General features: G+C 35.9%; 1 protein-coding gene across 5 annotated transcripts; it reads left to right on the forward strand.

The window, feature by feature from the left end:
- The first annotated feature begins 1,762 nt into the window (after nucleotides 1-1,762).
- LOC106882567 (RNA polymerase I-specific transcription initiation factor RRN3) lies at nucleotides 1,763-60,408 on the forward strand. Of its 5 annotated transcripts, none has more exons than XM_014933287.3 (16): nucleotides 1,763-2,108; nucleotides 6,653-6,756; nucleotides 10,889-10,942; nucleotides 11,934-12,023; nucleotides 15,195-15,321; nucleotides 17,887-17,989; nucleotides 18,119-18,287; nucleotides 19,479-19,547; nucleotides 20,631-20,748; nucleotides 24,242-24,411; nucleotides 28,519-28,649; nucleotides 33,196-33,377; nucleotides 35,660-35,768; nucleotides 52,523-52,666; nucleotides 55,005-55,080; nucleotides 58,660-60,408. In XM_014933287.3, exons 2-16 carry the CDS (start codon nucleotides 6,673-6,675, stop codon nucleotides 58,873-58,875), a joined length of 1,842 nt encoding a protein of 613 aa, XP_014788773.1. In that variant the 5' UTR covers nucleotides 1,763-2,108; nucleotides 6,653-6,672; the 3' UTR covers nucleotides 58,876-60,408. The 5 variants fall into 5 exon arrangements, with proteins under 5 accessions (XP_014788773.1, XP_089209899.1, XP_089209901.1 ...); XM_089353773.1 differs by lacking the exon at nucleotides 1,763-2,108 and adding an exon at nucleotides 4,114-4,329; XM_089353775.1 differs by lacking the exon at nucleotides 1,763-2,108 and adding an exon at nucleotides 4,114-4,326.
- Nucleotides 60,409-72,089: the final 11,681 nt, after the last annotated feature.

The raw sequence follows: 72,089 nt of genomic DNA on the forward strand, positions 1-72,089 counted from the left end.
TTATGCTCTCCAGAATGGTTAAGACCCTTCCTAGATCATGGTGAACTGACACGTTCTTGACTCGAATTCGAGTAAACCTTTTACTGATATAATGGGGAATCATTATAAAGGCCTGGGATGTGCAAATAATTGTTGTCATTCTTCTGGCTTCTAGTTAGCTGTTGCATGTAGCAGCTACCGCCCCATATTGTTTTCCTTTATATATGTGTAGCACTGACAGCCACACATCCTGGAGGCATTTTTCTGTTTCTGCCGGAGTAGGAAATTTAAGTTTCCTCTCCTTGAGAGAAATGGTTTTTGTTCTTATTAAGTTTTTCCCTCCTCACTAAAGGACATAACACCTAGTGTTACTGTATTATTTTTGTACCGGAGGACGTTTCTTTTCACATCTTGCACGCAATACACAGCTCACTGGCTAACTGCCCACGAGAAGATGAAGAGTCGTTGTGGTTTTTAAAAATATTATTATTGCTGCTTTTGTTTTTGTTGTTGTTATTACTACAATTACCATTGATAACTGCATTCTTATTTTCGTTGTTCGCTGTTGTTATTTCCAATCTTGTTGTTCACGTTGTTGATGTTGCTATTATTTTTGTTTCTGCTATTTCTGCTGTTGTGCGCATTGCCGTTACTGTTGCTGCTATCACTGTCTTTGCTGGGATCTATTTTAAAACGGGGACCACAGTATTTTCTTAACGAAACACTTTGAAACTTGGAACACTGGTAGAATGTGTCATATAAAACATCTTTTTCTCTTAGTCTTCTTAAAAAAAAAAAGAAATCCCTAAGTTATTCCATGTTAAAGTTGTCGTATTTCTGTAATTTCAACCAATCACTGACGTCCATTCAGCCGATATACATTAAGTGCCGACTACATAAACAAACGATTCTGAAACAATTCTATCGGTGATAAAATTATTATTTCCTTGTCAAAAAATGGCTGAAGCATATTGGCAGTAGCTAATAAACCTTTCTATTATAGGCTAACCCTAACCCTAACCCTAACCCTAGGGTTAGGGTTAGGGTAAAACAGCAAATTTAAAAACAAAAAGGCAAATAAAACGAAGAAAAAAAAAAGAAAATGAAAAAAGCAAATTTAAAATGAAAAAGCAAATATTAAATACACTTTACACCGCTTAATCAGCCAAAGGAGTAAATATAAACAACCGAATACTTGTCAGTGATTGGTTGAAATTATCGAAATAAGACAATTTTTTACATGAAATAAATTCGAATACAAAAATATTTTTCTGTTCTATAACACAAAATAGATAAGTATACGAAGTTTGAAAGTCTTTCGGTACTAAAAACACTACGTAAAACATTAATGAAAACTGTGGCCCCCGTTTTAAAATAGATCCCTTTGCTGTTACTTGTATCTTTGCAGGTTTTGCTGTCGTCATAGCAACAAGACTAAATTCCATTGCTTTGTGTAGATTATTTATTTTAACTCCGGCCATGGTTACATTTGGAATTAAAAGTGGGTCGACAGAACGCTGTTCACCGTCAATTATTATTATTTTGACGTATCCCGACATTTTTTATAAAGTGGAAAAATATGCAAAATCTTTGTTTTCACATAAATGTAAAATAAATATCACTGAGTTACACTCTACACAGTGTCAGCAAAATAGTTATTACAAAATAATTGACTGAACAGGCTTACGGAGCTCCAAATTTCCATTTCTTCCCACCACCACCACCACGGCAACGACCATTTCTGCTATAGGCACAAGGCATAAAATATTAGGGAAATAGGATAGTCGATTACATCTACTCCAGTATCGAAGGATGAAAGGCAAAGTCGACCTCGGTGGAATTTGAACTCAGATCATAAATAGTCAGAAGAAACACCGCGACGCATTAACAGTTCTGCCTGCTTTTCGCTTTAATAATAACAATAATATTAAAATAATGTATATTGATACTTAATCTTATAATTGAAACACTCAGGATAATAAAAATTAATAATACCGATAAATGTAAGCTGACTTTGCATTTGAAAATACGAAACTGCGTATATAAATTTGACAAACCTCTCTCACTCAACGTTCTTTCTGAAAATTGTTGCACATGGTATAATATCTGCATATTCTTGAAATTTTGAAGTAAGTAGTTATTTTTGTTACATTTTGAGAATAAAAACTAACACATAAACTTATAAGGAACCTATTCTATTTTATAAGCCATTAACTATTTCTAAATAGAGATCATTAATTGCTTAAACATTGGGAACATATTTCGGCCTGAAATGATTTTCGTCAAAATATAAAAGGCTGGCTTGTCGAAAAATTTTACACTAATTTGCTGTTTTGGTAATTTTTGTATTTTTAAAAATGATAAATTTTCACCCCTAAAACTCCAGTTGTACTTGCAAAAATGCTTGCTTTTTTTCCTTATTTGCTTATGCCATATTTTATTTAAACATTGTAACACGTGGTCGAAATGTATGTAGCTGGAATTATCTTTCCTCACTATATTTTCTATGTATGCATATTCTTTTACAAATATTTCTTAAAAGTTGTTGTTTAGCCTTCAGGTTATCACTTATATAGCATATCTGTGACAAAATGCTCTCCAGCCGTGACTATCTCGCCTTTTTGTATAACTGTGACAAGGTAGCTCTGTTCTTATTGGAAGACATTTGGGGTCTCATTTAAAGGCGTTTTTTTTTGGGCTGCTAATTTCCCTTGTTAGTTTATTTATGAATTTATCAGAGGAGGTCCTTTGCAGACCCTTTAGATGAGTGAAATTAGTGCAGGCGATGAACAGCTTGAACATTTGCAATGAAACAGATTCTGGTTCACTACAGTGATTTTACTGCATGCAGTCTTATGATATCGGTACACACACACATATATATAATGTTAAGCATTAATTTACGTTTCTAATGAACACATGATAATTTATCGGCGTTTAATAATATGATTACAATTAATTGCTTTGGGTGTTAGAATCTTGGGTAAAGAAGTCGCAGGAAAACATACATTTAATGCCACGATACTATGAGAGTTGTTTTCGTCAATAAATGACTGACTTAAATTTATTGTTTCGTCTTAAATTTACTTCTTTTTTTTCACTTATAGTAAAGCCATTTTTGTTAATGTTTACAACTTGAACCGGAAACGAAAATCAGAAAAAAATAGTGCAACCTGTGTAAACAAATGTGTAGGAAACGAATATGAGAAATAAAATAAAATGTGCGCAAAGCAACGGGAGGGTGGGGAGAGGACCTCGGAAAATTCACAAGATCTGAGTTTTTCCCTCATAACTTTTAGGAAAATGGGGTTTTTTTCAATGGAATCTTGTAGAAATACCTTTCAAACGGCATACATTACGATTATGAAGAAATTTGTGGGTAAAATCTTTTCCAAGGGGATGGGGAGAGGACTTCGGAAAATTCACAAGGTCCTAGTTTTCGAAATTCAAAAAGATTTTTTAATCAGTTTAAAATATGGACAGTCAAAATTTTTGGCTTAAATAAACCATTAAATGTGGGCATTCCTTCGGTTGTAGCAGCATGCTTATCAAAAATCACACGAGAGAATACCTAAATGTGTTAATAGGGAGAAAGGTATTAAAAAAAAAAGGCACTGTCAGAATTGAAAGTAGAACTGACATGGAACGTTACTGCTGGTTTGAGTTGATTCTTTGGCTACTGACTAGCCGGAGCTATCTATCTGTCTGTCTATCTCACTATCTCTCTCTATATATATATATATCTATCTATCTATCTATCACTCGTTCACCTCTGTTTGTGTCCGTAGAATTTATCAAATTAGAAAACGCAAATTTAATATAAAAATATATTTTCTGAAATTGCAAATTATTTAAAATATAAAAATATAATTTTCAACAGAGAGAATTTATCAAAATAGAAAACAAATGAAGTTTAAAGTTTAAAAATAATAGGATCGACCACTCACGACTAGCTAGCGCGGACGCGCGACTGCGCGTTCGGGACAACGCTGCTTTAGTAGTACCTAGCTAGCGCGGACGCGCGACTGCGCGTTCGGGACCACTCTGCTTTAGTAGTACCTACTAAAGCAGCGTGGTCCCGAACGCGCAGTCGCGCGTCCGCGCTAGCTAGTCGTGAGTGGTCAATCCTAACCCTAACCCTAAACACGTATTCATTTGCACGCGCGCACACGCACACTTTTTGTTGGATCGACCACTCGCGACTAGCTACCCCGGACGCGCGACTGCGCGTTCGGGACCACGCTGCTTCAGTAGTACCGGATTGCGGTACCATCTGCTGTTCAAACACCCAAGAAAATGAACTGGATTGCAAGCTCGGAAACATGAGACGCAGCCAACTACCCAAAAGTAGTAATTAGGATTCCAATTCTTTATGTATTCACATATTAATTACATGGATAATGAAGACTGATATCTTATAACTATTATAAGATATCGTGAAATGCAGGTCACTACACAAATCTTTCCTGTATGAATCGAGTAGAGTTCTTGCTGTCTCTGCCCCATGTTATAGCCCCTTGATGTGTGCCCATCAACAAATTCTCTATTTACTGTTTAAATACAAGAACGAACAGTTCTTAATGAGTTATGAATGAATTAACTTTGGACAGCTTACTCGAGTTTGTGTTGAGATGATGTCCAATATCTCCACATCAACAGTTACTGTTGACTGAATATGAATGCAGAAAGCCGAGCATGCTCTTTTTTCTTCCATGTTGATTGATATGAATGCCTTCCTCATAGCTTCAGCATTTGTGTTAACTTGGATGTTTTCAAATTTGTCGTGGTTGTTTCTGACAAGTCTCTCTTTCTTGATATTGTTTGTTTCTTACATGTATATTATTAACATCATTATCTTAATGTTTAGAAGAGGAAAGTGAAAAAGAAGATAAGAAAAAAAAAATCCCAACGACTAGCCTAACGTTTGTTCGCTGTGTTATCAAGGTATCTATTCTTGTCTGTCCATAGTACCAGACCTAGCTCAAACTAGATCCTTTATTTCTACTCTCTCTTTGGGTAACCATGTATATACTTTGACATGAATTACTAGGCTCGCTTCACTATGAATAGCTGCACTTGTTACACATTGCTAAGCTTTGTGATATTGTTTTTACTAACGTGACAATTAGGTTTGGTAGATATCACAAATTTAGTGTCGTACTCCAAGCCACATAACTCACTATTTCTAGCAGATGGAATGACCGTATAGTGGTTTTTGCCATTGGTTCAGTTTTATGAATTTTCATATGTTTGTCAGGTTGTTTCTGACAAGTCTATCTTTCTTGATATTGTTTGTTTCATACATGTATATTAACATCATTATTTTAACAAGGTTTAGAAGAAGGTAAAAAAAAAAAAATTCAACTGCTAGCCTAACATTTGTTCCCTTATCTATTCTTGTCTGTACATAGTGCCAGACTTAGCTCAAACTAGGATCCTTTATTTCTACTCTCTCTGGGTAGCCACGTACTTCCTCTACAGCAAGATATCTGTTGCTGTCTCTCTGTCACACTCTAACTTTTCATCACTTAGCACAAGACCACCTCCTCCAATTCCTCCTCCCCTCTCAAAGATTCCTTGTCTTGCAAAGTTACTTGGTGACCCTGCCAGTGCAGGTGCCACTTAAAAAGCATCCAGTCTACACAGTAAAGTGACTGGCATTTGGAAGGGCATTCAGCTGTAAAAACCATGTCAAAACTGACCTTGCTTGTGCTGGTGCCATGTAAAAAGCACTGGCCCAGTCTGCCGAATGGTTAGTGTTAGGAAGGACATCCAGCCTTAAAAAACCATGCCAAAACAGACACTGATGTATGGTGCAGGCTTCTACCTAGCCAAACTATCCAACCCATGCCAGTGTGGAAGGTGGACAATGATGATGATGGTAATAATGTTTTAATCTAATTAGCATATTTGATGGTGTAAAAGATACATAGGGATATTTAGATGGACCCCAGTTTCTATAGTGCATATTCAGGAAAAATGCTTTTAGTTGAATATCTTAAGTATTTCATGCTTTAATCATCATCATTTAACATCCATTTTCCATGCTGGCATTGGTAAGCCGGAGAGCTGCACTAGGTTCCAGTCTGATTTTGGCTTGGTTTCTACATCTGGATACCCTTTCTAATGCCAACCACTTTACAGTGCATACTGAGTGTTTTTATGTGTAACTGGCGCATGAAATAGCATGTTTTAATAGCTTCATCACCATTTCGTGTTGGCTTTCCATGCTGGCATGGGTTGGACAACTTGACATGAGCTGGCTAGCAGGGAGCTGTCCAGACTCCAACTGTCTGTTGTGGCAGGATTTCTACAGATGGATGCCTTTCCTGATGCCAACCACTAAACAGTGTGCTGGGTGTGATTATGCAGCATCAGCACAAGTGCTTTTTATGTGGCACCGGCACCTGAAAGGACAATCCTGTATGTGTGGAAGACTGATTTTACTTAGCTTAACATGTCTTATCAAGTACAGCGAATCATCACATCACCTGGTCCCTTGTCTTTTCCTCAGTGCACCACATCATCCTATGTCTACCCCTTGTACAGGTATCCTCCACAATTAGAGCTCAGTACTTCTTTATGCAGCTGTCCTCATCCTTATGCATTATAGTAACAAAAAAATATTCATGAGATTCAGTAATAATAAACTAGTTTTTATTTCAAATTGCAGGTTTTTCTTGATAAACTTCAATGATGAGTAAGAAAACTGTTAAGAAGAAACCCTATATTCAGAAAAAGTTTGATGTTGCTGTGGCATTGAAAGAACACAAAAAGGTTTTTCTTTTTAATTTCACTTTTTAATTAAGGCTTTTGCTTGGAATAACTGGGAGCAATGATATTACATTTATTTTATGATTAGTCTGTAAATTTCGCTAATCTACTAGTTATAATAATATAGAGTTAATAGAACATATGATAGCATTTTTGCTTTCCTGAAGAGTTAATACCATAAGTGAAGCTGTCTATGTTGTTTACTGAGAAATTTTCTTGATAGGGCATGCATATGAGTTGTATTTTCAATTTTTTAATGGTTTCATCAAAAGAAGAAGGACAGTGTCCATGTGTTTTTTGATTGGTTGGAGGATGTTATCCAAAGACCAGAGATCTAACTCAAAATTTTGCAATAAAGTGAACTCCTAAAGGCTCCCATGGCTTGAGTGATGGATTGTCCAGTATCTAAGAACAAGAAAGGTGTTTTGACAGCTTTTTCTGTCTAACTTTCATCTATAAGGTGTTGGTCCACTTGTAGCTTTGGTTGAAGACACTTGCCTACAATGCCATGCAGTGGGATTGAACCTGAAACTACATAGTTACAAAGTGAATTTCTTAATTACTTAGCCATACCTGTGCCACTTCATTTAATAGTAATGATAATGATTTCTGTTATTTACTTTACCACAAGACCATAAATTTTGGATATGAGTGTATTTGATATAATCTACTTATAGTACGTGACTGGTATTTATTTGTGAAGGATGAAAGGCAAAGTTGCCTTAGTAGGATTTGAACTTACAACCAAAAAGAGATGTACTAAATACTGCTGGGTATTTTGACTATTTCTTTACTGATATTGCTGTCAATGATATGAATTTCTTACAAAGGCACAGAAGTCACAAATGTTGTTAGTTGGAAGGAAGGGACAGTCAATTATATTGACCCACTACTGGACTAGTATTTTATTTTACCAACCGAGGAAGAAGGAAAAGCAAAGTTGACTTTAGTGAAATTTGAACTCAGAATGTAAAGGTATGCAACTAAATGCTACAAGGCATTTTGTCTGGCACTATACCAATTCTACAAATCCTCTGGCCTTTTGAATTAACATTAACTCTGCCACTGGTTTCAGTCATGAAACTGCACCTATGCCAAGATACTGCTTCAGGGGTTTAGTGCCTTGTGCATATAGACCCCTCACCCCTACATATTTCAGGTCCTAACTTCTGTATTTGTTGAACCACTAAGTTATAGGATTTAAACATTCCATCGCATGCTAGGGGGGAAAAAAAACTAGAACTAGTTAATAGCTTCTGCTTCCTAGGCGACCAAGTTTGTAGTGGGGGTGGTTGCTCTGAGGGTGTAGCGACTATAGTAATTATACCCTGGGAAAAGTTCTGGTATCTCCTACTTCTGCTGGCAACTAAGGGCCTCTTGCTCAGGGTGAAAGGTAGACTGTATGATGCATGTGTGTGAACTGCCATGCTACACAGCAGTGAAACATGGGCCATGAATGCTGAGGACATGCGTAGGCTTGAAAGAAATGAAGCTAGTATGATCTGCTGGATGTGTAATGTCAGTATGCATACACAACAGAATGTAAGCACCCTGAGAAAAAAATTGGGTATAAGAAGCCTCAAATTTGGTGTGCAAGAGAGGCGACTGCACTGGTTTGGCCATGTGTTATGTATGAATGGAAACAGCTGTGTGAAGTGTCACTCCCTAACTGTAGAAGAAACCTGTGGAAGAGGTAGACCCAGGAAGACATGGGATGAGGTGGTGAAGCATGACCTTCGAATATTGGGCCTCACAGAGGCAATGACAGGAGACCGAGACCTTTGGAAATATGCTGTGATTGAGAAGACCCTGACTGGCTCCCGTGCCAGTGGCACGTAAAAAGTACCATTCGAATGTGGTCGATGCCTGATCTGCCTGACTGGCTCCCCTGCCGGTGGCACGTAAAAAGCACCAACTGAATGTGGCCTGATGCCAGTACCCTGAGTCTATCTCCCATGCCAGTGGCACGTAAAAAGCACCATCTGAATGTGGTCAATACCAAGTCTGCCTGACTGGCTCTTGTGCTGGTGACACGTAAAAAGCACCAACCGATTGTGACTGATGCCAGTACCCCTTGACTGGCTCCTGGGCCGGTGGCACGTAAAAAAGCACCACCTGAACGTGATCGTTGCCAAGTCCGCCTGACTGGCTCCTGTGCTGGTGGTACATAAAAAGCACCCACTACACTCTCGGAGTGGTTGGTGTTACAAAGAGCATCCAGCTGTAGAAACATTGCCTGGTCAGATTGGAGCCTGGTGCAGCTGCTGGCTCTCCAGACTGCAGTCAAACCGTGCATCCCATGCCAGCATGGAAAACGGACGTTAAACAATGATGATGATGATGACAACATAAATACACACTCACATGGAGTGAACTTTTGCATAGATTTTTCCAGAATTGTATAAACAGTGTATTGGTAAACCTGAGACTATAATAGAAAGCGCTTGCTCAAAGTACAGTACAGTGGGCTTGATCCCAGAACCACACGAGCATGCACCTTTCGGAAGGGAAGAGTTATTAGTCAGTTGAATGAATCTCCTACACTAACAATTGCTGCTAGCTGTTGTTTTATGATTAGTTAGCTCTTATTTTCTCTTCCTGCTATTTACCCCTAATTTTAAGCCATTAACCTAAAGTAATGAATTCTGACCATATTAACTCCCAATAAATTGACGTTCATTTGTCAGAAATGTTAATTGTAGCTGTTAACACTGATTTTTTTTTTTTTCCCTCTCTCTGTAACAGAGGTTAAAAAGAGATAGGGGTGATTGCTAATAACTGTTTCTATTACCTTTCTGATGTTAGAAGCAAGAGTGAGGGATTGTAAATAGCAAAATCTTAGAGGTTGCTCTTCTTGGGATTATGTTTCTAAAGATTAGGATAGACTCCTATTGATGGAGAGAGATTATAGTGGGTAGCAATTATGGTGGCTTTTTCAATAGGAGTAGTACTTATCTCATGTTGTAGCTTGTATTCTTTCTTTACTTTTATTGTTACAGTACATTTGCAAGTGAATCACTTGGGATTTTATGGCTACAGAGTCTAGTTGTGTGGTGGAGGCAATGAGTCGGGCCTCGGGGAATGATTTCTGTTTTCCAGTTAGCTGTTTTGGAGCTGGAGTGAATCATGAAGGTTGTACTGAAAGTCATGCAAAAATGGCCATAACTCTTATTAACTGACAAGTTATTCAAATTGCAAGTGTTGATACAGTAACTCTTCTATGCAACAGTAAGATTTAACATAGTCTCCATCACAAGCGACATCACCTGTATCATCTTTTGAATTCACCTCTTTAATCCTTTTGCATCTACTTCACAGCTGCTTTCACTATCCTTTGTCATCGAATCATTGTCCTTGAAAATTTCATTGGATTGAACAGATGGAAGTTGGAGGGTGCCAGATCTGGGTTGTACACTGAATGGGGACCACTGATCAGTTCAGTTTGCTAATTTGTTGCCAAATATGTGTTCTCAAATTCTTTGGTCTCTCCTTTCTAATGGCTTCCCTAATCTTCTTAAGTGTTTCATAGTACAGCCACCTTTCAGAGAATCAAGCAGCTTAACACCGTTGTCATCCCCCAAAACAGTCATCATGTCTTCTGCTGATCACTGGTTCTTGAACTTCTTAAGCTTTGGAGAAGAGATCTGATGCCATTCTTATGGACTGAGCCGTCATTTCTGAATCGCAAAGATATGTTGATATTGCATTACCTGTCACCAGATCACACAAATTGTCTTCAAATGCTTCCAGTGGATCAGAGCAGACTTGATGTTAATTTGTGATTCAGTAATGAATTATAGAGATACTGTCTTAGAAATCACAATTTAGCCCTTTCGCTTTGCACTCTGGAATAGGTATGTTATTCTATTTGTGTCTGCTTACTTATCAGTGTACAGTGTCTTTATAAAAAGCATCTTCTTGTGAAACATTTGTTTCAACAGTTCTTTCAGATATCCAAAATGTTCAGCTCCTGCTAAAATGGAAAGATTTAAAAAAAAAAAACAAAATTCAATTTAAACTTTGGAATGTTTCTCGTTTGGATTTTCTTTTGCTCACATTTTTATCATTATTTTCTAAATAGTTTGATAAGGATGAATATTGTCATTCAGTTGTTTTTCTATATTTTTTATTTCAGGGGAAAAACGACCTCTACCTGGATCTTATGACCCAGTTAAAAAAGTATCAAGATGTAAGTAAGAGATTGTACAATTGTAGATCATTGTAACATGTAATTGTTTGAATGGCTAAAATTATTTATCAATTTTTTTTTTAAATTTTCATTTTAAATTCTTATGTTATGTTTAACCCTTTAGCATTCAGATTACTTTTTTAATTGTGATACTTATGTATTCATATTGTTTTGAATTAATCATGCATTATCTTATAGCTTAGAAATTTGAATGATGTGATTGTATATTTCTAGAATAACATTGTAGGGTAGCTGTGAGAAGCAGAATCTAGCCAATTTGAGCATACATCAAGTAGAATATTTAGACTGGATGTGGCTAGTTAAAATGCTAAAAGGTTAACCAATAAGCCAGAGAAGACCACCTAAACTAAGATACCTGATTTTTTTTATCAATGAAATCCTGTTTGTTTTGGGGAATTACTGAGTTAGAATTGAGGTTCATTGTATAATTATGGAAGTTGCTTTCTGTATGTTTAAAGAGTCAAAGTTGTTGAAAAAATAGTTTAAAATTTGTTAAAATTTGAATAGCTTCCTGTAAGTATGCTATTTATCATGTTGGTAGTTTTAAAACCTTTTTCGCTTTCATCTATCAACCCTCACCCCTTAATCAGGTAAGTAGTAGCTTCTCATATTCGTGAATATTATGCTATATTGACTGACAATAGTACAATAGTTGACCAGAAGAAGTGTATCTATATAATTTTGTGAAGATACAATATTTCTTATTATCAGCATACTTTTCTTGAGCTGTTCATTAACCCTTTTATTACCATAGTTCTTTTGAATAACACTCTTTATTTCAGTTAATTAAAAAATATAATGAAGAATATATTAAAATAAATTTATGTTTACTAAGCGGGTATTCAGAACATCACAGAACCAGGGGTGGTTCCGAGTGGGTTGGTATTAAAAGGATTAATAAGCTTCCTTGTAAATAGAAATTCTATCAAAATGAATGCATTGAATGTATTGTTACATTTCTTTTTCTCAGGTGAAGTTATTAAAAGCCTACCTGACTGACTTCCAGGATTGTGTTAGTCTCCTGGATGGGCGTTACTATGATTTTGTGCGAGATGTATCGGTGAGTAATGCTGCTTTTTTTTTTTTTTTTTTTTTTGATTAGTTGCTTGGCATCTCTAAAAAATTCGTATGGGATGTGTTTCTTAGTGATATGGTGACAGCATGGGATGGGTTGCCTTACTTTTAGGTTTTAACTTTGTAAAACCTTTTGTAACCACAGAACTACAGCAGTTTCAGGTATGAAAGCAAGGTCTAGAATTGAAGGGCCTTAGAATCAACCTAGCAAAAGCCAAAGTCTTAATAAGTAGGAAGGCAGACAAGCCACAAATCCATTCAGGTAGATGGCCCTGCTTGATTTGTAGAAAAGGCGTAGGTAGAAACTCCATAAAATATACCCAGTGTAAGCTATGGACACATAAGAAGTGCAACAATATCAAAGGAAGGCTAACTGGAAAGATAGTTTTTGTGTGTGACAAATGCTCAGGACCAATAAACACTGAAAATGTGAAGACAACAGCTTCCATCACATTCCAGGGGAAAAAACTACAAGTAGTTGATAGCTTCCATTATCTAGGTGACCAAGTCAGTTGCGGGGTTGGATGCTCTGAAAGTGTAGCTGCTAGAATAAGAATAGTATGGGCAAAGTTCAGAGAGCTCCTACCTCTGCTAGAGAGAAAAGGCCTCTCACTCAGAGTAAAAGGTAGATTGTTTGACGCATGGACCGTGACTGCTGTGGACATGCGTAAGCTTGCAAGGAATGAAGCAAGTATGCTCTGCTGGATGTGTAATGCCAGTGTACTTGCACAACAGAGAGGAAAGTTGGACTGAAGAAACATCAGATGTGATGTGCAAGAGAGACGACTGCGCTGGTATGGTCATGTGTTGTGAATGGATGAGGACAGCTGTGCAAAAAAGTGTCACACCTTAGCAGTAGAGGGAACCTGTGGAAGAGGTAGATCCAGGAAAACCTGGGATGAGGTGGTGAAGCATGACAAAGCACCCACTACATTCTCAGAGTGGTTGGCGTTAGGAAGAGCATCCACCTGTAGAAACTTTGCCAGATCAGATTGGAGCCTGGTGCAGCCTTCTAGCTTGCCATCATGGAAAGCAGACATTAAACAACGACCAGAATATGCTGTCTCCCAGTTTTCACAAAGATATTAAAGACTATTACTAATAAGCACATTCCTGTTCTTCAGTTTTATAATTAATACCTAATTTTTCAGTAATACATGCAGAATAAATGCTATTCAAGATGTTGTGTAAGGAATTTTGTTGAAGAAGAATATGAGACTTCTGGCAATTTGCTGTACTTGAAAAAACGTGTCAAGCTAAGTTAAATCCTGGTCATGGCCAGTGCTGCTGACATGTAAAAGAACCCAATACACTGTGTAGTGGTTGGTATCAGGAAGAGCATCCAGCCATAGAAACCAAGCCAAAACATACTGGAGTCTGGTGCAGCTCTCTAGCTTAGCAGTTCCAGTCAAATCGTCTAACCCATGCCAGCATGGGAAATGAATGTTAAATGATGATGATGAAAGTTTTTCATACAGTGTGAAATTTTAAGTAAAATGTCATGTGAATAAAAAGTAGCAAGTAAATGAGTAACATAAAATATAATTAATACAACAAACAAGAGATCAAAACCGTTAAAAAAAAAACAAAAAAACTTCAAAATCTAGTTCTCATATCTGTTTAATTAACCATGTGGCTGGTGTGTTGAAACTGTATAAGTTCATGTTGGGTAAGTGGCTTGTCTTGTGAATATTTTTCCATGTTTTCATGAATGTGAATGCTGCAGGGAATAATTTATATAAAATTAACCCATTTATTCCTGCTTTGTCAAATTTTTGTGTGGGTGGTGGGTATTTTGTATGGACATCCAATGCTTTCCTTAATGATTGGTGAGGATTGAATACAAGCAGAGCTAGTGTTATCTTTCATTATACAGCAGGCAATATTATAGTGAATATGAGAGAGTAGATAGAAGAGGTGGGGAGGCAGTAGATGGAGAAAATAATCAGCAAATAACTCAAATGCAGATATACATTCCAACCTCCATCCTCACTATTTTAACATTCATTTTGCCACGTTTATATGGGTGGTAGATCTTCTTCAGTTCCATGTGCTGCAGCTTGTCACAATTCTTTGTTATCTCATTATGAGATTCAGCGTCTTATGTCTTTCTAGGTCTCCTTGGAAAGGTTCCATTTGTTTTGAGCACTTGACATTTTTTTTTTTATACAACTGGACAAGGACAACTGTGTAAAAGAAGTACTGATTGCTAACTGTGGAGGGAACTTGTGGCAGAGGTAGACCCAGGAAGACATGGTATGAAGTGGTGAAACCTGATCTTCAAATGTTGGGTCTCACAGAGGCAATGACAAGTGATCGAGACCTTTGGTGATTTGTTGTGGTTGAGAAGACTCGTCAAGCCAAGTGAAAATCATAGTTGTGGTGGTGACTTGTAACAGGCACCCATGCCGGTGAGCTGTAAAAGACACTCTTGAGGTGGTTGGCATTAGGAAGGGCATCCAGCTGTAGAAACCATGCCAAATCAGACTGGAACCTGGTACAGCTCTCCAGCTTACCAGTTCTGGTTAAACTGTCTAACCCATGTCAGCATGGAAAGTGAACATTAAATGGTAACGATGATGATATGACCATACCAGCACAGTACTCTCTCTTGCACACTACATATGTGTTTGTTAAAATTTCCTGCATCTTGCCTTATAAAGTCCTGTATTACTCTGTTGTCATCTGTTCAGTGTCTATGTTCAGATCCTCCTCAAACCAACTTTTTGTTTTCTGATTATCTGAGGTGTTTAATTAACTGTACATCGTTTTTTGCATAATTTTATTTTTGGATTCAGCCAAAATAGTGATGTTCTTTTTTCTCAGTTATGGGAGAACTCTAAACTCTCTCACATGGCCGAAGGTGGACTAACCGATTGCAATAAATAAAAACTGAGTGAACTGTCAGGGAGGACAGTTGATGTTGTTAATTTGACTATGTTAAACCAACACACGACAAACTAACAGTCAGTAGTTGAACAGTGATTACTGACTATTGTACCTATGTTGAAGTAGTACGGAGTGCGTTTTATGTTAATATATATTTCTGCGGCATGTTATTTTTAGATAACCGCAACTGACTATTTATTTGTGTAATACCAATTTACACCATGCTTGTATACTAACATCATAACACTTTCTTTTGCATTTTTTTCAGATTGTAAATTGGTTTGTAAATGAAGCTCTGAGCAAACACTATCTATCATTTCTTAAAAGATTGGTTGTGGCACAACCTGTTCACTTAAAATTCATTCTTCAGAAGTTGTTGCAACATTTTAAACCTGGTAAGTAATAATGATTTGAAAATTTATAGATTTATCTTTTTATCTTTTGCTTGTTTCACTCATTGGACTGTTGTAGCCATGATGGGGCACCGTCTTGGAACAATATAGTCAAATAAATTGACCCCAATAGTTACTTTTAAGTGTGATACTTATTCTGTTGGTCTTTTTCCCTTCCTGCTAGAGGGCAACAGAAACACCAGTACTGCCTGACTGGCCTTCGTAGGATTTTCGAGCGAGATCGTTGCCAGTGCCCCTGGACTGGCTCCTGTGCGGGTGGCACATAAAATACACCATTTTGAGCGTGGCCGTTGCCAGTACCGCCTGACTGGCCTTCGTGCAGGTGACACGTAAAAGCACCCACTACACTCTCTGAGTGGTTAACGTTAGGAAGGGCATCCAGCTGTAGAAACTTTGCCAAATCAGATTGGAAGCTGGTGTTGCCATCCGGTTTCACCAGTCCCCAGTCAAATCGTCCAACCCATGCTAGCATGGAAAGCGGATGTTAAACGATGATGATGATGTATATATATATATATCTATATATAGGAATGTGAAGGCGTGTGGGTTAGGGTATTCAGCTCATGATCGTAAGAGTGTGAGTTCAATTCCTGGGGATGTATTGTGTCCTTGAGCAAGACTCTTTATTTCATGTTGCCCCAGTCCACTCAGCTGGCAAAAATGAGTAGTACCTATTTTTCAAAGGATCAGCCTTGGCACATTCTGTGTCATGCTGAATCTCCATGAGAACTATGTTAAGGGTATGTGTGTCTGTGGAGTGTTCAGCCACTTGCATGTTAATTTCACAAGCAAGCTGTTCTGTTGAACGAGAACCCTCGTCATCATAACTGACAGAGTTCTTATTTTTGTTTTTTTTATATATCTATATATGTATGTGTATGTATATACGTATATATATGCACAGAAACACACACATACATATGAATGGCTTCCACACAGTTTCCATCTAGTGTATTCATTCATAAAGCATTAGTTGACTTAGGGATATAGTAGAAAATACTTGATCAAGGTGCTGTGCAATGGGACTAAACCTGAAATTACATGGGTTGCACTTCTTAACCACTCAGCCATGCCTGTGCCTATGTGTGTATTTATTTTTGTCTGTCATTTCACCTGGTGTTTTTGATGACATGTAATAGGCACAAACGTACATTTAGGTGCAAGCATAGATGTATGATTAGAAAGTTAGTTTTGAAATCGTGATTTCATATTCAATGCATGGCATTTTGTGCAAGTTTTTTCTACTATATATAAAACACTGGTCACCTTGGGGTGACCAGTGCTTTATAAACGGATCTGCTTGACAGAAACTGAAAGAAACCTGTTTATGTGTGAATGTTGATTCTGTGTGTCCTCATTAACACTATCAAAACAAAACAAAAAAATATTGCAGTTATGAGATTGAACTTAGAACCATACAATCAGTAGAACAGCATAGTTTATGATGGGTGTTGTATTTGATAAACTCAATGGAGTTGTTGCAGCATTTTAATTTTTTAAATAGTTAATAGTAACTAGGTTGTGGACATGCTGGGACAATACCCTTTTTATTTTCTGTATACTGATTCCTGTTGGCAACCAAAGGTCTATCTCTCTCCCCGAATGAAAGGAAGATTGTATGATACATGTATATGAACACATGTCTGTACATTTGTGGCAGTGTATCGAGGGAAAAGTTGGACATAAGAGGAATTAGATGCAGTGTGCAAGAGAGAAGATTGCACTGGTTTGGTCATATGATGCATATGGATGTTGACAGTTGCATACAGAAGTGCTGATCACTTAAACTGGAAGGAAATTGTGGAAGAAGACCCAGGAAGACATGGGACCAAATATCGAAGGCCGATCTCAAGACACTGAACCTTACAAAGGAGATGACTAAGGATCGAGATATCTAGTGCCTTTCTGTACTCAAGAAGACCTATCTGTCACAGCTGAATTGATACCAGTGCTGGTGCCACATAAAAAGCACTCTATATACTCAGTGGAGGGCTTGACATTAGGAGGTACCTCCTGCCATAGAAGCCATGCTTGAACAGACCATGGGATTAGGTGTAACTCCTTGCCTCACAAACTTCAGTTAAACCATCCAACCCTTGCCAGCATGAAAAATGTTGGTTATGACAAGGATTCCAGTTGATCTGATCAATGGAACAGCCTGTTTGTGAAATTAATGTGCAAGTTGCTGAGCATTCCACAGACACATGTACCCATAATGCATTTCTCAGGGAGATTCAGCATGACACAGAATGTGACAAAGCCGGCCTTTTGAATTACATGTACAACTCATTTTTGCTTGTTGAGTGAACTGGAGCAATGTAAAAGAAAGTGTCTTGCTCAAGAATACAACGCGCTGCCAGGAATTGAACTCCTGATCTTACGATTGTGAGCCGATCACCCTAAACACTAAACCATGCTATCTTTTAGAGTTGAAAAATGCTCAGAATTTCAAACTTTTCTTTTAATTAAGTTATTCTTTTGTAAATATTGCAGAATAAATCTGCTGGCCTGGTTTGTATAACTTTTATTGTATTTTTTTTTTTTTAGTGTTAAATTCTTCTGTTCCTGTGGATATTCAACAAAAAGAACATTTGATATTATGTGGTCACATTCAGCTTGCTCTGAAATCTATCTTTGGCAATATGCCTATGTAAGTTATCCCATTTTGTTTACTTTTTCTCTTGTATAATTTTCCTTGTTTCACCTGTCTGCCTCTATCTTGATAACACCAGGAAACTGTAAACAATGGTTTTTTATCTTTTCCTTTTCTTCTTTACAGGATGCCGAATGTCTTAATGAGTCTTCTTTCGAAAGAATTTCCTTATTTCAAAGGCAATGTTTTCACGGTAGAATGCTATACTCGAAATTTACTACAGATTTCAATGTTCATGCCTGATCATCGTTACAAAATCTTGGAACTTATCATAACAAAAATGGTTAATTTTGATGTAAGTAAGAAGTATTTAATTTCTAGTGTAGTCACTTAGGAAAAAGTTTCAATTTGTGTCCATTTTTTTTTTTTTGTTTCAGTCATTAGGCTGTGGCTATGCTGGGGCATCACCTTTATTCTTTTATTCTTTCAGTCATTTGTTTGTGGCCATGTTGGAGCACTGCCTTTCGTCAAACAAATTAACTCCAGGACTTATTCTTTGTAAGCCTAGTACTTATTCTTTCGGTCTCTTTTGCCAGGCCACTAAGTTAAGGGATGTAAATATACCAACAAATGTTGTGAACTGATGGTTGGGGGACAAACACAGACACACATGTATATATATATATATATATATATATATATACACACACACACACACACACACACACACGATGGGCTTCTTTCAGTTTCTGTCTACCAAATCCACTCACAAGGCTTTGGTTGGCCTGAGGCTATAGTAGAAGACACTTACCCAAGGTGCTATGCAGTGGGGCTGAACCTAGAACCATGTGGTTGAGAAGCAAGCTTCTTACCACACAGCCACGCCTGTGCCATGAAGAAATTTTTTTGACTATTTCAAACCTTATTACTTATTTTATCAAAGCCTGGTACTTATTCTGTTGGTGCCTTTTGCTGAACTGCTAAGTTACAGTTGTCAAGGGATGTGATGGAAGTGGTGGAGAACTCTCACATACATGTGTGTGTGTGTGTGTGTGTGTATATATATATATACACACGCACGCACGCATGTATATGCATACACACATATGACAGGTTTTAGTTTCTGTCTACTAAATCCACTCACAAGTTCGTCCAAGGCTATAGTTGAAAACACTTGCATATGGTTCCATGCAGTGAGACTGAACCCTGAACCATGTGGTTGTGAAGCAAGCTTCTTATCACATAGCCATGCCACTTTTTTTAAGAGTTTGACATGGGTTGAGCTCTTCCTTCATTTTTATTTACTTTTATCTGTTTTGCACATTGTTAAACTCAGAATTTATACATTATGTATTTATGTGAAGGCGCATGGCTCCAGTAGCCTTTGACTTTTTTTCTATTCAAAAGGGTTTTTCAGCCCATTGTTTATATGCTTTTGTTTGTAGCTTTAAATTTGCTTCTAGATTCAGTTCGAAAAAAGAATTATTTTTTCTTATCTTTTCACTTTTCTGCTTGTATGATATGAATTGACTACTTTTCATTGTAGTTGCTGAGTCCTCACCATGAAATATTTGCTGAGAATGAAAGTGATGATCTGACTGAGATGATTGATGTGGTAAGTTTGATAACCAGAATTTATCAGTTCTTCTATTTGTTGCAGTCATTGAATTGTAGCCAAGCTGGCACACCCTCCTTGGAGGGTTTAGTCAAACAAATTGGCCTCCAGTGCTTATCTTTAAAATCTGGCACTTATTCTATTGGTTTCTTTCGCCAAATCACTAAGTAAACAAACCAACACTAGTTATCAATTGGGGGCCAAACACACACCACACCACCACCACTGCCACCATCATCATCATCATTATTGTTTAACATCTGTTTTCCATGCTAGTAGAAGTTGGATGGTTTGACAGGAGCTGTCCAGACTCCAATTGTCTAATTTCTTGGGCTGGATGCCCTTCCTGATACAAACCACTTCTCAGAGTGTGCTGGGCGCTTATGTGCCACTAGCTTAGGTGCTCTCATACAGCACTGGCACGAGTACATTTTATGTGGCATCAGCATCTATAAAGGAGAATCCTGTATGTTTGGATGACAGTAGTTTTACTTAGCTTGATGTGTCTTCTCAAGTACAGCAAATTGCTACATCTCCTGGTCCTCTGTCATTTCCTCAGTGAAGCCGAGCGTCCAAAGATCTCATCTCACCACTCTGTCCCACATCTTCTTGGGTCTACTCCTTCCACAGCTTCCCTCCACAATTAGAGTTTGGCACTTCTTTATGCAGCTGTCATTTTATATATATATATATATATATATATACATATATATATATATATACATATATATATATATATACATATATATATATATATACATATATATATATATATATATATATATATATATATATATATATATATGTGATCAGACACTCCCAAGAGACTGGTGTTGGTTTGCATCTCACCTTTCAACTTTTCCCTGAAGAAAGATTCTCTCCAAAATGTGTTTTCCACTCCCTACATGTTCACAGTATTCTTTTTAACAATTTTACTAAATTATACATATATGCACAAACACATACATAGCAGGCTTCCATTCAGTTTCCATCTACTAAATCCACTTAAAAGGCTTTTGTTAACCCAATGTATCATTATATCATTGTTTCTTTTTTTTTTTTTTTTTTTTTTTTTTTTTGTAGGTTGCTAAAACTGAATTTGATCTTAATACTAACCAGTTGATGAAACATCCACAAGCTGAAATGTTAGATGTTCTCATGAACATACTGTTATCTCACATACAGAATGTGGCCTATAATAGTAAGTGCATTGTATAACTATTGTTGTTTACAATGTATGAATGGTTAAATGTTACGTTTAGGCTCAGGCGTAGCTGTGTGGATATGGAATTGCCATAATGTAGTTTTGGGTTCTGTCTCACTGCCTAGTACCTTGGGTAGGTCCTGATACCCTTGGACTGTCCAATGCTCTGCGAGTTGAATTGATAATTGTGTGTGTGATCAGCATTTGTTTTCCATGCTGGCATGGGTTTGATAGTTTGACTGGGATGGTAAGCCAGAGAGCTGCACCGGGCACCAGTTGTCTGTTTTGGCTTAGTTTCCACAGCTGGATACCCTTCTTAATGCCAACCATTCTACAGTGTGTACTGGGTGTCTCTTCTATGTGTCACCGGCATAGATGCCTTTCACATGTCACTGGCCATGACCACACTTTCACTTAGCTTGATGTGTCTTCTCGAGCACAGCAGTTCACCATAAGTTTGGTCACTTGACATTGCCTCTGGGAGCTGTATAAATACATACATGCACACATGTGCTCATGTGCACTTGCATATGTTTGTTCCTGTGTGTATGAGTGAATGCTTATATTGCATGTCTTTATGCTATGTGTTATGCTATGAGCAAACTGTGATGTGGGGATTATATTCCTTGCAAAGAGTATACGTGGTCTGATCAGTAAGTATTTGGACTGTTGTCATAGTAATGAAGCTAAAGCTGCTTGGTACAGATTGACCTTGAACTCTGCTGTGCATGCGCACTAATTTTTAATGTTCTAGCTCACTTCTGCTGTTTACAGCAGTGCTTGCTTGGAAGAAATGTATGTAGCCTGTGATAATTGTATTGACCATCACAGAGAAAGTTGAGCAGAGAATCTGCTTCAAGTTTTGCCAAAAACTTGGTGATACCTGCTCAGAGGCCTACACAAAGTTTTCAAAAAGTTTTCATTGTTCTCAACACAATTAAGATCTTGTGCGACTGAAACTGGAGTGTCTTTTTGGTCAGCTGAAAGCAGTTTTGGCACAAATCTGGTAGACCTGTCTCATACCTAAATCTTTAGTGATAATGAACTGTAATTAATCTGCACATCCTCTGATAACTCACAGATGGTGATTCGACAATTTCCCAGCTGCATGCACATATGCGGTGTTTTTCTCAGTTCTGCTGGTTGCGGGTCTCCTAGAACGTTTGTCACTATCAACATTTTATCAGATATCTTGGATACGTCTGACCCACTCGTACACTTGCATGTGGCTCATATACTCCTCTCCATACACTTTCTGCAACTTAATATAGGCCTCTGAGCAGCTTTTGCCATGGTAACTTTGTCTGTCATGGTCAATGCGACAATCACGCACTACACACTTTCCCGCCAAACACTGTTGTAAACTGTGGAAGTGAGCTAGAATGTTAAAGCTTAGTGTGCATGCACAGCAGAGTCCAAGGTCACTCTGTGCCAAGCAGCTTCACTCTGTGTGCTCTAGCTTTGTTACTGTTGCAACAATCTGGATACTTATTGATCAGATCTGGTATTATATAGCCATGTGCTTTTGAAGATCAGTGGAGAAGCAGGTGATGGTTCAGGACATGAAGGTTACGTGGCTGTAAATTACTGCCTCAAATAAGTTCTATCCAAATCATCCTAGCATAGAATGATGGACATAAAACACTCAAATGTATAAATGATTATGTATAATACTGAACATATCTTGCATAAGTTGTGCCAGTATGCTGAAGAGGTTCACTTTCCAGTCACGTTTTGGGATTTGATCCAGCTGTATGACACCTTTGGCAAATGCCTTTTACCATTGTTTTCATTTGTTCCAAGCCTTATAGACATGGTATTGAAGCTCATTGAATGGACTGTACTTGTTCATTGGTGGTAGACTTTATCTATCACCTGGTTTAACACTGACACCCTTGTAGGTAACACCACTCTGCTTAGAGCACTGCAATTTGATTTCTGATCTGAGGATGGCATGATATCTTGATCTGCTGTGTCCTGCTGCAGCAACCCAGAGGCATTGGTTTCTTCCTCTGTTTCCTCCACTATTGCAACTCCTTCAAAAACTGAGCTGTGTACCTCTCTTTCTCCTCTGACCAAGGTCCCATACTATTTTTGTGTTACAGTTCTATATTTAAGAGATGAGGAATTATGTACATTATTTACATTTGACAGATATTTGTCCTCATTCTGTTTGTTGTTAACACAACATTTCGGCTGATATACCTTCCAGCCTTCATTGGGTGTCTTGGGGAAATTTTGAAGCTGGGTTCTCATTCCTCAGGTACTTTTTTTTTGTTGTTGTTGTCATCGTCGCTGCCGTTGTTGTTGCCGTTGTTGTTCAGGTCACTGCCTGGAATTGAATTTGGAATCTTGGGGTTAGTAGCCCGTGCTCTTAACCACTGTGCCATATGCCCATGAGCATATGGCATAGTGGTTAAGAGCACAGGCTACTAACCCCAAGATTCTGACTTTGATTCCAGGCAGTGACCTTAATAATAATAATAATAACAACAACATCAAAAAATACCTTAGGAATGGGAACCCAAGTTCGAAATTTTCCCAAGACACCTAATGAAGGCTGGAAGGTATATCAGCTGAAACATGTTAACAACTAACAAGATGAGGACAAATATCCATCAAATGTAAATGTATATTTTTGTGTTGTTCATATAAGCATTTAAATGTTATTCAAGTTATACAGGCCACCTTGTGTATGAATGAGTTATATATAGATTTAAACAAATATTTGGCAGTGTGTGTATCAATGATTTTTAGCTTTACCACAAGTCCATGATTGCAAGAAAAGATATAAAGAAGTATACTTGATCTGATTACTGCCTCCTATTTAGAGAGATGACAGGCAAAGCAAATTTAAACTCAAAATAAATGCCAATATTTTGCTCAGCACTATTAATTTTAACTATCTCACTGTTTTTTTTTATTTATTTAATAATTATTTCTAACATAGCTTCTGGGCCAGAAATTTGAGGCAGGATGGTAGACTGCAATACTTGACTGATACTTTAATTTATTGACCTCTCTGTGATTTGAATTCACAACATAAAGAGTTGGAACAAATATCACAGTATTTCAAGCTTCAGGCTCAAATGAGTCTGTCACTCTGCTGTCCTTGTTGGGTTTAACATTATCTGTTTTGATCTCTTTTCTGTAACATGAGATAGTACTGTAGACACTCACAGAACAGAAAAGTTTAACACTGTTCTTGAGTGTGGCTCTATATATGGAAGGCCTGTTAATACATTGTACATAAATGTTATCTAAAAAATATGAAATACACATCAGTAGGTATTTTGTGGGTGTATCTGTGACAAAATGCATTGTAGTCAGTATTGATGTAATTTAATTTTTCTCTGTATACGATTTCATCTATATTTTGTCATCAGTGGAGGTGTTAGAATTGAAAATGTTGAGGCTGTAAACTTAAACTTAAGATGCTACAAGTGATCCATAAATTTTTAAACCATTGTCTTTTTTGTTTCATTATTAGATTTTGAGAATACCTCATTACCGGATGGTAATATGCAAACTAAAATCGATTTGCCTAGTTGTAAGAAACTGTATCGTGAATTATTACTTATATTTGAGAATGTCATCTTACCAACTCACAAAACTTATCATGTACAGTTTTTCATGTTTTATATATGTAAATATCATATAGTAAGTAGAGTTTTTTTTTCTATTTTGTTTCCTCCTTTTTTTATTTTTTGCATAATTATTTCTGTATGTTATGTCTGTAATTAACTGCAAGAATTTATTTTGTTAACCCTTTCGTTACCAAACCGCCCAAAGCTGCCCGAAAAAAATTTTGGTTCATGTGACCAAGCTGCCCAAAACCGCCCGTAATCACCTATTCATATTTAAATGAGAATATCTGAGCAAATCTCGTTAGTACATTCGTGATTATTTGTGTAAACAGTTCAGCTACAGTTTTGTATGATGATCAACATGTTTTTTTAATTTTGTGAATTTTGGGAGATTTTTTTCCAAATTTGTTCCTGTTGTGTTTTCAAAATTTGGATACGAATTTTATTCTGTCAAGCAGCGAGTCAGAATTCGAAGGATTTTCCGTTGAAGACCTTGATAAATCTAACTCTGTAACCGAAAAAAAAAAAGCACGTGGTATTTGATAATGAATCTGAGGTTTCATTTTCCGAAAGTGAAAGCAGTGAATCCGAGAGCTCCAATGATAGCGATAAAGAGAATGAATTAGTACCTGAATGGAGTGAAAATTTAAAAACTCCTTCTTTCAGTGATTTTTCTGAAGAAACTGGACCAAGTCACAGTCTTACCCAGGAGGGTAAAGCTTTAGACTATTTCTTTTTGCTTTTTCCGATGTGCCTATTTCAATTGATTACGGCGGAAACAAACCGTTACGCTAAATGTAAACAAAGCGTAAAAAAGGATAGTTTGAGGTTTCCCATAAACTTGAATGAAATTAAAGCATATTTTGCCATAAATATTATTATGGGCATTAGAAAGTTACCTAGAATAACAAATTACTGGAGTAGTGATGAACCCTTTGGCGACGAATATGTCTCAAGTATAATGACGAGGATACGGTTTTTAAAATTGACTCAATATCTACATGTAAGAGACATGAGCAGTACACCAGTACGTGGAAAACCAGACTTTGATCCCTTATTTAAAATAAGACCCCTCATTGACTGTGTTCAAAGCATATATAAAACAGTTTATAGATAAGGATATGGTGGGCTATAAAGGCCGAGGGCGTTTTCAACAGTATATGCCAGGAAAGCACACAAAATGGGGGATCAAAGTTTGGAAAAGATTTGTGAATCAAATACTGGGTACTGCTCTGGATTTTAATTTTATACTGGCAAAAGAGACAGTAATAAATCCAGTAATGTGCACAACTCTTCTATAATAATATTTTGTTGTATACCCAATTGAATATTAGCTAAAAACCCATTTTCTATAGCGATGTTTGAACAAAAATTTAAATAATTTTATATTTTGTTGAATTTACCTGTATTTACCTGTAATTAAAGTCACTTTGTGACAAAAATTTTGGTATAGAATTGGTTGAGAACCTTTCGTTAATTTATCTTCCAAAAATCACATTAATATGTTGATAAATAAAAAAGTTAGAGTTGTTTAATGAAACCAGCCTAAATTTATGATAATGTTAGAAATTAATTGAAACACATAAGGGGTGTAATTTGGTTAGAAATATGGTAACGAAAGGGTTAAATATTGTAATTTTCCATGCTTACCTGTAAGCAGTATCCTATATCTATTTAATGATTCTTTCATTAATGCTTCAGTAAGAATATCAAAGCCTTAGTTTTACTAAGGTCTAAATGACCAAAATATTTCTTGGAGTTGTTTTCTGTATTTGTAAATAGGATTATAATATTAATCTATTTAATCTGAACTAATGCTGTCTAATCAATGCATCAACATCATTCTAATGTCTGCTTTTCCATGCTTGCATGGATCAGATAGAATTCTTTGATTTCCTACAACTGGTTGCCCTTCCTGTCACCAACCTTCACCTGTTTCTAAGCAAGGGAATTTTTCCCCTTGGCCAGACATGTTTGTCATAGAAGACTGGAAACAAACATCAGCATTTGCATGACGGTGACAATTACTTACACATATGCAATATCATGACAAGTGTGCACATGAGCACATATCCATTCTCACATACACACACATGGTAAGCTTATTTGCCCTAGATGCCACACATTGAAAACTGAACTTGAAATACCACATAGTTGTGAAAGAAGCTTCTTAACCAGCCAATCAAGCCTGCATAAATATTTCTAAATCGGTTTTTGATGCTCACTGCATTAAATATATTATTTACAGTTTGTCTGCTGTGGATTGGAGTGTAAGTTTGCTAGCCTGAAGTATGAAAATAAATGTCTCGTCTATACCATAAATGAAATTATCTGATTGTCAGATCCACAAGTTTTTGACAACTCACTCTTAAATTCTGTCTGAACAAAATCACATATTTAATCTTAGACGTTTTTTATAATCTTGTCATAATTATGCAAATTGATGAGCATGAATAGTTTGGAGTCAGCCTTAGAATTTATGTAGTAGTTTCAGAAATTTCTCCAGTTCCTACCTAGTCAGTCCTTATTTAACAGACTTGATCAAAGGTGTTCCGTTACCATCCTATCATTTTGTATACCTAAGGCTACATTGTTTGATATCTTTCTTTTTAAGATGGTATGGTGTAATTTGAGGGAGATTGGCTGCAATGTTGAGAGTACTTTTGGTCTGTGTTTCTATAATTTTACACAAGTGAGAGAATTAACTTTGGTTTCTGTTTGGGAAAGATTATGCATGCTGTGCATACCTGTTCTTCAATGTGTGCTCTGTGAGCTGAATTATCTGAAGATGTCTTTGTATACTAGTACTTCTGTAAGACATGCAGTTGCATTTTGGTGCTAGATTTATGTTATTCCTATTTTCAATCCTATCTCGTTAAGCTATCAGGTTGGCTTTGTTTTTCATACAACTATAGCAACTTTACCAGTGGAGAAATTTTTTCTCATGAACAAGGTTATGTCTAGTACGTATCAGTATGGAAAAACCAGACATAAAAATGATGAATGGTAAATTTTTGATTATACTTCAATATACATTCTAGTTAAAGGATAGATTGAACCAGAAAATTTTTCTTTTCTTGGTTTTCTTATGTACCTATACATCGATCCATTAACTCACATAACCTGTTTCTCTTCAAATCTGCTTTTTATCACCATATTCTAAATATGTGTAGCACAATTAAATACCTTTTGTCAGAATTAATAAGTTATGTTCTTGTTGATATTATTAAGTTTTTTTTATAATTTTGTAGGTGGATTATATAGAATTTTCTGTTACTAGTATAGGTCTTTGTTTGGCTTTATCTCCTAATATAATAATGAACATAGTGTTTTTATATATTTGTCCAGGATCACACTGGATGTGGAAGAGGAGAGAAAATAGTAATTCAGTGAAGAAGTAGTGAGAGTAATAGCCCTGACTGAGAGAGAGTGAGAGAAAGAAAGGGGTGATTGATGAATAAGAAAAGAAAGGGTGAAAAAAAAAAATCAGTGTTTCAACTCTGTGTGAGTATATGTGTGTGCGTGTACAAGGGAAGTATGTGAATGTTTGTATGTGTGATTATGTACCTTATATATAAAATACTGCAATTAGCTGTCATTATTGATGGCACATTGTCAGCTGGTGTAAGTATAATACTCAAGAATTATTTTCAATGTGATATCTGCTAAGTTAATGGTATTTATCATAATTTCAATGAGGTGTTTTAGGTTAAATTTCATAAATGTTTCTGGAAGGCTCTCATTTAAACTTTTCTTGATCTGGTGGTTGTACATTTAATAGATATACTAGTTTGTCATCTTTCCAGCTATGTGTACAGAGTTGAAACTATTTCTGAGTGTGGCTGGAATCTATAAAATCCCCCCAACTTTCAAACATTTCACCCTACAACCATATGTACCACAAGCTGTTTAAAATTGTGAAAGGTGGCTATAGTTGTTTGGAAAATATTGACACACTTATTGCTTGAGACATTAAGATTATTGCACACACTTGGGAGCAGTTCAAACCTACATCCATCTGTAAACTTTAGTAAGTATCTTAATATACTGACTGCTCAACCAATGTTTCTTCAGTAGGTGCTTGTGTGTCAAAAATGTACTGTTTTTGCTTGCAAAAAAATGTTGATTTTATATGTATGGAATTGTATTTTAATATGGGTTTCAATTTTAATGTTTTCAGTTATTGTGTGATGGATTTTTGGATTATCTCTGGAAAAAATTCAGCAACCCAAATACAGAACCAATTTTCCGAGTAACTTGCAGTTCTTATTTGGGGAGTTTCCTTGCTAGGTCGAAATATGTACCTGTCAGGTTTGTTTCAGTTTCTTACATCTCTATATTTTGTGAGCAATTCTTTTTACTACAAACACATTGCTTTCATTTACTTTCTCTCTTTTGCTCATTAGAGGTGACCTGTAAAAGGCACCCATGCTGGTGACCTGTAAACAGCACCCAGTACACTCTGTAAAGTGGTTGGCGTTAGGAAAGGTATCCATCCATGGAAACCAAGCCAAAACAGATTGGAGTCTGATGCACCTCTCTGGCTTACCAGTCCCAGCCAAACCATCTAAACCATGCCAGCATGGAAAATGGACATTAAATGATGATGAGGTGCAATTATCAATGGGCTTTAAATGCCAGGAATAATTCAAAGAATCTATGGTTGAACCCTCTATTTGGCTTTGTAGTGATTCTTTTGACCTAATGCATTATTCTACTTAGTTGGATCTCTACCTGAAAATGTATTCTGCCCTCTCTTCAGTGTTAGAAAGGGTATTTAGCTGTTATTTTTGTGTTGTTTAAATGCTCAAGGTCTTTAAAAATTTTTTTATATTTTATAGATTCTGTGGGTGAAAATCTAGTTAAAATAAGAATCTTCAGTTTTTGTTTTCAATCCATGCCCCTCTATCTCTTTTCTAGAAGCTTGCTCATTGCACTCTGAACATCTGTTGCACTTTCTATTCTTGTCATTGGTGCTGTGTTTATGTAACAATATCTAACCCTTCATTGTCAAACCTTCTACTTTGCCATATGTTAACTTGAACACTTTCTTTAAATAACTTGATTCAAAAAACAAAGGGCTCCCTGCATCTACGGACTAAACTTCTATTGGTTGGATGTGGTAAAATAAATGCTACTGCTTTTTGATAAGATTAATTTCTATTATATTGGTGCTATTACCATACTTTTTCCAAATTAGCAATATTATGAAGGATAAGAAAATGTAGTTAGGTGAAGAAAATGGTTGGGAAGAAATACCTTCTATCTTTGCAAAAGTTAGACTATGAAACATTTACTGGAAGAATTATGAAGGCTAGTTGGAAATAAATTGTGTATGATTAGCTGGAGAATTGGAACTGAACTGAGCTGAGAGTGAGTTGAAATTCGACTATTAGTAAGAATATTTAATGTGAAAAGGTGATGGATGCGGGTTAAAAATGTATTATGTACTGACGTTAGAAGCTACTTATGGAAGAGGGACGTGAGAAAAAGTGGTGAGGTCAAATGACGGCGATATACTTCATGACCGAACTCTCCTCCACACATACAAGCGATGTAATGAATGTTAAAGCGTTAATATCACAATTGACGTCCAATATATTAAATTAATAAAAGACAAATGTAGGGGAGGTAATAGCCTGAGTAACATTTTTTTTACTATTATGAATTAGCTCCCCTAATTTGAAATACTATCATCTATCAATGTTTAGGTGGTTTGAAACTCGAATCACATTCTAGTTAATAGACTAAAGATAAAATGCCAACTATTTGCATTAAAGGCTAAGCATATTTTATCCTTGTTCATGGCATATTTGCCAGAAATGAAAGGACTCAATGCATGTAAGCTGAGGCCAAATTCTTCCAGAGTTGAGTTTGATTCACATTCTTCTCCATACTGAATTACCCTTCCTTTACATATCTATGACCGTTAGCCTCTGTTAGGAATCCTTACTTTACAACGGGGAATTAAATGACACGAAAGACAGTACAAAACTAAGCGTAACTTTCAGTAGTAACTATGATCAAAAGCTGTCATTGTTGTTTCTGTCTTCCAAACTTGTATGTCCAATAACATAATTGAGAGTGATTAACCCAACTACACCTCATCAATAACTATTTCTTACAATTGTTATCATTTCATTATATTTTGTATATATTTCTTACATTCTTAAATTTGTGAGTAGATTTGAGAGATGGAAACTGTAAAAAGATCGTCATGTGTGTGTGTGGTGCATACACACACACACACACGTCTGTGTGCACGTGTGTATTTGTTTCCTTGTCTTGGCATTGCATGATTGTCATGATTGAGTGGCACTGTCATTTCCAATATTCTGCAAAGATATGACAGGCCATGGGGAGATATTACCTTGTTTGGAAACAGGACAGGGTTGGTGCCAGGAAGGGCATTTGACTATAAAAAATATCTACCTCAATAAACTCTGTCTAACCTATACAAGCATGGAAAAGGGGATGATATGCAAATATATATATATATATATATATATATATATGCACATACACACATATAATTATCATTTTATTCTATTTTTCCCTGCTTGTATGAGTCAGGAGAGAATGTTTGGACAGTTCCTGTTACCAGCTGCCACCTGTTTACAAGTGAGGTAATAATCTCTTGTTCTACTGAACTACAAACAGCTCAGAGACATGCTTTTGTTTTGGACTACAAACAAATGACACCACCAAGAAGCATTTGTGTACATCGGTGCAAGAGTGGGTGTGTAGTAAGTAGCTTGCTTACCAACCACATGGTTCTGGGTTCAGCCCCAATGCGTGGCAAATTGGGCAAGTGTCTTCTAATATAGCCTTGGGCCGACGAAAGCCATGAGGGTGGATTTGGTAAGCAGAAACTGAAAGAAGCCCGTTGTGTGTGTGTTTGTCCACCCACCATAGCTTGACAACCGATGCTGGTGTGTTTACATTCCTGTAACTTAGCTGTTTGGTAAAGAGATTGACAGAATAAATATTAGGTTTACAAAGAATAAGTTCTGGGGTTAGTTTGTTTGACTAAAGGTGGTACTCCAGCATGGCTGTAGTCAAATGACAAACAAATAAAAGAGAAATGCACACAGATTCACTCACATATACAAATAAATATATTCACATGACAGGATTCTTTCAGTTTCTAAAGTTTTAGTTGGCCTGTAGTTATAATATAAGACACTGGATCAAAGTGTTATAGGGGGACTGAACCTGACACCATGTGGTTGGGTTTGCACCTAAAGAAAAAAAAAAACGTTTGAAAAAATTAATGCCCTTCTGTTTTATTTTTGTGCAACTGTAAAAATGAACTTTGCAAAAGTGCATGACAAGAGAAAAAAAAATCGAAAGTTATTGGTAATAATGGTCTCAAATTCTGTCACAAGGCCAGCAATTTCGGGGGAGGGAGTTAGTCGATTACTGGTACTTATTTTATTGATCTGAAAGGATAAAAGGTAAAATCGACCCCTGTGGCATGTTACTACTGATATAGTATAAATATAGTAAGACGTAGTACAAAGGTGATGTTAAACTGTCATAAATGGTGCAAGGGAGACAATATGTATTGCAAGATGATAAATATATCTTCTGTTAGATATTAATTAATTGATCATATCTATCTTGCATCTAGAATTTCATGCAGTGACTATAGTGACTGATAACGTTCAACTTCTTGTTCAAATCGTTCATGTTTTAGACCAAAGTGACCATTTTATTGGCGAGGCAAGGAGGACAACACAAATTACAAAATTGATGCGAGTGTAAGTGATGTCAAGTGAAAAATGAACCACTGTTTTAAAAGCAGTGAACATTGTCCTTCAGAGAACAGACATAGGTGACTCTGGCAGTGCTGCATCTTACCTTGTTGGTAATTTTCTTTCTAAGTAACATTGTCCACTCTGTCTCATTGAGAAAAAGGCCACTTTGTTCCTTCACCCAAATGGTGTGAATGAAATCGAAATTTGTTAGTCATTGCTGACATTACACAAAATTCTTACTGCAATATTTTATACATGTAGCCTTGTTTATCATTAATTCCTTCATCACTGATCTGGGATAACATAGTATGCTCAATTGTGAACTATGTTTTGCTTGTCATAGGTTGATCTGTGATAACACGGGCTGGCAATTAGTCAAAAGTTATACTTGTACTGCAAGAAACATACTCCAGAGACCATCCACAATGCTCACCTACCCAGAATGCACAGGCTTTTGCTTGTATTTACATGACTGTTCTGCAAGGTTGTGCGTCTTTCATAAAGATTTACATTATTGCACCCATCAACATGGGTGCAAGTACATAAATGAAAGATACCTGATCTTAATAAATGATACAAAGAAGTGTATTCTACCTAGAAGAAAATGTCGAGATGATCAAAAATATGTGATAGTGGAAACTTTGCTTCTGTGAGTTGTGGGTTTGGTGTCAATGAATCTATCTATCAGTCATTCCATTTTGGAAGTGCATGAAATTGATTCATTTATCACCTCATAATTGAAATTGATTCATTTATCACCTCATAAAGAAGGATACACTCTGAGTAATTAGCATAGAATGGGACTTTTTCATATATAATTTTTTTTCTTTTTTACGAATACAGATCCCCTCCCACTTGCCCCAGGAGCCACACAGTGGGACGAAACCCAAAGCATGTCCTGTAAAGTGAGCTTTTTAACCACACATCCAGCCATGCGTATACACACGTACACATACATGCACTCACACACACTCACACTCAGTTGGTTTCTGTTCAGTTTCCATGCACAAAATTTCATTCATAAGCCATTAGTCAACCAGATTGTGATAGTGAAAAAGTATTATTATTTTCAGTATTTTCTTTATCTTCTTTTTCAGTTCTTTATTAGTATGCCTTGAAGTATTCTGTCAGTGGATTCACGACTACATTGATATGGCTAGTAACAATAAAGACAAGAAACCAGCATTTCTTAAAAACCACGAACCATTTTATTATTTATGCCAAGCTGTATTTTATGTATTTGTCTTCCGAGTTCGTGACATTCTCGATTCTGAAAAAGGTAAGAATAATGAACTGCTTTTCTATTATATCTATTATTCTATTACCACTTTATTTGTCATAGTATAATTATGAATGTATAATACAGACAAAGTAATATTTTGAATGCAGTATACTGTGAAAACAGCAGAAAGATTGGGTATTGTACCCTTATAAGATGTCAAAAGCTGCTAGCAGGCAGCCATGGGACTTGAACCTGCACCTCTCAGATGCTGGCTGAGTACTCTACCATTAAACTGAACTGCCCACTGACAGCAATCTCCATCAAATTAAATTCTAAATATGGCATTTTTGGACTGCAACAACATATGTAAACAAACTTTTTTTGTGTTTTGGGAAGCATTGAATGTATTTCATATTATACAGACAAAACTTTTTCCATCTTATAAAGGTAAAATAACCAGTCTTTTTGCTGCTTTTGCAGCTATACTACATTTGAAATATTACTTTCTTGTCTGTATAATTCGAAACACATTTGGCACTTCCAAAAACAAAAACAAAAGTTGTTCACATATGTTGATTATGTGTTTAGTGTATGATATATATGTACATAAATATGATATACATATATATCTATCTCATCATCATCATTAAGTTGACTATTATGCCAATTAGACTTAGTGAATTTGTAAAGTAGTGATATTTAAGTAGAGATATGGCTGTGTGATTTGTGAAGTTAAGTTTTAGGTTCAGTCTTCCTGGGTCAACCAAAGCCATGTGAGTGGATTTGGTAAGTGGAAACTGAAGGAAACCTACAGTACAGACTCCTTCACATATATGTAATGTATGTGTTTGTGTGAGACTGACTTTTTAAGATGTGGAATAAGAGATCCTTTACTTGAAAAACTGGTAAGGGTTAGCAACATAAAAAAGACCTTCATCTGTAAAACAATGCCTTAATATATTCCACCTAACCCATGCTAGCATGGTAAAATGGCTGTAAAACAAATGAAAGAATGGTATATATGATATCATTGTCCTCATTTTACATCTGTTTTCCATGCTAGTAGAAATTAAGCAGGTCATTAAAGTTTGAGTTAGTTCTTAATCTGAATTACCGCTCTCCTAGACAGGTTAGAAAACCATTTCCCATTCCTCTGGTGCCTGGCTCATTAAGCAGAGCAGAGAAATATGTTCAAAAGTTTGGTTAAGTTTCATATTTTTGTTTGCTTTCATTTTATGCTTACAAAGTTAATCAGTGCCACAACAAAATAACCCAGTCCTTGTGATGTGGTGGTTTATTTGCCTGAGTGACTGAGAACTATGTCAGCAGAATGCAAGTTCCTGGTAGGGTTGTCTATGCTGGTCAGGTCAAAGCATAGAGGGCAGACTAATAAGGATCACTCCTTCCCAGAGGTAAAAATGGATTTGCATAGGGCAGTGGCCCTTAAACTTTTTTTTTTTGTAGCTCCCACTCTTTAAGTAGTTGTTATGCCCAGCACACACCTAAGTGGCAAATGCAGTATCATGACTAAACTAAATTAACACTGATGATAATTTATAAATTTTACTCTAAAAATGGATTGTATAAGCTTTTAACAGTGAAATGATAAAAAATTAATAAAGACAAAAGTTGTAAATTTACTTTATACATTATAAGTTAATGACTTCCCTGTGCCTTATGAGATCCCATTTTATTTTAATAACCATTACTAGTTTTTTATCATGTATTATATAATTACTACTATAGGTAAAATTTAGTATGTTAATTATGTTACCTCATTGCCCCATAAAGCCTTAATGATCCCTTTGATATGCCCAGTGCCCCCTTGAGGGTAGCATTGCTCATGTTGAGAGCTTCTGGTGTAGGGTCAATAGGAAGCATGAGGAAGACCTAAAACCAGATTTAGTGATAAAATCAAAGAACTAGTGGCAGAGGTTTTGCAGAACTGTGCAGACTGGCACAGGAAAGAGATAGGTGGAGGGCTATAGAGGCTTGATTATTTGAGCTTTCCATCTGGAGAGAGAGAGAGGTTTCTTGCAGTTTCCTTCTTCCAAGAGAACTCACAGAGCTTTGGTCAGCCCAAGGCTTTAGTAGAAGACACTTGCTGGGAACTGAATCCAGGACCATGTGGTTGGAAATCAAAGTTTCTAACCATACAACCACCCCAATTTATATAAAATAAGTTGTTGTTTATGTATTGCTTTTTTTTATGTCGTTAATCTTATTTTTCTATCCCTGAAAATCTTGCATGTGTAACAAAGAAGTGTTTTTGTGTGGTGCTTATTTTTTTTATATTTTTGTCCCTGTTCTAAGAATTTTTTTTTATTATCTTCTTTCAGCCATTAGAAGAGCTCTTAGTTGGAATTTTCAACGTATCATCACCTGCTATTTAAATCCTTTGAAATTTTGTATGCCCCAGCTAGTGAACAAGTTTGCTTCAATAACTGAGTATGTAAACTCTTTTTTTTTTATGTATAATCTTTTTTTATATTGCAGAATGTTTCCATTTCTTTACTTTGAGAAAAGCAAGCAAAACTGTTATTATAATTGTTTTTTATTATTATAATTCATTATGTTTTGTTATCCATTTTGGTGAGGACAGACAAAAAACTTAACAACGCTTCATCATCATTGTTTTAACATCCACTTTTCCATGCTTGCATGGGTCGGACCCATCAATGGGAATGTTATCATTGGCTGAGCTTGCTTTGATATTCAACTAAATTGTTACAGAAATAAGAATTTGAATCGTCTTTTCATGTCCATTATTCAGTGCATACTGCAGTAATTTCTTCCCAATCATCATCCAGAAGCATTGCTTTGAAATTGGACCCTGTCCATACCAGACTCTTAAATTTGCTAATTTTTTTTTTTCCTTTTTCTCAGTATATAAACTGAGCTACAGAAAATTTTGTCACCCCAATGAGTGAAAAACTTTTTAAAGCCTTCAATTTATTACTGTTGCCCTTACTTCAAAACTGAATATTGGTTTTTATAATTACCTATGTCGCATAGGTAAACTCAGACAGCCTACTAGTGGTGCATATAATCTTGCTTGACAGCTTAAGAGAAGCAAAACAACTGTCGTAGTGTATTGAACGTATGCTCTTGATTTTATATCATCATCATATAATTACCCCTTATAATACTTCTTACCGTTTCCTTCTTCCTTCATCAATCACACAGGATTACATGTATGTTAGAGCAACACTCCACCTCTCTCTCTCTTTTGTAAAGAAAGTTGTTACTCTTGATATCAGCAAAGCTCTTAGTTGCATCTAGCTATAGAACCTTTTGGTAGAACTATTTGCTGTCACTCAAATCCTTGGTACTAGTTTTCTGACATTTGTGCTAAAGCATCATAAATCAACTGAATATTCTCTAGATACCCAACCCACAAAGCACTGTATGTTCCTCCTCATTTTGTCCATCCTTTATCCATATGCAGCCATGAGCTAAAGAGGGAATGTGTGATAGCTTGACCTGCTTGAAATAGTAATCAACACCCACACCCTATTTTTCTACTCAGGTTCTACACTCATATTCTTGTTACTTGTGAGTATACCCTAGCACTACACCATCTCTCTTCTGCTCTCTCTTCCACTTATGTTGTTTCCTACTCTATCTCTCTCTTTCTCTTTCTCCTCTTGTTTTTCTTCTGACTAGGTAACTGTCTCCTTTACATCAGCACACGTTTCTGGCCTCTTTCTTGTACCTCTCTCTCTCTCTATTTCTTTTCTCTCTCTCTATCTTTTCTCTCTCTCTCTCTCTCTCTCTCTCTCTCTCTCACTGGTTAACCACACACCTCCTCAGTAGCAAGACATTTATTTCTGCCTCGCTATTTGTTTCACTCTAACCTTTCATCATCTGATTCCTCTCTGTTGTGGTGAGACGCCTACTTCTGTCTTTGTCACACACTCTAACCTTTCATCCTCTAACACAAGTTCCCCTCCTCAAATGCCTTGCTCCTCTCGTAATTCCTTGTCTTGTGAGTTACTTGGTTACCCTGCCAGTGCTGGTGCCACATTAAAAGCTGGCACCACGTTAAAAGCCCACACTATAATGTGGTTGGTGTTTGGAACAGCATCCATCTGTAAAAATCGTGGCGAAACTAACCTTGCCTGTGCTAGTACCATGTAAAAAGCACTGAGTCCACTCTATGGAGTGGTTGGTGTTAGGAAGGGCATCCAGCCGTGAAATCTCTGCCAAAACAGATACAGTAGCTTAGGGTAGTTTTTCTACCTGGCCAGCTCCTGTCAATCGCCCTACCCATGCATGCATGGAAGATGATGATGTTCCTCTTCCTTTCCATCTGAAGAAAAAGATACATTGACTAATGTAGTGCCTCATCTATAAAAAGACAAGATGGTCATGGCTTAGATGCCTTCTTTTGATCTACTTGATCAGAGATAACTTAATGGCTAAACGTTATGGAACCATAATGATTCCTGGCATGTCTGCACATTCTTTTAAAAAGAATACTTTAACCCTTTAGCATTCAGATTACTCTGTCTAATGTAATACCTTGTATTCACATTGTTTTGAATTAATCCTGCATGATCTTGTAGCTTTGAGATTTCAATGATGTGATTACTTATTTTTAGAATGGTATGGTGTGAGAGGCAGATGTGGCCAGTTTGAGCACAAGATGAGTAGAACATTTGGGCTGGATATGGCTGGTTTTAATGCTAAAAGGTTAAAAACTTTCTGCAATAAGGACCTAACTTAATCTTATTCAACTGCACCAAAGCTTGGCCATTGCGTATCTCAAATAAACCCATAACATTATTATACACTGATATATTTGGACTGGGGTCCTCATTTCAGTTGTTATAGGTCCCAACATTTCAGACGTTTCTACCTTCTAGCTTTCTTCAAGTGCTTGTCATAGTCATTACTATTTTCAGAATTTTGAATCCTTCATTAAAACCTGTCTTTAAATGCTCTCATTTAATGAATGAAATCAATCTGGGCAGCAGAGTCACCTGATTGATAGGTTATCAGGTGGCTAACTGGCTTCCTGAAGTTGGAGTTGCAGATCAATAGGAGTTCTGCAGGAGCCTAGTTCCCTCTTCATTTCTGGTACCAACTTCATGGCCCCCATGTACACCATGGAAGATACCAGGATGCTGTCCGACATGCCCATAAAATCTCCAGCCACAAAGATGAGATCATTGTCACTCGTCTTTGAGGTAACCTGCAGAAGAATATCATAAAAGTGATCCTTCTGTTCATTTGATAGTCCTGCTTGTGGGGTGTAGGCAGAGATAATTATAGCTATTCCATTCTGCAAGACTAGCCTGAGTTTAAGAACTCTATCGCACACCCTCACTACCTCTATGACCTTATTTCTCTGCAAGAAGTATGCCCACACTCCCTATTCATCACTTACCTTTCTAGAAGAGTTTATACCTATGTGCAGCATTATATATATATATATATATATACATATATATATATATATATATGTAGAGGTCATTATTGGCTTATACCCACAGTTGGTTCTGACTGACTGGTTGTAAGTCGATTTGGTCGTAAATCAGCCTATAGGCCTACATAGTTTTGTTTCATATTTTTACATTCTTAAGGTAGATTCTCAGGGAAAAGTCACACAACATTCTGTATTATACCATTATACTGGCATTAGTCAAAAATTTTGGAGTCTCAAACAGTCATCTTATAAACAAATACAAAGTTACCTCGATGGTCATCGAACACAGTAGCGATCGATAATCAAACCTAGGGGAAGCGTTTGTTAGCTGACATCATCCGTAGATGGGTTAATTTCTAAGAAATTTAACCCGTTAGATTTCAACTGGAATATTTATTATTGCTGCTGGGAGCTGGTGTGCCAATCATCGTAAAGTTGATTGGTTGTAAGTCGATGATGACCTGTATGTATGTGTGTGTGTATATATATATATATATATGTATATATACATATTTGTTTTGCAAGATTTTTGATGTGAAATCGTGTGTTGAAACAGATGTTGTACAATAGGAATACAAGATACAAAATGGCTGATAGTTAGCAAGGTGAGACACACATAAGAAAGAAGGAAACAAAGGACCACTGATGAGGTCACAGAAGTGTGACGAAAGAACTCTGGCCGAAATAAGATTAAGATTAATGTAATATAAAGCTGAAGCAAATTAACACCAAATATACAGTGCGTGTGTTTTTATTGGCTAAACTGGCAATATGACCACCCCCAAGTACAACAATATATATATATATATATATATATATATATATATATATATATATGTATATATGATGGGCTTCTTTCAGTTTCTGTCCACCAAATCCTCTCAAGACTTTGGCCAACCTGGGACTGTAGTTGAAGGCACATGAGCATGAAATCATGTGGTTCTTAACCATACAGTCACATCTGCATCTTATAATGTTGTTGCATTTGTCAGTCCTTCCCACTTTACTTCCACTGATCATTTGCTTTCTGTGCCTCCAGTTATCTCACCCTCCCTTTTGAACTACATCTTATTGTCAATACCTCATTTGCTGTCAGTATGCCCTCACCTCTATTCATTATATTCACCCCTATGCATATTTGACATCCATCTCTGTCACTGTATCTCTTTCCCTCTACTTCCACTTTCCCATCCTACATATCATCACTCTGTTTTTTATCTTTCTACATGTTTATTATACTGCTGCTCTCCACCCTTCCTGTCCTGCCACTTATCATCTCCTCCCTCTCATGTCATTCTTGTTCCTTCCACTTTCATCTCCTCCAACTGATATTTACCATTAATCACCTCCACCCCTGAACATCATTCATTACATTCACCTCTACCCACCACCCATCTAACCATCTGTCACTCACCTTTCTCACTCTAATGGACTTAACTACCCACCCTTCTCGATCCATGGTCTGTGTTTCCTTATATTCACATTCTTGTAATTTAGGGGTATGTTCTAACACCTTGTTACCACCATCTCTGTCTTTCCAGCTATCCTAGTCACCCTTATATAATATATCTGTACCTCTTCTATCATTCTTCAGCCTCTCAACACCTGAATAAAGCCCCTCCCCCCATCCACTCCACCCCACTCAGCTGAGGAGACTTTTATTCTTTGTCCTGCAAGTTACTTGGTGACTCCACTGTTGTTGGTGCTATGAAAAAAAAGCACCCAGTACACTGTAATGTAGTTGGTGTGAGAGCACCGAGTTGTACTAGCCATGCCAAAGCAGACATTGGTACTTGACATACTCTGCTGGTCCGTTGAAGCTTACCAAACCATCAAAGCCAGGCCAGCATGGGACTTGCAATAAATGATCGCGCGTGGACATGTGCACACGCATGCGCGCGCACACATACACACACACACACTCTCTCTCTCTCCCTCCCCCGTCTCTCTCTGGTACATTCTTAACATATTGCTCAACCCAAGGCTGTTAGAAGGCACTGGCCCAAGGTACTGCAGTATGGGATTGAATTTGGGAGCAAGTGTTACTGAGTAAACTTTTTAACTGTAAACCCATGCCTGTTTTTTTTCTATCACTAACCAACCATTCCACGATCACATATGACCTTTTAGTTACCCAGTTATATCAAGGTAAACTGTCATAATAAGATTTGGAGTAATGATCCTGTGGTCAGTTAACTTGCTGCTTAATCTCAGCATCCTGGTTAGGATATAGCAGTTAAAACAAACTTAGTTAGCTTGGTTGTAATAATACAATCAGAATGGATCAGTGATACAGCTAAGTTCTAATACAGGCCTATTTTAGGTCACTAGTAAGGACTTTTGTCAAACATAGCCTATTATGCAAAAAGTAACTGAGTGAGAACTGGTTAAAAATTGCGGCTGGTATAATGGCTTAGTAGTTAAGAAGTTCACTTTGCAACCATCTGGTTTCAGGTTCAGTCCAACTGCACCTCGAGCAAGAATCTGCTATCATGGCCCCTGGCTGACCAGTGCCTTGTGAGTGAATTTGGTAGATGGGAATTTCATGGAAGCCCATCATATGTGTGTGGTTGATTTGTTTGACTAAATTTTCACAGCGACAGTACATTGACTAAGACAAAAATAAATTGGATTCATCTCATCTTTCTTGGTCCAGTCTTCATAGGGGAAGAAATGCTTTGATTGTAAAATAGATGATTTCATAAAATTCTGTAGACGAAAATCCTGGTAATCTACCAAGTCTGTTCATAGCATTAATCTTTTCTACTCTAGGCACAAGGCCTAAAATTTTGCGGGAGAAGGCCTGTCGATTAGACCAACCCCAGAACACAACTGGTACTTAATTTATTGACCCCCAAAAGGATGAAAGGCAAAGTCGAGCTCAGTGGAATTTGAACTCAGAGCATAAAGACAGACGAAATACTGCTGAGCATTTTACCTGGCTAACGTTTCTGCCAGCTCATAGCATTAATGTTTAGGATTTAAGTCTTAAAACAGTCTATTGATGAAGAAGTAACTGTGAAGAATTCTTATCATTCTGACATCAAACCTGATAGGTGCAGGTGTGACTGTGTAGTATGAAGTTTGCTTCCCAACCATATGGTTCTGGGTACAGTCCCACTGCATGGCACCTTGGATGAGTCTTCTGTAGCGTGGGCTGACCAAAACCTTGTGAGTGGATTTAGTAGATGGAAATTGAAAGATGTCTGTTTGTGTTTGTGTTTGTGTTTGTTTGTGTGTGTGTGTGTGTGTGTGTGTGTGTCTGTCTCCCTCCACCACCTGAGTATTGGTTTGTTTACCTCCCTGTAAGTGTGCGATTGTGCGATTCAGCAAAAGAGACTAATAGAATGAGTACAAGGCTTAAAAAGTAAAAAAAAGGCCTCGAGGTTCATTTGGCTGCATTCAAATGACTGGAACAAGTACAGAAAGATAAAAGAAGATAGACATTTAATTTATGGTTTAAAATCAGGAGTAGTTGGCATTAAGCAGCTTTTCTTGATTTTGGAGGTAAAAAACAAAATAACCAATACTACAATTGGGATTAATTGATGCTGATATTTGGAAAGTCATGTTACTATATTTTTCAGTATATGTCATTGATAAAAGCTATACCTCTAAAATTTCAATATTTAGAATGAGTTAAATATATAATTTATTCAGTGTAGTCAGTTGTTCCAGTAGACATAAAATACAAAAAAGGAGGTTGAAAATAAACTTCGCAGTTTAGAATGTTTAAATGATGATGATGATGGGAATTGGCAGTTTATGAGAATCATAATTCCATGTTTATATGAAGGTGTGGACAGTGCATCACCACTTGTTTGGATGCCAAAGAAAGATGCTAAAATTAAGAATGTGTGCTGATTACAAAATATATGTAAATAAGAATTCAAGCTATTTTCATCCAATTCCTGATTTTGAAACAATGTTTCTTGATATTTAAAGAGCAAAGTTTTAGTGCTTCTCCATTCACACTTGTGAGATGGGTGTAATAGTTGATAAGCAAATTTTCAGAACAGCTATCACTACTTTATGGAGAAAAGATGATCAGAAAAAAAGTAGGATGTTTTTGAAGAAGGAAACAATCACCCAATTCCTTGCTCTTTGTTTCCTTCATGAGGTACTCATAAATACTCTCAAAGTCTGCCAATCAACTATTACGTCCCACCTCATGAGTATAATAATTACTAATCCTTTAGTAAATATAAGTTTCACTGTTGATATCGGGCAAGGACCAATGTTTCTTTCACCAGTTGATTTCAAAAGGATATTGGCAGATTGGTTTTGATGTGTTCTGTAAGAAATTGCATGCAGTAAATACAAGGACAGGTGTTTATTTTATCATTAGATTGTAGCTGGGCCTCAAAAGTAGCAGCCCCATTCTCCAACTTTGTATGGAGTTCATAATTAGACATCTGGATAACTTACTCGTCTTTGCACCCTCCCCCTCTAAAAAAACAAAAGGAAAATGAATGAAAATGTAGTCACAGCTTGCCTTAAAAGAGTCCAATATATTGATTACTCCAAATGAATGTATTAATCAGGCATCTTTAAAGATTTTCTTGGAATGACTATTTCAAATGATGGGATCAAGCCACCAAATAGTCTAATAGACAAAATCTATCCAGCCATCTTCTCCACTCACTATTCCTGAGAGGTTTGTGGGAGTAGAAGCCTCGGGCACCTCTTCTATTAGAAGCGACTGTTAGACTTTCTGGCTGGATTTTCAAGCATGACATAGTGAGACTATGGATATTATCCAAACATCCTGTTCTTGGTCTACTCCCAGCTTTTGTGCTGGTCAGCTCAACTTGAAGAATCTGTTTTGTGGTTCTTTCCTGCAACATTCTAAATCGTGCGTCTGTAGTACGGGGGCTGTGATCTCTCAATGCGGAGAAGTAGCAACTTGACCTGGAGAGACTCCCTGATCTCCAAGCTGTGCATCCTGTCAAGTAACGTTACTTCAGAGATCCTTTGGAGGAACTCCCATTTTGGCCAGAAAAGACTAGTACTAATGGATTAATTGAAACAATTACTTGAAAGAAAAATTTTAGATATTTGAAGGCTGGTAAACTATTATTACCAACAGTTTATTCCAAAATATTTGGACGTTGAGCATTTTCTTGCAGTTTAAATGATTGTCTTTTTCTTGGGTTTACATACAAATAGGTACAGGCATGGCTGTGTGGTAAGAAGCTTGCTTCCCAACCACATGGTTCTGGGCTCAGTCCCATTGCGTGGCACCTTGGGCAAGTGTCTTCTACTTTATCCTCGGGCTGACCAAAGCTTTGTGAGTGGATTTGGTAGATGGAAGCTGAAAGAAACATGTCATGTATGTGTAATAAATATATATATATATATATATATATATATATATATATATATATCAATCATCATCATCATCATCATGCTAGCATGGGTTGGACGATTTGACTGAGGACTGGTGAACCAGGTGGCTACACTAGGCTCCAATCTGATTTGGCAGAGTTTCTACAGCTGGATGCCCTTCCTAACGCCAACCACTCTGAGAGTGTAGTGGGTGCTTTTACGTGCCACCGGCACAGGTGCCATCACGATTTTGCTTTCGCTTGTCCCAGCAGGTTTTTGCAAGCAGAGTTTATATAGATATATATATATATATATATATATGGCATGTTTCTTTGTATATACCTGTGTGAGTTTCTGTCCCCACCCCCACAATCACTGCTTGGCAACCTGTGTTTATGTCCCCGTAACTTAACAGTTTGGCAAGAGACTGCCAGGATAAGTACTAGGCTTTAAAAAAAAAAAATCCTGGGGTCGATTTGTTTTGACTAAAACCCTTCAAAGCGGTGCTCCAGCATGGCCACAGCCAAGTGACAGACAAGTAAAAGGATAAAAGAATAAATATTTGGAAATGTGTTGATCATAGTCTCAGTCACTACTTTGATTATAGCTTTTATTAATTTCCAGTAGGAGTTTGGAGAACAAGGGAATACCTGTTTTCCATTTTCTCTAAATTTGACTTCCTAACAAGAGTAGTACCAGACAGTGGATGAGAAGTCATTAAAATACTGGTTAAACATAGTTGTAAGATAATTGGAAGTCTTACTCAAAATTCAAGCTCTAATGGTGCAGTAGATAGAGCTGTGCTAACAATCAAATCTGCATTAAAAGGTTACAGTTATTAATTGGAAAGTTTGATGATTATTTACTTAAGATTTTGTTCAACCAACTTATTAATGCCTCAATTGCATGCAAGTTATGAAATGAGAAATTACTTGGCAGACGGTTAAGAGTAGCAGTAATTTGTTTTCACTAGATTGGACAAATGGTTCATTATAAGAACAATATAATGAAATTTCTTACAGATACACATTATCTGATATATGCTGGCAGAAACACAGCCTGGATTAAACGAGATGAAAAGACTCAGATAGTGTCAGTTAAACAAATAGCTCTTAAATATCGTTCCCCAAGCACATTTGCTAATCACGATAATGTTATCATTAGGCCAACATCACCAGCTTTTTTTATCTCCTGCTGAGCTACTGAATGATAATGTGATCTCCAATAATGTGTCTAACAAGTCAACATCATCAAATTCTCTACCTTCTATTCTAATATTCAACCTGCAACACCCCACCACAGCAAACACTACTAAATCATTACTAATCCTTGCATCAACGTAAGAGTTCCATACGTACAAAGGGAATTTGAAGGCCACAAAGATATAATGACTTGCAAGATTTTTGTTTCATAGTTGGAATAATATATGTATAGCCCAACCCATGCCAGCATGGGAAGCGGATGTGAAATGACAATGGTATTCTAGATAGTTGGTTATTTTGTTTCGTATTTTATTATTAAGTTCTGCACACTATAGCTATCTACCCTATCTGTGGTATCATTGTTATGTTAATGTTTTGGCATTGTATGCTTGCACTTGGTCAGGAGTATTTAAGGTGTCTGTTAGTTTGGGAACTTATTGACTTAATCCTTTAGTATTTAAACTGGCCATGTCCACATACAATATTCTAAAAGTAAACAATCATACCATTTAAATCTTAAAGCTATGAGATAATGTATGATTAACTCAAAACAATATGAATAAATAAGTATTACATTTGACAGTGTAACCTGAATTCTAAAGGGTTAAAGTGGCCTTAAGTAATTATTGTAAAGAGAAAAAGTTGCTCCCACTTCAAACTCCTTAAATCATTACTCTTACTCAGCACTTCCTGTCTCTTGGATCTAACTTAGCAATTTCTGCCTTATAGTACCTAACTGAAACCAGGCACATCATCATCCATTTCAAGATTGGTTAGTTGATATATTACAAATGGTATTTGACTGTAAAAATCTTTTCTCTTGTAAAAATAGTTGAGGTGAAATATGTGTATTTGTGGAACAACCCTGTTGAACCCAATGCAAAAAAATACATGAGGAAAAACAGCTATGATAGCACATGATGAATGAACATATAAAATTAAAAAAAAAAAAAAAGTTTCAGAGATGATAAAGAATGGACAAAGATTTATTGTTCAAAACACAAGAGATTTAACTGTTGGTTTTTGCTAGTGTTGTCTCTAGTTTTATACTCACTTAGTCTTATTTACCAAGAGCTTCACATCTTGTCAGTTTATTATTTATTGGAACATTTTGGCTGCTTATCTTTCTTTTCTTTTTTGGTTACTTTATTTTCTTTTCTTGTTTTTTATTGAGAATTTTTTTAAAAATTCTGATATAAAATGGAGTTTTGTAGACTGTTTCTGATCTGTGTGGTGCATGTGTGTTTTATCTTCGAAAATTATAATAAATTTTTGGTTGTTATGTCTTAACCTGTTCTACCGAATACTTATTTTTCTTTCCTTAGAACTCTCTTATCTTGCTAAGGGCTGCAGTGATAATGAAGCAACATAGGCGTTTTGTTGTTATTGGTTTGTTGTTATGAATACATACTATCAGTTAAAAAACAAACAACCAAAAAAATAACTCCCAAAGCCTTTGCTAGTTATTCTTGGATTTAGATAACATGAGTTTGTTGAGTAGAAAACATTGACTTCATATTACAAGAAGTTGCGATTCTGCTATAAATTATAAGAGGAAAGACAAAATAGAATATAAGAAAATAATTACTTGTTGCTCATAGATTCCATTCCATCCTTTAGATGTTTTGTGCTTACATACAGCCGAGATAGAAATTCTGGTGGTTGTTTAACCTGGGTCAGCCTTGACTCAGCAAACATTTGAGCAAAAAATATTCCAACCATAACCATATCTTTCTTTTCTGTTCTTTTTTTTTTCAATGTATCTGAGATTTTTATCCACATTGTGTTCAACCTTATTTAACTTTTTGTTACTATATTTCTGTTGAAAGGCACTACCTTTGTTGAAATAGATTCCAGATATCATGAAAACACAGGTTTGGTTGTGTGGCAAGAAGTTCGCTTCTCAACCACATGGTTTTGGATTTAGTCCTGCTGTATGGTACCTTGGGCAAAATATCTTCCATACAGCCTTGGGTCAACCAACAGACAGTAAATTTAGTAGATGAAAATTGAAAGAAACCCATCATATCTGTGTGTGTGTTGGTTACTGTCTCTTTGACTTGACATCACATGGTACTTGTAAGCAAGTGTCACCATCATACAAACAGTGTTCTTCATTTTCATTCTTCCATGAAAACTTGTCTGATTCTGGGGAAATATATCTCACTTTGAAACAGGTGAGGGTTGGTAACAAGAAGGGCATCAGGCTATAGAAAATCTATCTCAACAAATTCTATCTGATCCATGTGAGCATGGAAAAGTGGACATTAAAATGATGATGAAGGGATTTAGTAAAACTTTGTTATTAATTGGATGTTTGAAACAAATTATCATGAAATTTTGATTTGAATGGTTTTTGTTTTGATCACTTTTAAGATAAACATTTGTATTATAAGATCATGCAAGGGTAGTAAAAGCAGATTGATATCAAAAAGGGTAAGATGGTAAGGCTTCACTTGGGTTGCTATTTCTAGCAAGTCAACATTCACATAAGAGCACTTCATGTTGTTCAGGAGTGCATTGCTCACTTAGTACCCATTCTTTTTTTTCCTTCTTTTTATGGCATAATTTAGGAAGGGCAGTTGCACATGACTTACTGCAGGGCTTCCAAGACTGAAGAGATCACTAAGGTTTAACCATGAACATCTGAAAAAAAAAAAAAGTGGGCTGCATGGAGGGTATTTCAGAAGGTTAGTGTTTGGGGGAGAAGAGATTAATGTTGTGCTTGCTGAATGAGACACAGTCAGGCTAAGTTGAACTCACTACTAGCTAACAAGACACTTATCGACTTTACAGTAATGCTACTGTTTTCTTCTAGAAATCTACCATGATGCTATGTAATTTACTCTGAGCTAGATGGACTTATCTGTAGACACAATATGCTGCCAGTGACATATGAACTGCCAAACCCATATAACTAATTATTTGACTGCATTTCTATCAGCTAGCTAATCTGTACAGCTCTCAGCCCATATACAGATACATTTTGATTAAAAAAAAAAAATCCCATATCGACTCAAATATATAATTAATATCTTAAAGAGTGAAATATATCTAAATGGTGTTTGAGATGAGTTGTTGAGATTAAAAGTTTTCAGACAATCTCTTAAGACAGACATAGCCAATCCCTTTTGACAAGTGGGTTGCACAAGACATAGTTTATCCTCATACAGGCCACACTACTTAAATAAATCAAGGTGACTTTTCATTGACCTTTCAGAAAGTCCCACATGCTACAGTTTACCTGTGGCTGTCCTAAGAGAAGACTGTTTTCCTGTTATTTATTTCAATGCTACATTTCAGATGGTTTGATCTTGGATTGTATATAATCAAGTGTCTAGTCTAGTCCTATGAGCACATCCAGGACTAAGACACTCGATTAGATGTGTCAAGTTGTTTGCAAGACATCTAATCAAGTGTCTTAGTCCTGGATGTGTTCATAGGACTAGACTAGATTGAAACTAAAAATTATTATTTCTAAATATAAAAAAGTAATAATATTCTTGTTCATTTGGCTAGTAATTACACTTAATATAGGTGCTGGCATGGCTATATGGTGAAGAAGTTTACTTCATAACCACATAAATCCAGGTTCAATCTCACTGTGTGGTACTTTGTGCAAGTGTCTATCATTCTATCATAGATTTGATTTGTCTCATGCCTTTTAAGTGATATGAAGTAGCTGGAAACCTGATGGATGAAGTGTAGCTGTTAATGGAGGGCAGTCTTAATGTGTTGCCTGGTTTAAAACCAAATTTTTGTGGAGTTCTTTTAGTGGAGCTCACTCTATTGCAAAAACATTCAAATCTCTGCTTTGTGGAAAATTTGATATCCTGGTGAGCAACCTAATGCAGCAGCTGTGCCCCCCGCCCATGTATCTCCTGCAAACGGTCATAAGGCATTGTCCTTTCATGTCTGACTTATATTTTCAGCATATTTTGAAAGCTCTACACATATGGAAATTAATATTTATGGCAGTGGGTAAAATATGTATTTTTTTTTTTTGCTAAATAATTATAGCGATAAAAGTTTATTTCTTAATTCACATTTTAAATATATTTACTTGAGCAGATGTCAAAAGTTTAATTTTAGATATTTTAGCTGAATTTTAATTCTTCGTTTAGTTGTTTTATTTAATATATTATTTAAGGATACAACCTCCCTCTGCCAATAAAGTCTTATTCATGTGTAGAATGGTGCTGACATTAAAGAACTTCTAGATTCTTCTTCATAAAAGAACACTTTGTACAGGTTGGAATTTTATCGAGCTGACTGCATTTCTTGCTATAATTCTCTGCTGTAGTGTCTGCTAGTTTTTAGTGTTTGGGAACGATGTCAAGGTTATTTATTTCTTGTCTAGGTGCCAAAATTGCTAAATATTAATTCTCTATTATCTCAGATAGATGAAAGTTTTTCATGGTATATGTCTATTTCTATTGATATTGTCTGTGGAATATTATTCGCTTACTTCTTTTCTTAATTACGTTTATTTATTTTATCTCAATTTATACAATTAGTTTCAGTTGGCTGAAGAAGCTGGTTAACTCTTATCACTCACAATGTTTTCATATTCTTACCATGAAAAAAAAAAAACTTGGATAAAATAAAAAATAAAAAATTCTTTTTATCCTCTTAGCTTAGAAGGCTAGATTGCAACATGAAGGAATTCAGAATGAAAAAAACAAAAACAAAAACAAAACAAAAAGTAAAAATTTAGGGAGGATTAACAGATGTTATTGTTAGGAATGTAGTACAAGTGAATACCATGTCTTAGCCTTTTGTGGTGCAGCAGTGTTAAATAAAAATATTATGCATGCATGAGTATGCACACACATAATACGCATAGATATAAAGAATTTAATTTAAGTTAGAGACCTTTCAAGATTACAATTTACTGCAATTTCATCTTATGAATTATCCAAATTGTATAATAGGAGGTGCATTTGAAGAGAAGGAAAATTGAAATAATTTTTTGTACACCACAAAATGTGTCAGCTCAGTATATTAAGGATGAGATAGAATATAAGATAAAAATATAAGTCCTTTCCTTTCCTTGCATTGCTGTTTGCAACCTCATCAATGATACTCCAGCTCTGTTTCACACTGATCAATTAATCAAGCAATTGATGAATTAATTGGTTCAATGATTAACAAGCTGATTAATAATCTTTTCTGTTATAGGTACAAGGCTTGAAATTTTTCGGGGAAGGGGCTAAGGGGCTGGTTGATTATGATCCTGGTGCTAAGCTGGTATCTATTCTATTGACCCTGAAAGTTGACCTTGGAAAATTGAACTTACAAAAGGTGGACAAAATACTGCTAAGCAATATGTCTAGTGTGCTGGTGGTTCTGCCTGTTCATTGCCGTAACCAACTGACTAATAATAAAAGAAGCGAAATAGAGCCTGTGTGTGTTTTTTTTTTATCGGCATAATGACCCTCCCAAGATACAGTAAAAAATTTATGCAGGTAGAGAAAATTTTAGATTAGAATTCTGGATGTCTTATTCTATTTCAAAATTCTGTTAAGAAATGGGTGTATTTCATGCATTTGGCTTTGCATTGCACTGTTTCATTTTTCTTAATAAATATCTGTAGTAAAACAAATGTTAGGTTGTATAACAGTTTTTGGATTTGTTAGATTCATTTATAAATCATGTAGGTTTGAAACTGTCACAATAAATGTGCTTGATGTTTTGATAATGGTTTTTTTTTATTATTAAAAATTGTCTTGAGGATTTTGAAAAGCCATCATGTTAAAAACAAACACATGAAGAATTTAATTTCTTGAGAGGGCTTAAAGTGTTGCTCAGTAACATGCTACAGGCATTTTTTAAAACTAACAAAATGGTATATTGTATTAAATATTAGGCAAAATGAAATAATGTAAAGCATGGCATAAGAATTAAAAATCAAAAACTATCATGTTTAACTGTGTGGTTAACAAGCTTGCTTTGCAACTATGTGGTTTCCAGTTCAGTCTCACTGTGTGGCACCTTGGTTAAGTGTCTTCTATATGCTTGAGTGAATTTGGTGAAACTGGAAATCTGTTATGTATGTGTGTGTTTGTGTTTACTTCCCCATCCCACAGCAAATGTTGCTTTATTTATGTCCCCATAATGAAGCAGTTAGGTAAAAAGGGATAGAATAAGTACCAGACTTCTTTAGAAATAAGTTCAACTAAACCTTTGAAGTGGGTTTCCATGCATACCCACAGTCCATTAACCTAAATGAGTTACAGACAAAAGATATATGATGAATGTTAACACAGTACATGATAAGAGTATCTTCAATTTCGGTTTAGTTCATTCACCTATTTTCATTTACATTTTGATACTACATTGTTGTTTAATTATAACTAATATGATTTAAATAAATTTTAAAGAAGTGGATAATATATTTAAAAACTTCATTGGAATAAGTAATTTAAGTTGGCTAAAGAAAAAAAAAATGCTGTCATACAAAGAAAGTATGAAATAAATATATTTTGCTTTAACAATTAAAAAAAAAAAGCTCAACTATTTTGTTAGTTTTTTGGTTACATGTCAATAGAATAAATATTCACAACAAAAGCAACTGACGAGTTACAAAAACATTGTGTTGATTTTGAAATAAAATATTTAAGTTTTAAGAAATATGAAGAAAACAATTGTTTTTGGACTTGTAAATCAAATATTTACATGTAAAATTTCATCTTCGGTAAGATGTCCATGCTAGCATGGAAGGTGGGCGTTAAACAATGATGATGATGATAAGAAGTAAAAGTATTTTAACTCTTTCAGAATATGAGGATATTTGATTAACTTTGGGAACAAGCTTAATGAATTAATCCTTTTTTTTTTTTTTTTTTTTTTTGCCATATTAACTGTTGTTGGCTTTTGTAAGAGCTATATAATTAATATTATGAAAATGAATATGATTATCATCATCAGTATTTAATGTTTACCAAATCCACTCACATGAATTTGGTGAAAATATCAATATTCACTTACATTTGCATATACACACATATATAATATGTATACACATATGCTTGGAAACTGGTGATGGTTGGTGAGAGGCAGGCCCTCCGGCCATAGAAAATCTGCCTTGACAAAATCTCTGCTGAACCCATGCAGTCAGGGAAAAGTGAATGTTAAACGATAAGGATGATGACTTTGATAAGGATTGTTATTGAATAATGTTGATGCTGTCCAAGTTATAGCATGAAAAGGAATCAATGAATGATATTTTTTTTTTTCAGACTCTACCAGTTGGCAATGTGTGACACTATTATTGAGAAAAACCGGCGTGAAATTCTCAAAGAAGAATCATTTCAGATTGCTTATGTGGACAGAGATTGTATTCTTAACTCTTTCTTTCCTTTTGATCCTTATTTATTATCAAGGTAAGCTTTATTGTTTTTGTTGTTTGGAAAGGAACTTTTACAAAACAGAATCAGGAGTCTTTGAGCTTGTACAATGGATTATTCTCTCCCTCCACCCATGTTAACCACTCACTGCATTCCTCTCCCCTCACTCTCCTTTCATTTTCCCACAAACTTCTCTGCCCATTTACCGTGTCCAATTCTTTTGTACCCCTTATATTCACCTCCCCTGTGCATTGAGAGAATGCCCCAGCACATCTTCACCACCATCCTATCTTCTCTCCCCTCTTTTCTAGCTGGGGTAGCCATGTACTTCCTCTACACCGTGACACTTGTTTCTCTTCTTCTATCATACTCTAACCTCTTATCATCTGGCATAAAACCACTTCCCTCAATACCATTCCCCTTCAGTTATGTGGTAACCGTGTTGGTGCTATGTAAGAAGTACCCAGTATATTTTGTAAAGTGGTTGGTGATAGGAAGCGCATCCAGACATGGAAATTGTGCCAAAGCAGACAGTAGAGCTTAACTCTCCTCTGGCTCACTGTTTCCTATTAAACTGCCCAAACCATGCCAGCATGGAAAACATCTGAAATAGTAATGATGGTGATGAAGTTGGGTGGAAAGCAATAAGTAAATTTTAAAAATTATAATTTATACGATGTATTTTGGTATGACAGAAGCACTGGTTATAGATTTCCAGTTGAGCCAATCACTATTTCTGAAGTCAAGAGTAGTGACAAGAAAGTGTCTGAAATTCTGGCTTTGGCAAAATATATACCACCAGATTAGGTGCAGTTGTGGTTGTTTGGTTTAGAAGTTTCCTTCTCAAACCACATGGTTTTTGGTTCAGTCCCACTGAGTGGCACCATGGACAACTGTCTTCTACTATAGCCTTGTGCTGATCTTGGTAATGGATTTGGTAGATGGAAACAAAAAAAGGTGTATGTGTGTATATATATATATATATATATATCATTAATAATCATTATTATCTGACTGTTTTCCATGTTGGCATGGGTTGGACGGTTTGTCTGTTTTAGCATAGTTTCTGTAGCTGGATGCCCTTCCTAATGCCAACCACTTTACATAGTGTACTGGGTGCTTTTTACGTGGTGCCAGCACCTATGAGCCTGCATGATTAGTGATGCTCAGCTGGAGTGGGTTTGCAAGGGATGAACCTGTATGCGAGGGCAATCATGCTTTTACTTAGCTTGACGTGTCTTTTCAAGCACAGCAAACTGCAAGGATTTGTTGTGCTATATATATGTGTGTCTGTGTGTCTCTCTCTCTTTGTGTTGACATTTTGTGATTGTTGCAAATGAATGTTGTTCATTTCTAGTATTCTGTTGAAACATGTTTGACCATGGGGAATTATCATCTTGCTTAGAAATAAGTAAGGGTTGGCAACAGGAAGAGCATCTAGCTATAAAAAATTTGCCTCAATAAACTCTGTCTGACCCATGCAAACATGGAAAAGTTAAAGTGATAATAATGATGATGATAGTGATGTATTTTTGTTTGATGCACTGATTTACCATTAATTAGTCTACCCTGTATATCTTTGCCACTACAGATATCTACACTTTCATGACAGACTTTCACACATTTTCTGTCTGCCTAATTTCACTCACAAGGTATTGCTCAACCTGAAACTATGATAGAAGACTTCAGGGTACTGCACAATAGATCTAACCGGGATTACATAGTTGTGAAAAACACAGCTCTCAACCACACAACTTTGTCTGTGTACTGTTAAAATTGTATAAATTGAAAAGTTTTAGTGAAGCTGATATAAATCTGATACTTTTATTTGGTAGGAGGAATAAAGCTTCACATTTGATAGGGTAAAGAAATCTTTATAATCATTTTCTTCAATTTTGTTTTAGGTATTTCCAAATATCATTTCTTGTTTGAAGGCAATGTCTTGCTTGAACTACCATTTTTGGCGTGGTTTCTTAGCCGTTTGCTTTTCCTATCATCAACCACTTTACAACGTGTACTGGGTGCATTTTATCATAGTACCAGTACATGTAAGATTGTCATGACCACTGCAAGACTAACAGATCTTTCATTTTCCCTATTTGTTCACCAACCATTTTACAGGGTGTACTGGGTGCTGCTTTTCTTTATGGTACCAGCAAAGCTGTAAGAAAATGCGAGATTATTTCAAAACAATTTGAATAAAGAAGTATTACATTTGACAGAGTAATCTGAACACTCAAGGGTTTATATTCCTCCATTCTGGGCCAACCTTTACATATGTAAAAGCAAATGAATGTTAAGTCATTGAAAATAAGGAAAACTGTATTGTTTCCACCCTCAATCTTTTTCTTTTTCATTTGTTTTGTGTATATAGGTCTAGTCCTTTTATCCAACCAATATACAGAGAATATGATACAACAGTTCCCAACAATCAAGCTACATATCTAAAGGTTTGTACACTACTTTATTTTTGTTCATGAAATTTAGTTTCATTGTTTTTTATTTTATTAAGAGTTAATGAAAAATAAAAACCCAGCTGTTAGAAGAATTTTACCTTAAAATCAGATCTATTTTGATTTTCACTGATAAAAAGATATTTTTGTTTTTGAAAATTTAAACTGCCTGTTTCAGACTGCTGTTTTATCATAGTGAAGGCGTGTGGCTTTGTGGTCAGGGTATTTAGCTTACGATCATATGGTTGTGAGTTCATTTCTGGCAACACGTGTCCTTGAGCAAGACACTTTATTTCATGCTACTCCAGTCCATTCAGCTGGCAAAAATGAGTAGTACCTGTATTTAAAAGGCCAGCCTTGTCACACTCTGTGCCACACTGAATCTCCCTGAGAACTATGTTAAGGGTACACATGTCTCTGGAGTGCTCAGCCACTTGCACATTAATTTCATAAGCAGGTTGTTCCATTGATCAGGTCAGCTGGAACCCTCATCGTTGTGACTGATGGAGTGCCAGTTATATTCTAGTAGTGACCATGAAGAGAGATTAAATCCAATATCTTTTTAAAAATCTAAAGGTGAATGTTAAGTTCAAAAAGAAATTCAATAAACTATAAGATGAAAGTGATAAAAAAATGGTTTAATATTGACAGAGAATGAAAATCTAAAATATAGCCGATGGACAGTAGGTGGGGTGCATCTGTGAAATATATCCTTTCAAATATTTGGGAAGCTTCCTAGAGCGATCTTTTGATACTAGTGCCAAAGCTGTCACTTAAAGCACGTGTGTTTGTTTACATCACATCGGCCTTTTCCGTAAAAAGTGTTGGGGGGGGGGGAAACGACATCGTAAAAATGAAAGAAATAGAGAGCGCAATTTCTTTTGAAGTTGGCATGTGTGTGTGTGTGTAATGTTGCTGGTGTGTGTATGTGAGAGAGAAAGAAAGAAAGAGAGATAACTGAAATTATTTTTATTTCCTTTTTATAGTGAGTATGTGATACAGAAAGTATGGTGTGTATGTGAAGTTCTTTTGTAGACCACAAACAAGATGGTTGGATAATATCCATAGTCTCTGTTGGTCATGCCTGGGGAGTCCAGCCAGAAAGTGTAATGATAGTTGCTTTTGAAAGGACCTTCAAGAGAGGTCTGAGGACCCTAATCTCATGACTGTCTCAGGAATAATGGGTGGGTTACATGGATGTAGTCTGCAGTGGATTATTAACAACCAATAGTTCCAGGCCAAGATAAATAAATACACAAGCTTAAACTTTCAGACAGTCCTTTTTTCTTTTAAAAGTGTATGATGTATTGTTTTCAACATCTGTGAACTTATGAGAGTCTAAAACTAAGCAAAACAAGTTAAAGAAAATAAATAATAATAATAATAATAAAAATTTTCTCTTTTTTTTTTTTTTTTCATTTTATTTCTTCCTAATATTTTTACATCAAAATAATTTTATCAGATTACCTGCTGTCAGAAGAGTATTTTTATGTGTAGCTGGAGAGGCTAATAAAAATATGACAGTTCAGAATATTTTAATTTATGATTCTGAACAGTTTTAGTACTTCGACCCACTTTGCTAAATGCTGCAGCTGATTACTAGTAACAAGATATTGGAATTGAATAATGGATATCTCTGTCATTAAGAGTACAATCACTCTTAATATATAACTCAATGAGGAGCTAGATGCGTTAGTGGAACAACTTGAAATTGACTTGATTGAGAGAGTCCATGTATATGAATAAATTGGCTGTGTGGTAAGAAGTTAGCTTCCCAATCATACAGTTTTGGGTTCAATCTCACTGTGTGGCACCTTGGGGAAATATCTTCTACTATAGCCCCAGGCTGACTAATACCATGTGAGTGGATTTGGTTGATAGAAACTGAAAGAAGCTTTATATATATGTATGTATATGTGTATGTGTGTGTACATATACATATATATATATATATATATATGTATATATAAACACCCTCCAGTCATTGGGTGATATACTGTACTTGTGAAGACCTGTTGAACCAAGTGAAATCGTAGTCATGGCCGATGCCAGTGCTGTCTGACTGGTACCTGTACCGGTGGCACATAAAAAAAACCATTCAAGCGTTGGGCCTCATGGAAGCAGTAACAGGTGACCAAGACCCTTGGCGATATACCGTGCTTGTGCTGACTTGTCAAGCCAAGTGAGACTATAGTCGTGGCTGATACTGGTGTCAGGTTAATGCCACCCATGCCGGTGGCACATAAAAAGCCCCCACTACACTCAGAGTGGTTGGTGTTAGGAAGGGTATCCAGCAGTAGAAACCTTGCCAAATCAGACTGGAACCTGGTGCAGCCCCCCCCCCTCCCGGCTCACCAGTTTTCATCCAAACTGTCCAACCCACGTCAGCAAGCATGGAAAGTGGTTGTTAAACAATGATTATATATCGTCATCATCATTTAACGTCCAACTTCCATGCTAGCATGGGTTGGATGATTTGACTGAGGACTGGCGACCCAGCTGGCTGCACCAGGCTCCAATCTGATCTGGCAGAGTTTCTACAGCTGGATGCCGTTCCTAACGATAACCACTCCAAGAGTGTATTGGGTGCTTTTATGTGCCACCGGCACGAAGTCCAGTCATGTGGTACTGGCAACGACCATGCTCAAAATGGTATTTTTTACGTTATATATATATATATATATATATATATGATGGACTTTTCCATTGGTTTCGGCGTATGAGGATCTGACAACCACCACTTTCTTTCCTGAATGTGATATTTGAATCTTGCCAACAATTTGCACAGAAGCCCACAGACATTGCAAATATGAGGATTATGGGTCATTGCAGGCAGTATATTTATAACTGCTTTTCTCCTTTGCCTTGCACCCCTCAGCCTGTTAATGCTGGTTGAAACAAAGTCTCTTTTACCATTTTGACGCAACAATCTCCATTTTGTTTACTCCAAGGCTGTTTGCTCAAAGGTGTTGTGAGCTATCTTCACTGTGGAGATGTTAACTCTTCAGCTTGTCCTTATATATCTGAGCCATGGTTAACCAATATTCCTGTGCCCAGGAATTGGCATGTAAAAAGCACTATCCGAACATGATTGATACCAGGCCCACCTGACTGGCTCCTGTGCCAGTGGCATGTAAATAGCACCCACTACACTCTTGGAGTGGTTGGTGTTAGGAAGGGCATCCAGCTGTAGAAACATTGCCGGATCAGATTGGAGCCTGGTGCAGCCTCTGGCTTTCCAGACCTCAGTCAAACCATCCAACCCATGCCAGCATGGAAAATGGACGTTAAATAATGATGATGATATAAAAGTGTAAATGAGAGATTGAGTTGAGCATTCCAGCCAGGGGAGGTAGTCACTAGTTGCATACTCTTATTTACTTACAAGCCATAGAACCCAGCTCTTTAGCCTAAAAAGCTCCCTAGTCTCGAAACACACTTTAAAAGTTTTTCAACTGTAATTGTAAAAACCTGGCACTTATTGTTAACATGTGAAATGAAGATACTTTTCAAAAAAGAAAGTTGAAGGAAATGTTTGATTTAAAAAAAAAATTAGAATTTTTTCTTAAATTTCAGAATCGTATTGATGATGATGATGATGACTTTTTACCACAAGATGTCAATGATGCTGAAGATAAGACAATTCTTTCAATTGATGAGTTCTCTCTTTTTAATGACTGTGATAAGGAAATCATCTCTGGCGGCAGCAAGGCATATGATATTCCTAGAAGGAATTGGAAATCAAAAGGAGAGAAAAATGAAATAGTGGAAGCCATGATGGCAAGTTTATAATCCTGTCCATTGTTCATTTTGAAACATTATTATTTTTTTACTGGTGTAAATAGTTCAGAAATCAAATTCTCTCAAATACGCTGTGATAAAGACTAAAGAGTTGCTCTTTCATGTACAAAGTTAGTTTTCCAAACTGCTGTAAAAATCCCTAAATATCTCTAACTTAAATTCATATATATATATATATATATATATATATATATATATATATATATATATATATATATATATATATATGTGTATGTATTTGTGTGTGTGTGTGTGTGTGTATGTATTTGTGTGTGTGTGTGTGTGTGTATGTATTTGTGTGTGTGTGTGTGTGTATTTGTGCGTGTGTGTGTGTGTGTATGTATTTGTGCGTGTGTGTGTGTGTATGTATTTGCGTGTGTGTGTGTGTGTATGTATTTGCGTGTGTGTGTGTGTGTGTGTGTGTATGTATTTGTGCGTGCGTGTGTGTGTGTGTGCATGCGTAAAAAAATGTCAAAACAAAAATCAACACAACTCTTTTGGAAAAGATATAAACTCAGATAATGAAACTGAAAGTTATACTTTTTTTTCACATTTTTATTTTTATTTAAAAGGGGGAAATTAGACAATAATTTAATTGAAATGGATAATTCTTACAGATATATCCATTTTAATTAATATTATGATTTATTTGCTTCCAGTAGTTTTAACTACTTAAAAAATATGTGAGAACAAAGTAGTTGTTAGTTACAATGAAGTCACGGGTGGGGACAAATGATCATCAGTCCCAGAGCATTCAGAAGCAGAATGACCAGTCTTTCAGTTTGCATCTCTATTCTTTGTACTCCAGCTTTTATCAATACTGACTTTATCCTGTTGGTACTTCATCACCCGAACAGGCTGCAAGTTATTTCCTGATTGCAGGTCTTGGAGAGCTTGCTGAATTCTGTACCAGTTACTTCTTTTTCTAATACAACCATCTTTTCTTTTGTTTTTTTTTTTTGTTTTTTAAGGTTTTCTCCTGTCAGTCAATTAATGAAACTCGTACACATAGAATTTGATGACTCAGTCAAAATTGTTCCCATAACAAGTACTCTTTCTTGATGTCCTATCTTTAATTTTTACTTATTTGATAAAAAAAAAATTACTAAATATATGGTATTTCTTAGTTGTTAGTTACATTAAAGTAGAATTTTTTTATAACTCATTGGAGTTAGATCTAATATGCATACACACACACACACTTTTTTTCTTGTTATTGCTTAGTGAAGATAAGGAAGGATTGCATCAATGATCCTTTTCAGGCCCTTCAAATGAGAGGCCTGTCCTGAATGCTTAAATGAAGCTACTGTTATAAATTGTACTGTACAAGTTTATTGTTTTGTATCTGTTAAGCTCTTTGACAACAGAAAATGAATATTACATTTCTCATCGTCCTCAATTATTTCTACTAATCTACTTTCCCCTATTTCTGAAAGCCTAAATTTGGAATTTGAGAGTTAGATGTTGTAGTTTGTTTCTTCTATAACTTTCTAAGCATATGACATGGCTGTGTAGTTAAGAAGCTTGCTTTGCAATCATATGGTTTTGGTTCAGTCTCACTGCATGACATTTTGGGCGAGTGTCTTTTACTATAGCTCCAAGCTGATCAATGCTTTGTGAGTGAACTTGATAGTCGCAAACTATATGGAAGCCTGTCGTATGTATGTGCGTGTATATATATATATATATATATATATATATATATATATAGAGGGAAAATTCACAAAAAAACAACAAAGACAGATAGTGTAAGCAACAAGTGGATGTATTAGTATAACACTCAGGAATAGAGAAATTCTTTATATATATATATATATATATATATATATATATATATATATATATATATATATATATATATATATATATATATATATATATATATATACATTTATATATAAGGACGACCACTAGGTGGACTGTTAATGTGCTGACATTAACAGTCCACCTAGTGGTCATCGTTATGTATAAATATACATTAATCCCTTCAGATCTCAGATATCTTTTCTGAATCTCTCTGATTCTTTCAATGTGCTGGCTTCCTGGTCATAAATCGATATTAATTAATATCTGATTTTTTACCCGATGTTTTAATTATATATATATCAGTGGCGTGCGGTGACTTCCGGGGTTGGGCATGCAATGGATTCCCCCCCCCCCCCCAAGCAATTTTTCAGTAAATAAATTTTCGTATTCCTACAATTTACATATGGGAGATTCTGAATATGCAATCACCCCTGTATGACCTAGAATAAGCAGGGAATAAAAAATGGCTCTGTAAAGATGAGCCTGAAATAAGTGTATTGTTTGTATTTTTCTCTCTCTTCGAAACGTCAGTACTTTCCCATCCTCACTCTCCCTTAAAAAGTCTAAAAATCATAAGTGAAATGTAATAAAGATGAAATTGGATTCTGTTAATATTTTTGTATATTCGAAATCTCTGTTAAAGGTAGAAATCAGAAAAAAATTTTTCACAAAATTCGTTTTTCAAAGGGGTGCGATTCTGCATTAGCCCCTATACCTATTGGTTGAGCTGAATCAAATTGAAATGATTTAATTAAGAGAACACATTTAGTTACATTATATGGCCATGCTTTAAGATCGTTACACCCTGGAAGACAAGTCAGGTGTTTTATCATGCTACTTGTCAATTCTGGGAAAATTATCGATACTCAAGCAGACTGTTCTGAGACTTACTGAACTCTGTATATTAAAAGACTATGTCTCACGCACACACATTGAAAATACACTCATATACATGAATACACACACACAATGAAAGACAGTGAAAATTCAACATTATAAAAAGCCCCCCAAAACTGTTGTGGCAGAAGTTAACATCTCTGAGATTGAAACAAAACATTTACGGCCATTTTCAGCAGCACAGAAAGGAAAACCTATGTAGGTTAGGCGTGACGAAGAAGTCGAACCACTTCTCCTGCCAAACAATACTGATGTAAGATGGTCGAACCTTACATTATAACAAACACTAACCAAAACCTTTAATATATTAATTTTTTTTTAAGGTTCTAAAATGTTAAGCAGTGGTAGACAGAATTGTCAAAATCAACTTGCACAGATTGAAGAGTTCTGGCATAGCTTCAACAAGGTCACTGCTGTAAATGTAACTCATTAAATGACTTAACTTCGCTTTTTAAAATCTTTCATTGAATACGTCACATTGAGCTCACTTTGTAATCGAATTACATCAAAAAATCTACCATAAGTGATTTTTAAAGAATGTATAGAGTCCACAGGAAATTGTTTGCAATATTCATCAACTTTGTTGAAATTCAAAAGTTCCATGAATTTAAACTCTTCCAAGGATGAATATCTTGCTTTTATTTGGTCAACTACTGTACTGATAATTTTGTTACAATGCATTCTAATAATGTTGTTGAGGCTCAATAGATATATTTTTGGATCTCTGAATTCCGATTCCTGCATCGACTGCATATTTTTCCCCTAATATATCATAAAAGATTGAAAAATAATCAAGTTTGTTTTCGAGTACAGTTCTAGTTTTATCTATTTGCTCTTTACAATACACTATGTCATGACTTTTACTCTGGATATTAAATAAGACGTCGGTAAAAGAAAAAATGTCACTGAATACTTCTAACAAAAATAAGAAATCACTGGTTTGACAGACCAGTGAAGATAGAAGCTGTATCTAGATGACTTTCCATTTTTTTGTCATATTTACTGATTAAATATACGAATTCTTTGGTCACCCACCGTTTATAATTAACTAGCAGTATAACCCGACCTTGTCTGGGTGTGACTTATTATGCCATCTACGATAAGTCTTGCTAGCTGAAAATCAACTAAAAAAGAAAGCCTTACAACGAAAAAACCCTTATGATGTAAATATGTTCATAATTCAAAAGACGATGAAATTAATAGGGAAAGTCTGAAGGCTGTTTTGTGTAAAATTATTAAGCATATGTAAATTTCATCCGTGTAATTGGTTATAGAAATGCTTGTGCAAAACAACTTTTTGCGCTGCCCTGATTATACATAGCAGGGTAATCCCTTTTCATAGGAGCTAGGATGGCAATTTGTGATGAAGCAATTGCTGGCGATCTGTTGCTAAACAGTTTTGCCAGAATTCTATCAGATTGGGCAGAAGGTGTTGATGCACCATTTTGCATTATGTTCAAAGTAGCTACTGGAATGTAGTGAATTGCTGCAGTCTGTGGCTGTCATTTTAAATCGGTTGCTGTCTTTCCCCAGCAAACTCTCTTCTTTGGAGGCATAATCTATGTATGAGATGAAAGTTTAATCTATGACGTTGTATGTATCACTTTCTCTCTCTCTCCCTCTTTTACTCTTACTCTCTATATTTTTATGTTGAGCGCGTGTGTAAGAATGGCGTTCCAGGTATAGCAGGGATGAAATATAAAAGTTGCTAGAAACAACACCCAAATCTCCCTTAAATCACACAAAGTAAACGGAATTTTAAAAATCTAATTACTGCACTGGAAAGTTCAGATCGAGAAAATTCCATTGATGTAAAAAATTTTACGAAAAAGTGGAAAATGTGGATTTCTATAAACATTCAAAAAGGCTTCACACAATTTCAGATTTATATATTAAGATTGTTTTCCATCGAAGTCTCTTTTCGAAAAACTATTTCTCAAAATATCGTTTATAACACACATTTCACTCATTTGGAAAAAAGTAACACACGTTTAAGCATCTGCGTATATTGTAAGTAAATTTCAAAAAAAAAAAAAAAAAAAAAAAAAAACCTGAAAAATGACGTTAGTCAAATTAAATGTTTTTGTTTTCAGAACACTCCAAAAATATAATAGTGCAAACAGATGTTTTGGATAAAAGATTCAAACTTACCGCCAGGCTGTTCCAAGAATTATGGCTAATTATAGCAGTTCTTGAGAACTGCTCTAGTTCTGGTCAGAACCAGCTAACAAAGAGATAGAGAGGTGGGGGCCATGCTATTATCAGAAAGCATTACTTCCTATGATAAATTTGTGGAATCACTGACAGAGAGGAAGGGGTACAAAATATATGGCATATCTTTTGACAGGTCACTAAGAGAGGAGAGGGGGGGAGGGAAGGACAAACTAACATAGATAGGGAGATAGGGGGTGTCTATAAGCTGGATTCTCATTGCATACCCTTCTCAAAGCTTTTACTAATCACTGAGAGAGGAGAAGGGGAGATCGGTCCTAGCATATCTTTTGACAGGTCACTAAGAGAGAGAGGAGAAGGAAGGAAGGATAAACTAACATAGATAGGGAGTTAGGAGAGTGTTTATATGCTAGATTCTCAAAGCTTTTACTAGTCACTGAGAGAGGGGAAGGGGAGACAGAATATTTCGAAAACTGGACGGATTATTTTTTTTGCAAGAAAGTAACTATTTTATCTAATTTTCTGATTATATAACAGGGCATGCGGCGCATAGCTTGCATGGCTGAGACTGCACGCCACTGATATATTTGTGTGTGTGTGTGTGTTTTTGTACCCTCCTCTCATCACTTGAGAACCAGTGTTGGTTTGTTTACTTGACATCCCCTTAACTTAGCAGTTAGGCAAAAGAGACTGTTAAAATAAGTACCAGACTTAAAGAATACATATGAGGGGCGATTTGTTTGACTAAACCATTCAGAGGTGTACCTCAGCCTAGCAACGATTCAGTGACAGAAACAAGTTTCATAAAAGGATATGGTCAATGTAACTTGTTAGGCTGTGTGTTTATCTTGTGCATATTTTAAATGGTACAATGTAACCAGTATGACAAGGATGCAATTCATCTAGAAAATCAGACACTATCAATTAGTATTATGTTTCTTTATGTTAACTCCCCATGCAAATAGGCTTACATAGATTAACTTCTCATTAGTAAATCAGGTAATAGTGTTTTTGTTTTTAGTGCTTGATATAGTTTTACACTGTTAGCCAAAGAGTTGCTGATTGTATTTTACCTTTCAAATCTTGTAGTGCCAAATGCTTCTTTTATCTATTTAGATTTTAATATTTTTAATGGCTGTACAAAATTTCAGTTGAATTTTCGCTGTTTTATATATCTATTTCAAGTGTAACTCCTTCATTAAAGGCCTGTACCATTTCTTACAAGAACGTAGTCATTCATTAGTGGTATTTTCTTTTGCTAAGTTGGTTTGTAAATGTCTTGATATGGAAGAAGCAGCTTGTTCACTGTTTTAGTGTATTTATTTCATATACGAAGGGAAGTCAAAAATTATCTGCACTTTCGCCATATCTATATTATTCTCACACTGCCATCTGCGCATGCATGCTTATAGTTGGTACTGTTGTGGTCATGTGATAGAAATTTGAGCCTGATTGTGTCATTTCTCTTTCTGGTTTTACATGGCCGCTCCACTAGCAATGTGCACCAAAGAAGAACAAAGAGCAATGATTCGATTTCTCTTGTTGGAAGGTGGGTCAGGTGCAGGAATTCATTGGAGGCTTTTAGCACAATTCAGGGATAGTGCTCTACTGCGTAGAAGTGTGTATGAGTGGATCGAGAAGTTTAAAAGTGGCCGGACAAAGGTGATGCATGAAGAGGGAGCAGGATGCCTGTCAATCTCCATCACTGATGAGAAGATTCAGCAAGCTTGAGAGATTTAGCAAGCTCGGTTCACCATTACCATCTCTCGGATCATTGCTCTTTGTTCTTCTTTGGTGCATATTTGCTAGTGGAGTGGCCATGTTTACACTGTAAAACCTGAAAGAAAAATGGTGTGATCAGGCTCAAACTTCGATCATGTGACGACAAGCATGCATGCACAGAAGGCAGTGTGACAACAATAAAGATGTGTTATGGCAAAAGTGTGGATAATTTTTGACTTCACCTCGTATATACAAGAAATGTTCAGATATGTTTGGGTTTATATTGATTTCTGATTGTCTAACATTTCAAAGTTACCTAATTTTCTCTAGAAAACCATAGTTTCAATGTTCATGTTGTAAAAATAGGCTTCATATAATTTTTTGTTAAATTAAATCAATTATTGATTGTCATATTTACAATGGAAATATTTTAGCAGTGATAATTTATACATCTTAAGGCAGCAAATATGTAACATACTAAGTAACAACAACAACAACAACAACAACAATAATGATGATTCATATAAAATGATAGTATAATAGAAATAATAATAATTTCTCACATATACACACAATCAAAAATTTGTAGTGGGTGGTTGTAGTCAATTGACGTAACTTTACATATTGCTTTACGGACTCTAGTTGCATTTGAACTCAGGACATGAATGGAATTGCTAAATCTAAATGCTGGTGCAACATTTAGTCCATCTCTCTACTGATTCTGCCATCTGTAACTACTGTACCACAGTGATGCATAATAATTATAATGCATACCAAAGTTTGAAACCCGTTGTTACACCTCATAACCAGGCATTCATATAGTTCAGTTCTAAAAAGGTAGAGTTCATTTGTGCAATAGTCACACAAAAGAAGCTCTTTTTTTTAACCTAGTGGTTTGGGCTCAAATGCATCTCTGGCATCTACAGTTATAATCAAGGTAGCTAATGTACTTCATGTGCTCATAACATAAAAGGGGGCAAAAAAAAAACACTGAGCACTTGGAATACAACATTAATCATCAAAATCCCATTTTGATGGATCTAAAAACAAAATCATCATCATCGTGACTTTCTTATTCTAATGATAGAATTAAATCTACCAAGTCATCACACCATCCTTCAGATTACACTCTAACAAGGCAGGAAGGAGCCCAAAACATGATGCAGACCTCCATAACAGGAATAAAACCGTACACCCAGTTCATAATTTCTGCAAATGACATTTGAATACACAAAGAGGGCACAAACATATTTGAGGAGTACTTTACTGACTAATAAAATGTCGATCTCTTTCTTCACTTTTAAACATTTGTTGAATGTGTTTTTTTTAATATTTGCTTTTGTTGTTTAAGTGGTGTGTGAGTAATAAAATACTATTACTAATAATCTCTTAAGACATTAAGATATGTAGGTCTGGTGATATCTTTATCTAATTCAAAACAGTTTTGCATTAATGTTTAAAAAATCTTACAGGGTAGCTTTCATCTCAGTAGAAAAATCTCTCCTGTAGGTCACTTTAGGATTGTTACAAAGTGAATAAAATATTGTTCATCCTGCTCTGTCTGCATTTTTTGTTAGCAGTCATCTGTTGTCTTTCACTTGTTTGCATATGGCATTTGAGCCTTTTGGATTAATGCAGTTATGTGAATTGTTCACAACTTCATGCATATACATTCCATTCCTCAGGGCCTCCAATCTAAATTACAAAACCCATTCATCAGATATCACTTGACTGTGAAATTGAAACTACGGTCTAACAATGGGTCAAACTTTCATGTCAGTGATATGTGACATTGATAAGGCAGTATTTGCCTTATCTTCTGGTCAACTGTCAAGTGCCCAGGGTTACTCATACCACATTCCTCTGTAATACTCCTGATACATATTCTTCAGTTTGTCAATCTCAATTGTAATGAGCAAGCTTTCATCATTGTACCTATTAGTTGCTGAGGATGTTCTTCCAGATGCTGCTAACATACATCCTTGAGAAAGTTGCATCAATTGACCACACTAATCTTGTTCACTTCCAGTTTGAACATAGTCTCAGCTTCTGGATAATCTCTCATCCACATATATGTCAACTAAATAGTTTTATCGAGTTCCAATCCAACAGATAGCCTTATCTGTGGTGTTGGTTTTGGAATATACTACATTGCAGTGGTGCATCTAATCTTATACATCATCTAACATACTTAGTATACTGTTCAAATGTACAGTAAAAATTAGTGACTCTGTATTGGTCGAGAATCTGAACACATTTCTGAAGAACAAAAGGAGTCTGTAAGCAACTCCAAATAATGGGTTTATGAACAATCAAAAAGTATGAGTTTCTGATATTTCTGGTGTGTAATGAAAGTAAGTATGCAAGTTCCTGATTTTCTTTTGTTGGTGCATATACAGAAACTAAATACATTGTGTTCTCATTTTTTATCCTAAGATTTTATTTTTTTTCTATCCTGTGTTAAAATAGGAAACAACATGGATTAGTATGCCAAATATTGGTGTCTGTAGCTCTACTGTCAATGGATTATGGAAATTATTTTATTGTAAAAGGAGCTTTGACTTTTGTGTTTTCTGCAGCTTGGAATAACATCCTGGAAATCTTTGTGTTCACAGTAAATTTGTTATTTTCATCAACACCAAGGAATTTAGTGTATTTTATTGCCTTAATGAGACGGATGTGAACTTAGATATTTACTGCTTTGAAAACCTGTTTTCATGTTTTTCTGTTAGTAATTAACATTCTTGACCTAATCTCTTTCCTATATTAACTGAAAATGTCAGATCAGTCCATTTCTTAGCACTTATCTGGTGTAAATCTTCAGGTTGTCAAAGAAATTATGGGTTTATAATTTGTATTTCTCGCTTTTGAAGACTCCCCCTCCTCCCAGTTTGTAAATAGTACTTGATTATCATAAAAATAATAATGTAGAATGCCTAAACAGAAATCCAAGTTATATTGTCTCTATTAAATATCATCTTTGAATGAATTACAAACATCAGAATTACTGTGCTCTTAGTTTCAAGTGTGTGAATGTTTGACCAGGATTATGTGGCGTTCTCAGTGACAGCAAAGAAGGTTGTATGCATTTTTGTCTAGTTAAGTGGTTTTTGCAGTTATTGGTAATGTTTAAAGTTGAGCAACCTTTTGGTAAAGGTCTGTTGTTTTTTTTTTAATTTTCATCCTTCAGACAGTACGGCTTTATTTTAATTAAGTGTTTTTGGCACATACTTCTATTCCTTTCAACTTGTTTAATTATCAATGACTACTTTGTTGGATTAACAATTATCATGGAAGAATTGGTTTAAATATTGTATGGTGCTGCTCCTATGTTGTATTCAGACAGATGGCTTTAGTTTTCTGCTAAGTGTTTTTGTTTTGTTTTTAATTCTCAGCAGAAAGATTTGTCCATGCTGAAGCAAATCATTTAGGTATATCTATTTCACTGTTAATAATTTCTTGATGTATTCAGATTGTATAATGTTGTGGGGGTCTTTTTTGTTTCTTTCTTTGTAATGGAGGAAAATGTTAGTGTCACTGCACAAGTGACAAGTTAAGGGCTTTCTGCTCTCGGTGTCCATATAGAGTTGTGATCTGTGGGGATAGGTTGATTAAGTCCAAAATGGATTTTGTGGCGGAATCACATCTGTCCTGTACTATATTTTTGGCGAGGTACATTTTGGTGCCTCAAATGAGTCTGAAGCCCTTTTGTATTTGTTGCTGTGCCACCTATTCCTTTTCTAGTTTGGATTTGGAATGTGTTTGGAATGTTTTATTTATCCCAATTCTGTGGTTTGTTTCTTGCTGAATTTTTATTTTTACTGTCCTCTGCCCCAAATATATTGGTATGAATTGTTGTCTATCATTGTCTTCAGATTTGTCACAAGTTTCCACCTGAAGGCTTTCTGTGCTCAATGGCCCATATAGAAGTGTGAGCTGTGTGGAAGATTGATTAAGTCTAAGATGTTGTCCATCTTTAATTCATTTATGTTATTGTTGAGTGCTCTCTGACCCATATTTCTGTGGGGAATCACATCTGTACCGTACACTTCTTTGTCACCTTGGGAATGTATGCTTTGGTTCCCCAGAGGAGTCTGTGACACTTTGGTATGTGTAATAAAAGAACATAGAGTGTTGCATGCTGATGATTTACTGTTAAGTGTATAATACAATCAAAAGTTCATAGTCATATTTGGTAAGTTATTATGCAAGTGTTACAATTCAAAAGTTCTTATGTATTTAATACAGTTCTTAGGGATATAATACAGTTCAAAAGTTCTTATGTAGAAGAATAAAGTAGTGTACAAATTTTTTCCCCATTCTTGTATGAAAGGAATGATATTGTTCTTTGTAGCAGTTCTCAGGAACTGGTGAAGTCGGTACAAAAACTTCTTGTGTGTCAATAAATTTATCTGCACTTTTATCATGTTTTCCCTCCAGTTTTTTTGCAAACATAGTTCTAGTTTTATCTATTTGCTCTTTACAATACATTCTGTCAAGACTTTTAGCCTGATGGATATTAAATAAGTTATCAGTAAAAGAAAATATATCACTTGATACTTATAATAAAAATGAGAAATTAGGATCTATTTGATTGTGATGGAATCCAGTTGCAGAATTGATACATGTCTCTTCTTGTGATTCAGAATTTTCAATGATGTATTCAGACGTTGATTAGGAAATCACAATTTTCTTTTGTATTGATAATGAGACAGATAATTCCAACTAGCTGCTGCTGCTGCTGCTGCTTTGGGAATTTTCTTTTAATAATATTTCCTAATACATTGACATTTTTTGGATGATTTTGTTAAAATGTACTCAAAAAGTATCTTGCAGTTTTTTTTGTTTGTTTTAACAGCAGAGCATATTTGTGAAAGAACTAAATTTAGTAGGGCATAACTAAAGAACAAAGACTACAGATTCACATTTCTGTCTTATCTCTAACTGTAACCCACTTAATTGTCCTGCCATTTTGTGGATAAACGCTGTTGGTGTTTCTTCCATGTTACCATAGCTTGGATATGGGATGCAGAGTTTGCATGCTTATTTAGACCTTTGTGTTTTTCCTTTTGCATGATGCCAATTAGAATATCCATTTTTAATAAAACAAGTATCAGCTTGAGCAGAAGTATTAAAGTGCCAACAAATAAAACAAGGCTTTCTTTGAAAGAGAATACTCTAATCGTGGGCGACCAGTATACCAGCTTGACGAGAAGTCATGTCTCTGATTTCCATAAATTTTTGGATCCAACTTTGCTAGAACTGGCTGCTCTGGCTGGCTGTTGACCTGTCCTAGATCTTCCAATGAGGGTGTCAATGACTTTGCAAGACTCCCCCCCCCCCCTGAGCTGCGAAACTTCGTTTGCAATTCTCTTCTGTTTAGCATTATTAGATGAATCAGATTGGAAATTCAGCAATGATTGCTTCAGTTCTCTTTTTCAGTAGTGATTCATTATTTTTGGGCACTGATATTTGCAATAATTGATTCTAAGGTAGAATATTGTAGTAAGAGTTACAATTTCTTAAAGTTTATGTATTTTTAAATTATTAAACTCGGAAGAGATTTCAGTTCAAGCAGTTTTTTTAGTTTTTTCAAACACAAAATGATTTCAGTATAAACTTTGTTCAAAGAGTAAGGAAAATTATTCAGTGAAAGTTCTCACCTGAAAAATCCTTTCTGAATGTATATTTTGGGAAATTTCAGAAATTTTCTTTCCTTTTTCATGAATAATAATCCTCTCTGACTAGTAGAAATAAAATGACTTTTTAATGTCCGTCTCTGTTCATATATATATATATATATATATATATATATATATATATATATATATGTACACGTGTGTAGTGGTGCGTTTGCTACCATAAATCTCTAACTACAGCAACAATTCTTCACATACTTTTCAACAGCAACAACGACAATCACCAGCACCACCACCACCACCACAACAACAACAACAACTGACCCAGCATCAGCCACTTCTTAATTCAACCCATGATTCTACGACAATTATAGCTACAACAAATACTTTGACCAGCTCTAATTTATCCACGTTTTTATATCACTAACTACTAAATCAAAAGAAATTCAATTTATTGCATCTTTAGCGACTTCAGATATTGCTCATGAGAAAAAAGAAAGGCAGCTACAATGTATTTATTTCAAAAGTGGATAAAGCAAATTCTCACACTAATTGTGTGGGAGGAGACTGAGATTCTAACTGGGGGTGCTGAGCACCCATATCCCCCACTCCACCCATGGCTACATGCCTGCTTGGCACACTTATTTTCACGAAGTTGATGGGAAGGTTTCCAACCTTTGTGATCAAAGCTGATCATGGCAAGCAGAGAGTTGTACTCCCTCAGCTTTGACAAAGAGTGTTTACTGAATTGACTTTCCCCAGTGAACACTTCTTGAAATAACTGAGGCAGAGGTGGGAATGGATCCACTAACCTTTCCATTTCCATAACACATTCCTGGTGATTCTCCAGTAAATTTCTAAGCGCCACACTTACAATGTTTGGTCATTTCTCCAATTTCTGCCTTGTTATATGGGTCATTTTTGTCATACAGTAATGCAGAGCATTTAGCATTTTGCATCTCACATTGT

The sequence above is a fragment of the Octopus bimaculoides genome, chromosome 6 (assembly GCF_046866305.1).
Source record: "Octopus bimaculoides isolate indiv1 chromosome 6, ASM4686630v1, whole genome shotgun sequence".
Taxonomy (NCBI): Eukaryota; Metazoa; Mollusca; class Cephalopoda; order Octopoda; family Octopodidae; genus Octopus; species Octopus bimaculoides.

What these genes read in the sequence shown, in the direction of transcription:
- LOC106882567 (XM_014933287.3), top strand. Translation starts at nt 6,673, where the DNA reads ATGATGAGTAAGAAAACTGTTAAGAAGAAACCCTATATTCAGAAAAAG. An exon ending in AGTTAAAAAAGTATCAAGAT is followed by an intron (nt 10,943 to 11,933) that starts GTAAGTAAGAGA and finishes TCTTTTTCTCAG; the next exon opens with GTGAAGTTATTAAAAGCCTA. An exon ending in GTTGCAACATTTTAAACCTG is followed by an intron (nt 15,322 to 17,886) that starts GTAAGTAATAAT and finishes TTTTTTTTTTAG; the next exon opens with TGTTAAATTCTTCTGTTCCT.